Here is a 60948-nt window from a genome sequence, read left to right as displayed (position 1 = left end):
CAAGGGTTTTGATACTGTATTATAGTTGCCCCTTGAACAACATGGGTTTGGAATGCATGGGTCCACTTACACGCACAATTTTTCAATAGATATTGTCATACTACATGATATGCTTCCTTGGTGGCTCAGTGGTAAAGAACCTGCCTGCCAATGAAGGAGATGTGGGTTTGATCCCTGGGTCGGGAAGATCCCGTGGAGAAGGAAATGACAACCTGCTTCAGTATTCTTGCCTGGGAAATCCCATAGACAGAGGAGCCTGGCAGGCTACAGGCCATGGGGTCACAAAAGAATAAGACATGACTTAGCGACTAAACAACAAAAACATGATAGGCAATGGGCTAAATCCATGGATACGGAACCATGAATTCAGAATACCGACTATGGGACCTGAGCACCCATGGATCTTGGTACCCATGGAAGGTCCTAAAGCCCATCGTCTGTGACTACTGAGGGATGACTGTAGAAGATGCTACCATTGGAAACAACTGGGTCAAAGGTGCAGGAGCCCTTTCTGTACTATTTCTGCAGCTCCCTATAAATCTATCATTACTTTAAAATAAAAGAAAAAACAAACCAGAACCTGAATACTTGGTGATGGGCCAAATTCCCTAGCAGCTGAGCTGTCCCTCATGAACTGGGCGCCGTCTACTCTTGAGTGCCATGACCATGGCCTGTTTTCTTGCTGTACTATCTTCTCCCTCAACCCCCACCTACAGCTTCACGGTAATTTCCATGCGACCCATTGCCTGAAGGACAAAACTCTTGGGTTCTGCAAGGTATGTAGGCATGGCCTAAAAGGACACAGCCGCACCACATTCCACTTTGGAAAAGCGCTGAGGAACAGAGGAGGAGGAAAATCCTCAGTGGACAGAACTTTGGGCAGTGCACTTGGTTGTTCATTTTGCCTGATCAGGTGTATAGATCCATACTTTTTCATGGACCAGGGCTAATGGCTTGGTTGGATGATCAGGTACTTGAAAGGAATGCGATTAGAAAATTCAAGGAGTTGTGGGGAAGACGATGTGGACAGACTTCTCTAATTTGGCATAGAATGTGAACTTGATTATGTTCCATATGAATGCTTACCAAATTTTAATGAGGTGGACAGAATAACCAACCTGAGAATGTCGGTCTGCTTCCTCCCCCAGTCAAATGGACTCAAGAGCAATGCACTAGGGATGGAAGTTATGTTTGAGCTCAACGACACAGACTTTCACTTACTTATATGGCTATAGCCACTGCCCGGCATTCAATATTCTAACAGCAGAGACCAACACTGAGCCCCCCATATGACAGAACACCCCGAAGGATCAGTCAGCTACCTTACTGCTGACTGACTACAACGGGCCAGTTCTACTAAGGAAGGAGCAGCCCCTTGTTCTGACGCTCTGGATATGGATTCGTCTTCATCGCCCGCAATGCCTCTCCCAAAACAGGCAACTATCCAGAGCGTTACTGGAGTTGGGTATGAACGGCTTTTTTATTCTTTCGTGTGCACCATTCCCCGCTTCGACCTTCACTTAGACCCCGCTCCGTGCTCGTCCGTACCTCTCATTTCGGTTTGGGAAGAGTTCACAGCATCAGCTTCATTCAGAGAGAGGATTATGTCAGCGGTGCGCGCGCTCGCCGCTCTTGAGATCCGGAGAGTCCTGAGGGGCGACGGCGGCCAGCCCCGCCCACCCCGGCGGCCAGCCCCGCCCACCCCGGCGGCCAGCCCCGCCCACCCCGGCGGCCAGCCCCGCCCATCCCGGCGGCCAGCCCAAGCCCCGCCCCTGGGTCCTAACGCGAAGACCCCGCTGGGGCTGTCCGCGGTGAGGCCGGATTCATCCCACCCTGTCTGCCTGTCTGGACACCGCCTCACCCGGGCCTGTGCTGCAGCGCGGCCCCCGGACCTTGGGGACTCAGTCTCGGGCCGAGGTCTGCGGCCGTTGGATGAAGAGCAGTCACGGCAGGCGGTAGGAAGGCTGCTCGGCCGGAGGCGCTCGGGGACCTCCACCATGGCGGCTGCGGTACGCGCTGCGGGCTTCCTCCATGCTCTGTGTGGCGCTTCGGCAGGTGAGAGCCTGGACGCTGGGAGCCGAAGCTTTGAGCCGATCGGGAGCGGGGGTGCGGGTGGGGGCGGCTCTCCCGGGGCCTGCATTCGCCCGGGCGGGAAAAAGCAAGAAGCCGCAGCTCCTGGCCCCTCGCGCCGGGTTGCCGGCTCACTGGGGTCTGCTGTGTGACCTTGCGTGCGTTCGCACCCTTTCTGGGTCTCAGGGCCTGGGTGTGTAAAGTGAGGATGGACTGGACGCGGTCCAGGGTCCCTTCCAGTTCACCAGACGGCTAGTGCATGCTCGACTAAGTGAGGAGGATAGTAGCAAGGCAGCATCGCCTTCCCCGCGGGCGCGACTTGCGGGTAGATCGAGGCAAGAGAAGCTCGGAAGGGAAATAGGCTATCCTCCAGCTTGAGTAGAACAGGATTAGTGTCAGTTATTTTAGATTTCGGGCTGATCAATGCTCTTCATTAAAAAGAAGGATGTTGGTATTATCCCCCAGCCCATGTTCGTTGTTTGCAACCCGAGGAGAGGCAGCCTCCAGCGCTAAGTGTATCTCTAGGAACCAGTATACGATTGACCTGACCTCTGATCGCTCTATTTTATTATAAACCTGCAGTCCAGCATTCGTAATTCTGAAATCTAAAGATCTGTGAAAATCAAAAAGTTCTTTTTTGTAACTTGTTTTGTTAGGAAACTTGACCTGAAATCCTTTGTCGGAAAATCTGACTTGAGAAATATTTTTACTTTTGTTTATGTTTGTGACCACCTCCTCTCTTTTTCAAAGCCCTGTTCAAATAGCACCTAGCATCTGCAGCTTTCTTCCGTGAGTTCTTATGTGTAGCAGGGTCTATCTTAAACTCTTTATGCTTTTTTCCTTTATCTTCACAATGTCTTTATGAGATAGATAACTTTACATTCCCATTTTACAGATTAGGGAATTAGGACACACAGGTTGAGAAACTTGTTCAAGGTTAGACTGGAAGACGTCAAGTTTTTGCAGCCATGCCGCCTGGTTCCAGAGCCTTTTTATTTCTTTTTCTAGTGTATAATATTTTTTTTGATAGTGGTTTTATTGGGATGTAACTTACACACCATATGATTCACCTTCTCAAACTATACATCTCAGTGGTTTTTAGTATATTTACAGAGCTGTGTGAAAAAGATCTTCACGACCCAGATAATCACGAAGATGTGATCACTCACCTAAAGCCAGACATCCTGGAATGTGAAGTTAAATGGGCCTTAGGAAGCATTATTACAAACAAAGCTAGTGGAGGTGATGGAATTCCAGTTGAGCTATTTCAAATCCTAAAAGGTGATGCTATGAGAGTGCTGCAGTCAATATGCCAGCAAATTTGGAAGACTCAGCAATGGCCACAGGATTGGAAAAGCTCACTTTTCATTCCAATCCCAAAGAAAGGAAATGCCAGTCTACCGCAAAGGAATGCTCAAACTACCGCACAAGTTGGACTCATCTCACACGCTAGTGAAGTAATGCTCAAAATTCTCCAAGCCAGGCTTCAGCAGTATGTGAGCTGTTAACTTCCAGATGTTCAAGCTGGTTTTAGAAAAGGCAGAGGAACCAGAGATCAAATTGCCAACATCTGCTGGATCATCGAAAAAGCAAGAGAGTTCCAGAAAAACATCTACTTCTGCTTTATTGACTGTTTCAAAGCCTTTGACTGTGTGGATCACAATAAACTGTGGAAAATTCTTCAAGAGATGGGAATACCAGACCACCTGACCTGCCTCTTGAGAAATCTGTATGCAGGTCAGGAAGCAACAGTTAGAACTGGACATGGAACAACAGACTGGTTCCAAATAGTATATTTGACATGTATATTGTCACCCAACTTATTTAACTTATATGCAGAGTACATCATGAGAAACTCTGGGCTGGAGGAAGCACAAGCTGGAATCAAGATTGCCGGGAAAAATAGCAATAACCTCAGATATGCAGATGATACCACCCTTATGGCAGAAAGTGAAGAAATAAAGAGCCTCTTGATGAAAGTGAAAGAGGACAGTGAAAAAGTTGGCTTAAAGCTCAACATTCAGAAAACTAAGATCATGGCATCCGGACCCATCACTTCATGGCAAATAGATGGGGAAACAGTGGAAACAGTGGCTGACTTTATTTTTCTGGGCTCCAAGATCACTGCAGATGGTGACTGCAGCCATGAAATTAAAAGACGCTTACTCCTTGGAAGGAGGGTTATGACCAACCTAGACAGCATATTAAAAAGCAGAGACATTGCTTTGCCAACAAAGGTCTGTTTAGTCAAGGCTATGGTTTTTCCAGTGGTCATGTATGGGCGTGAGAGTTGGACTGTAAAGAAAGCTGAGTGCCGAAGAATTGATGCTTTTGAACTGTGGTGTTGGAGAAGACTCTTGAGAGTCCCTTGGACTGCAAGGAGATCCAACCAGTCCATCCTGAGGGAAATCAGTCCTGGGTGTTCATTGGAAGGACTGATGTTGAAGCTGAAACTCCAATACTTTGGCCACTTGATGCGAAGAGCTGACTCATTTGAAAAGACCCTGATGCTGGGAAGGATTGAAGGCGGGAGGAGAAGGGGACAACAGAGGATAAGATGGTTGGATGGCATCATCAACTCAATGGACATGAGTTTGGGTGGACTCCGGGAGTTGGTCGTGGACAGGGAGGCTTGGTGTGCTGCGGCCCACGAGGTTGCAAAGAGTCTGACACGACTGAGCAACTGAACTGACTGACTGACTGACACAGCTGTGTAACCATCCCCATAATCAATTTTAAAACATTTTAATCACCTCAAAAAGAACCTTCGCTATCATCCCCCCCGTTCCCTATTCCCCCAGCCCCCGAAAACCACTAATCTACTTTTTTTCTCTATAGTTTGCATGTTCTGTAATGTCATATAAATGAAATCATGTAATACAGGATCTTTTATGACTGTCTTTTTTCATTTAGCATAGTGTTTTTCAGATTTGTCCATGTTGTAGCATAAATCAGTACTTCTTCTTTATGGCAGAATGACGTTTTATTTTGTGTATGTACATTTTTGTTTATCCATTCATCACTTGAGCATGTGGGTTGTTTGTACCTTTTGGCTATTATGTTTAGTTTGCTGTAAGTATTTGTGTGCAGTTTTGTGTGTTTATTTTTATTTTTCACGTGTATGTACCTGGGAGTAGAATTGCTTGATCGAACAGAGACTGCATGTTTCACTTTTTGAGGAACTGCTAGACTGTGTTCTAAGGTAGCTGTACCTTTTTACATTCCCACCATCATGAGGATTTTTATTTCTCTACATCCTTGTCAATACTTATTGATTTTCTGTCTTTTTAACTATAGTGATCTTAGTAGATGTGATGTGGTATAAATTTGTAGTTATGATTTGTGCCTCCCTGATGGTTAACAAATGCCTTTTTTTGAGGAGAATGTGTGAGGCTTGGTAACAGGTCGGGTGAGAGTGTGAAGCAGCCAGTGTGGTGTGATGTCAGCTTCTTGGGCAAGGCGTCATGGTGCCCAGAAACTCTGAATTTACTTGTTCTGGTTCTTTAATACTGTAGATATTGCTGTTCCTTAGGTGTTAAAAATGTTCCTTTTCATGTAGAAATATATCTTAACCTGTGTTTTTTTTTAAATTTACAGGTCATTTGTGGTCCAGGCAGCTTCATCTGAACACCTTTCCAGCAGCTTCCATTTGGGCATTGAAGGCTGTTCCCAGCAATGGTGAGATTATTTGTCTAACTCCCTTTTCTTCTAAGATCTGATGTTAAGAGTACTTTATGTAGTTTCTAAAATGTAAATGAATGAAGTACATTCTTTATAATAGAAATGAGTAAGGTCTAAAGAGTATTTTTCAAATCTTTAATGATAATGGCTGTTATAATTCAAGGCTCTAAAACATAATAGCCACGATTTATTGAGTAATGATTTGTGTGCCAGGTTAGTAGTATGTTATCTTGGTTAATCCTCACACCAGTCTTTAGTGACGGAGTTGTTATTCCCATTGTTATTCCCAGATGCTAAAGGGAGTCTCTTAGAGGCTGAGTGACTTGCTTAAGGTCACACAGCCAGTAATGGCAGGACTGGGTCCTGAGGTGTTCTGGGCATTGTGACGCCTCCTTGGAACACAGTGTTTGCAGAAGGTTTTTGTCCTTTCCTGACAGTGCCAGGCCCTGTCTTCACTCACTTCCCAAAAGGGACGGAGAGCAGCGCTTGCTGAGCCCACGCTCTGCCTTGTTGTTGTTGTTTAGTCACTCAGTTGTGTCTGGCTCTCTGTGACCACGTGGACTGTAGCCCGCCAGGCTCCTCTGTGCGTGGGATTTCCCAGGCAAGAATACCGGAGTGGGTGGCCGTTCCTTCTCCAGGGGTCTTCCTCACCCAGGGACTGGCTTCCCATCTCCTGCGTTGGCAGATGGGTTGCTTACAGCTGAGCAGGCCACCTGGGAACATCATGTTGTGCTTACGGCCAGGTAAACCCTGCCTCTTCCGCACGGCCTCTGCTTAGGGCAGAGCGGAAATCTCCTTGTGTCTTCTCCGTGCTAGACTCGACTGTTGGTCGTCTTCCTTTCATCTTGTGAAGCCTGCGGTTGAGGTGCCTTTGTGCTTGTTCAGCTGGTTGGTACAGGAGTCTGGGGCGCCTAGCTCTGCCTGCATTTGCTTCTTTGTTGTTCAGGTGATGCGTTCAGTCATAAGCTACTTACTCTGCCCTTGACTCTGAGCCAGGCAGTGTCCCAGCTGGAGCTGATGTGGGGCCTAGAGAAGGGTTCTGTGAGGAAGGCCAGAGAAAAGCACTCTTGCTGGGGGGCCAGCCCCACAGGAGGCTCTGGGGCGAGGAAGGTAATGACTGGTGGAATGAAGACACACTTCTCCACCTTTTCTGCCTGTGCCGCCGTGACCAAATGACGCCCTCAGTCCTTGTGTGTAAAATCAGGAGAGTAGTTCCTGCTTTGGAGATTGTTATCTTACAATACTATGCTTCCAAGGAATACCACAAGGTTTATACCTTAAACCATTTCGCTTTGCTAGGCCTTCTCATCTTCCCGTGACACTTTGTTTTAACTTTACCTGGTTATATTTCCAAATAGATAATGTATATTGTTCTTTTCCCTGTTAACATCATTATGCTAATTAAAGATTTAACTGAGCCCCATGTCTGCTCTTTCTGAGCATAGATATAAGCACAGTTTTGATGAGATCTAAATCCCATGGACAGAGGAGCCTGGCGGGCTACAGTCCATGGTGTTGCAAGAGTTGGATACGAGTAAGTGACTGAGCTGAGCTGAGTATTTCAAGGATTGCAACATTAAACAGCAAGAATAAATTAACGTGTACTTGGTATTTTGTTGAAGATTGAGGGGGGTTACAAGAAAAACTAAAATGTGTCCAACGTAGTGGGATTTAGAGTGATTATTGAAGACCTGAATTTATTTAAAATGAAAAGCCAGTAGTTTCTATTTACTTTTAATTGAACCATTTACTTAGTAAGCTGACAGGTCCGGAGAGATCTCCCTGTGTCATCTGAGCCAGCGTCCAAAAGTTTGCTTTTATTTTTTAAAGAAAGACTGTCTTCAAACTACGATTCTTAAAAGTTGAGCATTTCAGTGACTTGTTTTTATCAGTCAGAGTTAATTTGATGGCGCTGGCAGTGTTTCTGCACGGGCGTGGAGCATCTAACGAAGTTTTACTCTTGTCTGCCTACAGGCCCTTTGTCACCTGCAGGAGCCAGAGACAGCTGCCATTTTACCAGCTTGGCCCGCGTGCTGCAGACACAGTGCTGCCTTTCTGCTCCCAGCAGTTTGGCGGCCCAACAGCACAGATCCTATAGTTTCTTCACTAAACGTACGTAGTCTGGCCACAAACTCCCCATTTCATGAAACAGGAAAATAAAAGGTGCTTTGGCTTCTTAATTTTTCTTCCTTTTCTTCTCCTTAAACGAATTTACACTCCAGAGGTTAATATATACAGGCATACCTCGTTTTATTGCTCTTTGCTTTATTGTGTTTTGAGGATATTGCATTTTTTGCACATTTAAGATTTGTGGCAACTCTGTGTTGAACAAATCTGTCTGCACCATTTTTTCCAACACGCTCTGCTCACTTCGTGTTTCTGTCATATTCTGGTAATTCTTGCAATATTTCAAACTTTTTAGTTATTATTATATTTGATATGGCGATATGAGATCAGTGATCTTTGATGTTGCTACTTTGACTTGCTAAAGATGAACATTTTTAGCAGTAGAATATTTTTTAAATTAAAGTATATGCTGTTGTTTTAGGCATAATGTTTTAGACATAATGCTATTGTGTGCTAAAGACTATGGTATAGTGTAAACATAACTTTTGTATGCACTTGGAGACCAGATATTTGTGTAACTCGCTTGATTGTGCTAGTCGCTTTGTTGCAGGGGTCTGGGGCCAAATCCAGATTGTTCTTGTTGTACTGTTCAGTTGCTCAGTCATGTCCGGCGATGTCATGGACTGCAGCACGCCAGGCTTCCCTGTCCTTCACCATCTCCCAGAGCTTGCTCAAAATCATGTCCATTGAGTCGGTGATGCCATCCAACCATTTCATCCTCTGTCGTCCCCTTCTCCTCCTGCCTTCAGTCTTTCCTAGCGTCAGGGTCTTTTCCAGTGAGTCAGTTCTTTGCATCAGGTGGCCAAAGTATTGGAACTTCAGCTTCAGCATCAGTCCTTCCAATGAATATTCAGGACTGATCTCCTTTAGGATGGACTGGTTGGATCTCCTTGCAGTCCAAGGGACTCTCAAGAGTCTTCTCTGGCACCACAGTTCAAAAGCATCAGTTCTTTGGCGCTCAGCTTTCTTTATGATCCAACTCTCACATCCATACATGACCACTGGAAAAACCATAGCTTTGACTGGATGGACCTTTGTTGGCAAAGTAATGTCTCTGCTTTTTAATATGCTGTCTAGGTTGGTCATAGCTTTTCTTCCAAGGAACAAGCGTCTTTTAATTTCATGGCTGTAGTCACCATCTGCAGTGATTTTGGAGCCCCCCAAAATAAAGTCTGTCACTGTTTGCATTGTTTCTCCATCTATGTTCCATGAAGTGATGGTATTGGATGCCATCATCTTCGTTTTTTGAATGGTAAGTTTTAAGCCAACTTTTTCCCTCTCCTATTTCACCTTCATCAAGAGGCTCTTTAGTTCCTCTTTGGTTCCTGCCATAAGGGTGGTGTCATCTGCATGTCCAAGTTTATTGATACTTCTCCCAGCAATCTTGATTCCAGCTTGTGCTTCATCCAGCCCAGCATTTTGCATGATGTCCTCTGCATATAAGTTAAATAAGCAGGGTGACAGTATACAGCTTTGATGTATTGCTTTTCCAATTTGCAACCAGTCCATTATTCCATGCCCTGTTCTTACTGTTGCTTCTTAACCTGCATACAGGTTTCTCAGGAGGCAGGTAAGGCCGTCTGGTGTTTCCATCTCTTGAAGAATTTTTCACAGTTTGTTGTGATCCTTTTAGTCAAAGGCTTTGGCACACTCACTGAAGCAGAAGCAGACGTTTTTCTGGAATCCAGATTTATTTCCATTAAAAGTGCTTGCACTGTGAGCTTTCAAGTTTTTGATGGCATTTATAGATACCATCCTTTTTAAGGAATAAAGAAAGAAAGTCACTATTTAGTGAGAGTTTAGTTTGAGATTGGTAATTTTATTTCAAACCTGTGGTTCTCTTAAATGAATCAGTGTCATTCTAAAGTTTGAGTTTAACTCTTTGCTTTGATCAGGAATACACAGAGCAGCATGTGATGCGGAAACTGACCTATTTTTCTGAGCTTCAGTTAAAAAGATTAGTTCTAACATGTGTATCTTGAAAAACAGGGTACTGTATAGACACAGAACATTAAAGAATACTGTAAATCCAAAACATTTTCCCCTTTTCATGTTATCAAACCAAAGGATCAAAGTGTAAGGCCTTTCAGGAAGTAAGCAGGTAGAACCTTTAAAGTCTACGGGCTCATAAGAAAGGTAAGATGAAGATACTCATTTGACTTCTGGAATGTGCTTAGTATTTCAGGCATGTAGATATATGTGTCTTAGACTTTTTTACTAGTACAATGTTTGTATAGCTCTGATTCTTTATTAAATTGGTAATGGAATAATTGGTCGTCATAAAATCAGTTGGTGATAACGTGAAAGGCAGAGTCCTTGTGAAGGTAATTTAAGTCTAATAAACAACGTGGCTATACCAATAAAATTAAGAAGTAGTCAGAAGTAAAGAATCTGAATGTTCCACAAGTACAGAGGGGAAAATACTCTCTGCAATGTATGGTAGGAAAGATTGGGGGAGCTCAGAAATTCACAGATGGAAACAAATCAGTGGTGTCAGGGTCTGTACATTAAAGTAAAAGATAATCATCTAAGAAGTACATACAGGCATGTGTAAGAATTAACTGTCAGACCCCATACATGCTCATTCTTTCCCAAGTATTGGTTAGGTTTTCATTAGAGTTAAAGACGAATTTGGGCATCTTGTTTTGAAGGATATACAGAAATATAGGGCATTTTCAGAATAGAGCAAACAAATAAATGATTAAGATTTATGGGTTCAAATTGCAGAGTTGGCTCTTTGGGCTGAGAGACTGTATTGGGAAGGCTAGTTATTGATTATGTCAACAGTTACAGTGGAGGCAAGAGGGCAGAGAAGAGCCGTGTCACATAGGTGATAAACTGTTGAGGAGACACATCTGTAGGAAAGTAACTGGGATATAAATGTTGGTTGTCTTTTGTGCTGGGGAGGCCGTATTCTGCAAAAGGAGTAGCATCAAATCTTGGGCTTTTCAAATGGAAATCATGTGGAATGTGCAAAGGCTGTTTTAATTTTGCTTTCATTGCCATAATGATGCAAGTGACCCACCTTCTTCCAGCCCTTTTTGCTCCACAGGAATAAATCACTAGGCCCTGAATCACTGCTTGAGGAAATTCTGTAACACCTGTCTCCTTACAGTAACAGCAGATGAGCTGTGGAAAGGTGCTTTAGCAGAAACTGGTGCTGGAGCAAGAAAAGGAAGAGGCAAAAGAACCAAGAGGAAAAGAAGGAAGGATTTGAACAGGGGTCAGATCATCGGTGAAGGTAAACTTGTAAAAACAGCTATTGTGCTTTCTAAGATTTTTTTTTCTCTGCAAAATTTTACAGATGTTTTATGAACTAGAAGCATCAAAACATTTCTAATGAAGGGCATTAGGAAATGTGGTTTTAGAGTCCAGCCAAATGGCTTACTGCCCCATGATTCAGGGGAAGGAAAATCCCGTAGAAAGAGATTCGTTCATTGAGTTATTCATGCCACAAGCCTTAAGTGCGCTTGTGTGGCATCTGCTGTGAAAGGCCCTGGGCTCGAAGAGTTTGCAGTTCAGTGGTAGGAAATCAGAGTTAGCGAACTTCTCTGCTGAGGGTCAAGAAGTGAGTGTCTTCAGCCGCATGGTCTCTCTACAGCCATTCCACTCTGCTCTTGTAGCAGAGGAGCGGCTACAGGTAATACGTAACTGAATGGGCACAGCTGTGTTCCAATAAAACTTTATTTACAAAAACAAGTGTGTGGGAGTCTTAGTGCACGGACTGGGGATCCCCTGAATTGAAAGTGAGGAGTCTGTGCTCGCTTCGGCAGCACATATACTAAAATTGGAACGATACAGAGAAGATTAGCATGGCCCCTGCGCAAGGATGACACGCAAATTCGTGAAGCGTTCCATATTTTTTTGGGAGAAAATAATAGCAAATGAAGAAACAGACAAAGGATTAATCTCAAAAATATACAAGCAACTCCTGAAGCTCAATTCCAGAAAAATAAATGACCCAATCAAAAAATGGGCCAAAGAACTAAACAGACATTTCTCCAAAGAAGACATACAGATGGCTAACAAACACATGAAAAGATGTTCAACATCACTCATTATCAGAGAAATGCAAATCAAAACCACAATGAGGTACCATTACACGCCAGTCAGGATGGCTGCTATCCAAAAGTCTACAAGCAATAAATGCTGGAGAGGGTGTGGAGAAAAGGGAACCCTCTTACACTGTTGGTGGGAATGCAAACTAGTACAGCCGCTATGGAAAACAGTGTGGAGATTTCTTAAAAAACTGGAAATAGAACTGCCATATGACCCAGCAATCCCACTTTTGGGCATACACACTGAGGAAACCAGATCTGAAAGAGACACGTGCACCCCAATGTTCATTGCAGCACTGTTTATAATAGCCAGGACATGGAAGCAACCTAGATGCCCATCAGCAGATGAATGGATAAGGAAGCTGTGGTACATATACACCATGGAATATTACTCAGCTGTTAAAAAGAATTCATTTGAATCAGTCCTAATGAGATGGATGAAACTGGAGCCCCTTATACAGAGTGAAGTAAGCCAGAAAGATAAAGAACATTACAGCATACTAACACATATATATGGAATTTAGAAAGATGGTAACGATAACCCTATATGCAAAACAGAAAAAGAGACACAGAAATACAGAACAGACTTTTGAACTCTGTGGGAGAATGTGAGGGTGGGATGTTTCAAAAGAACAGCATGTATACTATCTATGGTGAAACAGATCACCAGCCCAGGTGGGATGCATGAGACAAGTGCTCGGGCCTGGTGCACTGGGAAGACCCAGAGGAGTCGGGTGAAGAGGGAGGTGGGAGGGGGGATCGGGATGGGGAATAAGTGTAAATCTATGGCTGATTCATATCAATGTATGACAAAACCCACTGAAATGTTGTGAAGTAATTAGCCTCCAACTAATAAAAAAATTAAAAAAAATTAAAAAAAAAAAAAAAAAAAAAGAAAGTGAGGAGTCTTAATTGCTCGACTGCCAGGGAAGTCCCTTGATGCCTTTTTTATTGTCCTCAGTTCCAGTTGCCTCCACTAAGGAAACCACTGATTTCATTTTGATATTTCCTTCTGACATTTTCTTTTTTTTTTTAAACTTTTTATTTTTTATTGGGTTATAGCTGATTAACAATCCTTCTGACATTTCTAATGCTTTTGTATACGTAAAAACCCTAAGAGGAATATACATTTTCTTTTAAAAATAATTAGATTATATCACATGGTACATGTTCTCTTATACTTCACTTTTTTTTTTTCACTCAATAATAGGCCTTAGAAATTATTCCATATCAGAACCTACAGGGCTGCCTTATTCTTTGAGTTTAATGCAGCATATTTCATAGGTTGTATATGCCATAGTTCATTTTGCTGTTCCAATATTGCTAGACAGTTAGATTGTTTCTCTTTTTGGCCTTTACAAGTAACACCTCCGTGGACATCCTTGTCCAAGCACACATATGCTTCATAACCGAGTGGCAGTGTTTCTCTAGGCAGTACCGTTAAGTGGAATTATTGACTGTTCCAATGGGTATGTTTAAAATTTTAGTAGACGGTGCCAAGTGGCCTGTAAAGTGAGTATGTTAGTTTAAGCTCCCACAGCAGTATCTGTCTGTGTGCCCATTGCCTGGCATTTTAATACTCAAGAAATGAATGCTTTTAAAAGAATTATTTCTGTGTGTTTTTAAACCTTCAGGGCGTCATGGCTTCCTATGGCCTGGTCTGAATGCCCCACTTATGAAAAGCGGAGCTATACAGACTATCACTCAAAGAAGCAAGGAAGAGCAAGAAAAGGTGCAGGCTGATATGGTACAACAGAGAGAAGAGTGGGACCGGAAGAGGAAGATGAAGGTTAAACGGGAGCGAGGATGGAGCGGAAACTCATGGGGCGGCATCAGTCTTGGCCCCCCTGACCCTGGTCCCAATGGAGGTAACAGAGTCCTGGTTTCACTAACATTGTGATGGAGAGGGCACTCCTAGGTTCTGGAATTCTTTAATACGGTTCTATTTACTCCTCTGTTTAGATTGCCCTTTTCTAAAACAAGGATTTGAGTATCACTGGAATAACTTCACATTGTTAACCAGCTGTATTTGATGAACCACTAGCGGCCTGTAAACCAAGAGGTACTCCACAGATAGGATGCAAAGCGCTGGGCTCTGGCGTCTCCCTTGTGTGGCTTCCCAGAGCCTTTGAGCGTGGCGGTGTGCATTACGCCTGCTACGAGTCACCCATAGCATGCAGCTCCCCAAGTGCTGTTGGTCGTGGGGTATGGAGCAACATGCCTTGGGAGTGCTGTTTTGATAACAGAAGAAACCAAATAGTTGTCATTAAGCATCCTAAAAGAACACATGAGATAAAAGTTGATAGTATTTATCAGATGAAATTAGAAAACAAAGTCGTCTCCCCCACTGTTCCTGAGTATGTAAAGAAGTAAAAATCATCTGGAAAATTTGTTCTTGTCTATGAACAGGAGATGAGAAAGTAGGCAAGAGTTTGGCTCCTTTCTTAAGTTTGGCTTAAAGAGGAGAGGAGAGGTTGAGATGGAGAGACTCAGGCTAACACGCCGAGGGCTTAGAAGAATGCTTCCATCGGAAGAATGATGATGGGGGGGAGAAGGAAAAAAAGCCATGAACTTAAGTCCTCCTTAGGGGTCCAGATTTAGCCTGTAGATAAACGGGTGTACTTGTGACAGAAGAAAGGGCAGTGGACAGAGTCAGGTGAGCTGTATTTTGACAGTGAGTGTCGTCTCTCCGGAGGCTTCATTGAGTCTTTGAGAAGGAGATGGGATCATGGGCGAGTGTGGCCACCAGTGTGTGTTGATGAAATCATAACATATCTGGGACTGGCCTCAGAATTACCCAGTGGAGTGGGAATTGGACCGAATTTAGAGGAAAGGAGATTGATGTGAGTTGATAATCACTGAAGCCAGCTCATGGTACATAAACTTACATTTTGCTGGTTATTTTGTTGCCTATGAATGTAAATTTCCTATAGTAAAGTCAAAATAAAAGAACAGGGAGTGTTTGAAATGGCTGCTGTGGTGAGAAGAGAGGGACCTAAGTAAAAGGGTGTAGAAGGCCTGCAGACAGCAGAGAGGACCCAAGCGTGTGCCACGCGCTGACTTCTCTGCAGTAGCGCCCCGCAGGTCCGCTGCGGGCAGACAGCGGCACTGACTGCATCCTGGATGGTGTGGTGGTGGGGAAGAGGTGAGCGAGTCGAGCACATTCACAGGACCTAGCGGAAGTGGTGGACGGTAGTGTCTTGACTGTGTGGGAGAGGCTGGAAGACCAGAGGGGTGATGGAGAAAGGGCGCAGTGGTCAGGAGTCTGGAGATGCTGGCCAAGCCCCAGGAACCATTGCCTTTGAGTCATTGCATGAGAGCAGGAGGGGTAGGAGGATGCAGTCGGGAAGATGGTGGCCGAGTTTATGAATTTAGGGGTGGAACAGTTTCTGGTAGTGATGAGGACCAGGGTGTGGCCTTGAGAGCGGCACCAAAATATCTGAGATTTTTGGTGAAAAGTCAGTGATGGTGCCAGTGTTAAAAAATGCTGTCATACACTAATTACATGGACACATTTATATTCCTGTTTTTTTTCCTCCCTGCAGAAACATATGATGATTTCGATACCAGGATACTTGAGGTAGGCATGCTGAACTAAATACCCAGTTAAGCCTTCAGAGAAGTTGGGGTAGTAGATATTGAGGGGATGCGGCAAGAGGAACAGTGAACAAAAGCCTTTGATGTGTGACTTTCTGAGCTACAGAGCTGCTTCGTTTAAGGAAATGATGAAACGTCAATTTCATTTCTCTTCTGACTGCTGCCCTTTTGGGGGGCTGCTCATCAGGGCCTCGTGGCAAGGTGACTTCTTGGTATTGTTGATACCAGAATTTGGAGATTGCATTAAATTTCCTCCTTCTTAAAGCAAAGGTTGCAGTAGCAATTTTTCTCGGAATCAGCTGTATCTGACACTCAGTTCAGGAAGCAGAGGTTGGGGGGAGACATGGGGAGGGGTAGAAAGCTTGGAGTTCCTGTGAATGTCCAGCTCTTTCTGGGAAGAGGTTCTGCTGGGCTGCTTATAGGCTCTTGAAACTGAAGTCTGTATCAGGTCAATTTCAGTCACTTTTTCCAGGGCATTTCCTAAAATCGTCAGCTTCCCTTTGAGCTCACACTTGGTGTTAAATGCCATATGGAATGTGTTGAGTTTGTGATTGATTGTGTACATTATTTCTTCAGTATCAATTGCAGTCAAGTTTAAAATATATTTACAAGTACTTTATGTCTTTGGGTCCTGGGGTACCCCTTGTGGAAGTTAGTTCTTTCAAGAATTTGGTCTGTGGGAGTGATTTCCAGTAAGAGGATCTGCAAGAGTGGACTTGAGCTCCCTTTTTCTTTAACTTCACTTTACGGGAAAGGGGCCGCCACGTAAGCAGTTAACAGTTTTGTAGTTCTTGGTGAATTTATAAATATGCCCCCAAATGTAGATTTTTCTACAGTGCATAACAGTCAGGTATTTCAGAAGTTTCTGTCTTTCTCTTGAGTCTAATCCATGAAGATCCACTTCTGTGCTGATTATTTCTGAACCCTGCGTTTTATCATTTATAAGATTCAGACTTTTTCATGTTTTAGCATTTCTGCTATTGGGATGTGTCAGTCAAGTCAGTTACCAACTGTGTCAAAGTTTAATCAGCAACTTTTCTTTCTTGTGGTGCCTTCATTAAAATAAGGTAGACTATGTTTTACGGTTTCTAATCTCTTTAAAAGTTATCTCAGCCAGATCATCTAACCAGCTTGTAAAATAAGAAGAGAAAGTCCTGTTTCCATCTTACTCCTGAAGATGGAGGTTTCCTTTGGAGGAAGTGTGCTGTTTGTGCTTGTGGGAGTGAGGGACGATGTGTGTGTTCAGCGTGTGTGCGTGTGTGTGTGTGTGTATAGGTTCCTCCGGTTCCCTACTGCAGAATTTCCTTAAGGGGTAACATTTATGAACATTTTGTCCTCGAGGTGAGGAATGTTTTCAACATGACGGCCAAAGAGGGAAGGAAGAGATCTGTCCGTGTCCTGGTCGCCGTGGGGAACGGCAGAGGAGCCGCAGGTGAGTCGGGGGAGGACATGAGGAGCTGGCGGTGGGGGTGGACCGGCGTGGCCTGGGCTCAGCTCTGCACTCGGTGGCTTCAGGCTTTCCCCACTGATTGTCTTTCAAGGTGGCTTAGGCTCACAGACCTTGTGGTGAACTCGAGTAATTCCTTAAGAGGGAAAAGAGAGATCTTCCTACACCTGCTTTTTTCCATGAGGAAAAATGTTTTAAAAGGCTTAAGACACTGTTGTATTATGTATAATAGTGAAAAAAACTGGGAGTGGGGAGAGAGACAGTAAATATTCCACAATAGGGACATAGTTACCAGAAGAGTATAACCAAGCATTGTGATACTCTATAGCCATTAAACCGTTATGGGAAATTACTTATAAAATAATCATTACGTCAGACAGACAAACTAGAAACCACTTCATGTAAGGCTATAATATAATCCCAATTTTTAAAAAGTAGGCTTATATGCAAAGAAAAGCCTGTAACGATTGGCAGAGTGTACACTGAAAAGGTTGAACTGTTTAATTAGCATGTTTGCCAGTTCTTCAGATTTCTTCTTGAGACTCTTCATAAAGTTTCCACAGGGAACACCTGTTTTTGAAATGTACACGTGAATGTGTGAAGGAAAGAAAACTGGGGAACTGCCTCCTTACACCCACACTGACACTATAAAACAGGCGTTTATGACGCCGGTAGGTAGTATGTTGCCAAAGGAAACGACTCTCTTAACAGTCAGTTTTCTTCCCAGGAATTCTTTGTTCCTATACCACCATACATTTTCTGTAAAAATAATTGTATTCACTTATTTTGGCTGTCCTGGGTCTTTGTTGCTGACGGGCTTTCCTCTAGCTGTGTTGAGCAGGGTGCTGTCCAGTTGCAGCGTGAGCTTCTCAGTGCAGAGGCTTCCCTTGTTGCAGAGCGTGGGCTTCAGGAGCGGGAGCGCGCGTGGTTGTGGCTCCCGGGCCGCAGAAAACTGACTCAGCAGGTGTGGTTCGCGGGCTCAGTTGCTCCACCATGTGTGGGATCTTCCCAGATCAGGGGCCGAACCTGTGTCTTCTGCAGGCAGATTATTTACCACGGAGCCACCGGAGAAGCCCAACAGTGAGCTTCTTGTACATGTCATTTGTTGTACTTTTGTAAGTACATTGATAGGGGAAATTTCTTGCAGTGAAATTGCTACCGCAAATATTTTTACTTTTTCTTTTAAAGGTTTTGCCATTGGGAAAGCCACTGAACGGGCAGATGCTTTCAGAAAAGTATGTACATTTTTTTCTTTGTTAACAGTAAAAGATCAATAATGTCTGTGCTAGACTTCATGGGAACCACAGAAAAATACTTACTGTCAAAGGTTACTGATCTCATAAAAGGCAATTTCAGAAGGGCCTGTATTCTTGCATCATTTCTATCAGCCTTGTGATTGCTTACCAGAACTATGAGACATAGGGGAAACTTTGAACAGAATGTTAAACAATATTAAGGAATTATTGATTTTGTTTGGGTTTGGGGTTTTTTTGTTTTTGTTTTTGTTTTTGTTTTTGGTGTGATAGTGATGTTATATATATATATATATATATATTTTTTTTTTTTTTTTTCAAAATTAAATCCTTGACTTTTGGAAGCATCTACTGAAATTTCGCTGTAAATTTGCAGTTTTCCATAATAAAATATTTTATAAAAGTTATTTTTTGAATCTCTGAGAAAATGTAAATTCCAACAAGAGATTTAAGAAAATTATTTTCCTTCTTTCTTTCAGGCAAAGAACAGAGCCGTTCACTATTTGCATTACATAGAACGATATGAAGACCATACCAGTGAGTGTCAGTCTTTTCTTTTAAAATTTTCAGGCTTATACTTCTTTCTTTATGTGTGGTAATGTATCTCTGTGGGTATTTTTGTGTTTCTTTGCGTGTTACTACCTTCTTTGATATATAAAAATATATAAAAATGTAGAAACAAACTTACTCATGAGAAGGTTAGCAGTGAGTGAAATCAGACCTGGTTGCTCGTCCTTGGCCGGCACGTGGTGGCTGCTCAAGGCTGTGTTGCTTGCCTTGCAGTATTATTGGCAAAAAAGGGCGTTAAAGCTATGCCCCTAACTCTTCTTATGTTTCTGTTTTTGCCCTCCAGTATACCATGATATTTCCTTAACATTTAAAAGGACACATATCAAGATGAAGAAACAACCCAGAGGTAACTAAAAAAATTCTTACGACGTGTTGGAGGTAAAGCAGAGAAACTGTACCAGTTTCATCCTGCCCCCTGTTTTTGCTCACCTTTGCCTGAACTTATTTTGAAAACACTAAAATGGACAGGCCTAAGTTAGATTTAAATAGATTGAGGTTTTCGGGGAAGTAAAAAGCAGTCAGCCTTGGGACTTCCCTCAGGCTTCCAATGCAGGGGGCTCAGGTTCGATCCCCATTTGGGGAACTGAGATCCCACATACTGCAAATCATGACAGAAAAATAAATGAATTAAATGTATAATTCAATGATTTTTTTTTTTAAAGTAGTCAACCTACTTAGACTCACATGATTACAGACACATTCCAGGGGTAACTGTAGGTGGGAAGAGCACTTAATGAATAGGAAACAGCAACTGAGTGAGTAGTTGAGTTTGTAGTGGGAGCCTTGGTTCAGTCAGTCAGTTCAGTCGTGTCCGACTCTTTGCAACCCCGTGCACGCCAGGCCTCCCTGCCCATCACCACTCACTACTCTGTCCTTTGAGTCGGTGATGCCATCCAACCATCTCATCCTCTGTTGTCCCCTTATCCTCCTGCCTTCAATCTTTCCCAGCATCAGGGTCTTTTCAGATGAGTCAGTTCTTCACATCAGGTGGCCAAAGTATTGGAGTTTCAGCTTCAGCATCAGTCCTTCCCATGAATATTCAGGACTGATCTCCTTCAGGATGGACTGTTGGATCTCCTTGCAGTCCAAGGGACTCTCAAGAGTCTTCTCCAACACCACAGTTCAAAAGCATCAGTTCTTTAAAAGCATTGGTTGCTCCTAGAGAATTCATGATGGATGCTGCAGATGGTTGTTTTCCAACAGCGTATTCAGCTCCATTCATTACTCTCAGCAAGGGTGAACTGAACAACTTTGGTGAGCCACGTGCTGCACCAGGCTCTGGGGATCTGGAGATGGGCCTTCGTCCTGTCTTGGGAAGAGCAGGCAGCCAGAGGTTAGGGTCATGGGTCTATGCCAGTTATGCCCGGTGGACTCAGGCAGTAGGATTCTTAAACATTCTGATGTGTTTCACCTGTGGTTCTATAGTAAAAATAGTTTTGTATAACTCTAAGTAATATCTTAAAAAGTCTGGTTCAGAAGATAGAACATACACAGTATTTAAATTTTTCATGCCAAAGTTTCTAATACAACTTTGCTAGAGCCATGGCATGGAAATAAGAAAGAAAAAAAGTCAAATACAGTACCAGTTATATTAGTGCACCTGAACTTGGCTTCTGCTTCAAAATCATAAGTAATCATTCATATGCCAGATAATAAAAACATTTATCATTAGAAAAAGTATTGAGTTGAACACTTGGACATTAAGGTTTAGACCTGTGCTTTAGACCATTTGGCTTTTGAGTACTTGAAAAGTGGCTTCTGGGAATCCCTGTGTCAGATACCACCAGATTTCAGAGGCTCCATATGAAAAAAAAAAGCATAAGGAATAGCTAAAAAATATTATGGTATTGAGGACATGTTGAAATGATGTTTTGGACATACTGGATTCATAAAATACATTATTAAAAACAGTTTTACCTCCTTTAAAAAAATATTTTAAAACTGTATCTGCAAGATCATTTGAAAACATATATATGGCTTGCATTTGTGGCTTGTGTAATGTTTTTGTTAGACATGTTACTTTGGATACATCTTTATCTAAATGATTTTTGAAAGACTGCTGGTTGTAATTGCAGAAGTTACTCTTTTTTTTAATCCTCACTGTCTTCTGATTAAAGCTGTATTTTTCAGCTCAGCTTTAAGGTATGTGCTGAGTTTTATGCCTGGCTAGTCAGAGTGCTAGAGAACTTCCCAAGTGGTACAGTGGTAAAGAATCTGCCTGCCAATGCAGGAGCCACAGGAAATGCGGGTTCAATTGCTAGGTCCAAAAGATACCCGGGAGAAGGAAATGGCAGCCCAGTCCAGTGTTCTTGCCTGGAGAAGCCCATGGACAGAGGAGCCTGACGGGTTACAGTCCATGGGGTCATGAAGAGTTGGACACGACTGAGCAACTAACCAGCAACACCATGGGAAGGGATTACAGGTAGACAAGAGGAGGGTGAGTGGCTGGAGAGAAAACCACCGAAGATTTAGAGGCCAGCCTGGAGGTGAGAAGGCTGGGCCAGTAACTAGGAGGCAATCTGGGGGAGGGTGTGTTACTGAAGCCAAGAGTTTCTCCAGAAGGAGGAAGTGGATGATTCAATGCAGCTGACCATTCAAGGAGGGTGAGAACAGATGTCTGGTGAGCCTTAGTTACCATGGGCATGGGTTGCCAAGAAACTTCAGGCATCTCTGTTAATCTTAAAAGCCCTATTTTTTGTCCATGTGTTTAACAAACTTATAGGTATATGTATTTTTAAATTAATCAATTAATTAGTTTTTGGTTGTGCTGGGTCTTTGTTGCTCCTCGGGGGCTTTCTCTAGCTGCGGTGTGCGCACAGGCAGGAGCTGTGGGGCACGGGCTTAACTGCTCCGAGGCATGTGGGATCTTCCTGGACCAGAGATCAAAGCATGTCCCCTGCACTAGCAGGCAGATTCTTAACCACTGAGCCAGCAGGGACGTCCAGAAACACATATATTATTTATTTAGTCCATATAACATCTCATTTAAATCAGAGTCATCCTTGAAGTTCAGTAAGTTGTGAAAGGTCACCCAGCTGGGAAGTGATGAAGCCAGAATGTGGACCAACATCTAAACCCAGAGTGGAAGCCATGTGAAGCCAGCAGGTGACGCTACCTGCATTGTGGGCGAGCGGGCAGGCGTTTGACTTGATTTTCCTCTTTCTAGGCTATGGCCTCCGCTGCCACCGAGCCATCATTACCATCTGCCGGCTCATCGGCATCAAAGACATGTACGCCAAGGTCTCTGGCTCCGTCAACATGCTCAACCTCACCCGGGGCCTCTTTCAGGGGCTCTCTCGCCAGGTAGGTCAACCCTGCGCTCGGAAACTGAGGAGCCAGTTTGTATTTCAGCGGTGTGCTCTGAGACCAGCATCTCCTGGGCCGTCCTGGAGTTGCTCTTGGGCCACCTGAGGACCAGGCATTCTTTGTCTGTGGGTGCATCAGGTTAGTTAATCCAACTGAAGAGGTAATTCATGAGGCTTATCCTTTAAAAAAAAACTGTATGGGTTTTTGAAGTTTTAAAATTAAGTATTTTTAAAAGCCAGTAATTATAACCTTTTATTATGGAAAGAATATGTGCTTGTTCAAAAACTCCAACAACATAAAAATGTTAACTAAAAAGGGGAAGTCCTCTCCTAATCCTGTCCTTTCAGTGGGAACCAGGGTGAAGGCTCCGGGCACCTCCACTCGAGAGTAGTCTCCAGTCCGTTTGATGGCACCTGCATAGGTCGTTCAGGGGGACATCTGAGTCAGCGCGAACTATGCACTTAATAGTTGAGGTTATCTCTCCACATAGATGGGGCCTCCGGGCCCCTGCCCAGCTCACCCCTGCAGCCTGGGCTGGGCTCAGTCACACCAGCGGCAGGGAGGAAGGTCTGTCGTTGCAGGGGCCCCTCCCCCAGCTCTGCAGGCTGGCTTGTCCCTTGAAAGAAAGGCCGGGTGGCCCTCAGCAGAGCTGAGTGAGCAGAAAGACAGCCGGGTTCAAGAGGCATTCACGGACCTCCATTTGCTGCGGACTTTGGCAGGCTCTCTGACAGACTGTGCTGGCTGTTTCTGAATAAAGTGATCCATGGAGTAATTGTAGCAGTCACTGTTTAAAATAGGAAAACTAATTGAAAGAAAAATTTTGCCTAAAAAAACTTTTTTGATCAGCTGTGTCTTAGTACTATCTAAAAACATCTTTCAAAAGCACTTCTAAATTTAAACTTACTTTTAGAGACGTAATTGTTTGATGTAACTTAAAATGTTTGTTTTTAGGTTATATTTATGGTCAAGTAGACCTGTTCTTTTATGTGATATTTCGTTTTGTGTCAGTACTTTGAATCTTTGGCCACAGTGACTACGTATCATCTCTTCTAAAATGGCATCAGCTGTAAGAAGTTGCATTACGCTATTCAAAAAAAATGACACCAGTGTAAGCGGCACGCCACCAATTATAAGACTCCAATTTATTTATGAATTAGCTCTTCTCTCTTCTAGTTTCAAATACATGCAGAATTAGAATAGTACAGGGTGTACTATCCTCACGGCATGTTAGATATTTTAATATATTATCTGTAAACCATCTGTTGAGTTTACTCACTGTGTCCAGACGTTTATGGCTTCCCTCTGTTACGAATCCTCACGGCTCTGTTACACACCAACAGTTAGCTGCTCATGCACCCCAGCCAACCCCGGTCATTGTGAACCAAATCTCAGACATCAGTTTAACCCACTCACAAGTATTTCATCATGTATCTCTAAAAGATAAGGATTAAAAAGTACCAGACAGTACTACCATCATGCCTAAAAAATTACCAGTAACTCAATATCAAACATCTAGTCAGTGTTCATAGAAATGTATCCATTTGTCAGATTAAAAAGCATTTTTTATATAGTTTATTTGAATCAGATGGCAGAAAAGAGCAATACGTTTAAAATCTTTGCTGTGTCTTCTAAATCACTTTGAATCTGGAAGTTCCATTTTTCTTTTTTCTCTTAGTTTTCTGTTGTTGAAGAAACCAGGTTGTTTGTCCCAGTCTGGTGCTGGATATCAGGATTCTTGACATCCTGTCTCCCTGCATGTCCTGTAAATCGGCAGCTGGAACAGGGGCATGATGAGATTCGAGTTCAGTCTGGGGCACGGCATGGCACGTGACTGGGAGGTTGAGGAAGACAGGAGACCAGAGGCCAAGGCCCTTTCTTCATGCCCCTTGGCGGTGGGGAGGTGGGGTGGGATGATTCTGCCCCCAGTAGGTCACCGTTAGTATAGCCACAGGAAGTTCCTGCTCTTTAAGTTAAAGACTTCAGATTTTTTTGTGTTTTGTGTTTGTTGTTTTTTTTTTAAAGTAAAATCTTACTTTCAATCACTCTTACATAAATTCAGTTAGCTAATAAACTTGATGTTACATTACCTGGGCCACGTTTCCTGCTGTAATAATCGCCTTCAGTTAATGAACTCTTAAGAGTTGCTCCATTTTAATCAGCCAGACGGTTCTGCCATGTCAGGGGCAGACCCCATTAGACCAGCCTCACAGACCTAACCTGGTGTTCTCTCCGTTTGGTTGTGCCCAGGAAACCCACCAACAGCTGGCTGACAAGAAGAGTCTCCATGTTGTGGAATTCCGGGAGGAATGTGGCCCTCTGCCCATCGTGGTTGCCTCACCACAGGGGGCCTTGAGAAAGGATCCGGAGCCAGAAGATGAGGTTCCAGACATCAAATTGGACTGGGACGATGTCAAGGCCGAGCAGGGAATGAAGCGCTCTGTGTGGTCAGGTTTAAAGAGAGCTGCCGCGTAGGCCTCCCTCCTGCCTGGGCCAGCCTGGCACCGGGTGCTTCCAGCACCTGGGAGAGACTCATCCTCTCACACTTTAGATTGTCTTTTTTAAAAAAAAAAAAGGAAAGGCCAACCTTACATTCGTTTATTTACAAATAATAAATAATGCAGATGTAATTGATGGAGCATGTCATACATACCAGTCACTGTGATAGGAACTTTACATACATGTCTTAGTTAAAAGCTACTTCAAATATTTATTTAAACTAGTAAAAATCAAATGAACTGGGGAGGCAGGGCTGCTAGTCTGACCTGATGAAAAATAATGTGCAGTCAAGTTGTAGTTACTTGACTGTAACACACAATTGGAAAGCAGAGGAAAATATGCAGACTTAGTTCTTTTTGACTGTAGAAATTCCCTTTTTAGTAAACCTCTTTGTGTCCGGGTTTTGGTGGTTGCTCTCGGGATTATTAACAGCTCAGCAGTAAAGAACCTGCCAGGAGTGCGGCCTCTGTAGCAGTTGCCGGTTTGATCCCTGGGTTGGGAAGATCCCCTGGAGGAGGGCCTGACGGCCCACTCCAGTATTCTTGCCTGGAGAATCCCAGGGACAGAGGAGCCTTAGTAGGCTACAGTCCACAGGGTGGCACAGAGCTGGACAGGACTGAGGCGACTTAGCGCGCACACACTAGGTATGACGTTACACCTACATCACTTACTGGTGATGACTTTGTGCTGGTTTGAGTGAAGTATACAAACCTTACCTCTCTTCAAATCCCCTTTCCTCCTCTGTTTCTATAATTGTTTTAAAATTTCCTCTGCCTACATCGAGAGGTCCCAGCACACACTAGGTGCTCCGTCAACACCCAGTCTCTCTGGTCTGAGGACCTTTCTGCTATTGCTCAGCTTCTTACCTGCCCTCTTCGCCAGGCCACATGCGTTTCCTGGGAGCACTGCACTTAGCAGGCAGGACGGCCCACTGGCCAGAACTTGCACCTGCAGACACTTCCTAAACAGCTGGATGCAGACAGAGCTGAGCAGTGAGATGCACTAGCAGGAAGACTGGACCAAGGTTTGCTAGGGGTAGGGAGGCGAGTGGTCTGGGTGAGGGAAAACAGGGAGGGCATTTTTTGAGGCTTCCCATCCTCATTACATCCAGTGCAAAGAAGATGCAAATCAAATGCCCAATGAAACTGCACATTATAAAAATGACTCAGGATATGAGGAATGAGAAAGTCATGTCAGAATCTTCTGCAAAGCTTGGGACTAACGAGGCTTTAGTGTTACTGGCAACTGAAAAGGGAAAAGAGAGAAAGCATGTCACAGCTTCTTTATAAAGAGAATGACTGAAGTTTCAAAACCTTGAGAAAACCTCAGAAATTCAACTAAGCCTGCAGTTTCTTTTTTGTTGTTGTTGGGGTTGAACATGAGCCTGTGTTAGCATCACGGGTGCTTTATGAAAAAATGAAATTTTCTCGGTCAACACTTGGTTGCAAATTTTGTTAAATATGTGACAAACTTCCTATCATTTCTTTGTATTTAAAATTTTCAGTATAAGCCCTGATCAAATCTTTTGCTCCTAATTTACTGCAACATTTTAAAAAATTTATTTGGCTGTGCTGGGTCTTAGTTGTGGCATGTGGGATCTAGTTACCTGACCAGGGATTGAACCTGGGTCCCCTGCATTGAGAGTGTGAAGTGTTAGTCACTGGACTACTGGGGAAGTCCCTACTGTAACATTTTAACTGAAGTTTTAAGTAGACTCAGTGAAAGTGGCCTCTTCTGGTACAGTTACTCTGGAATAACAAAGAGCTGTCATCTGAACTGCCCTTTGATGCTGCTTCTGAGATTTGGTCTAAGCAAGGATTCCTTAGAAAGCAAGCTGACATGATGGTGTTGCTCACATGGGAGAATAAAAAAAACAAGAACTAGCCCCGTGAGAGGATTGACCATAAAGGCACTTTATAAATTTTTGAAGAGTTTATCATGTTTCATCCTGCACATCTGTAAATATTTGCTGGGAGAGTTTTATTCTCTATGACAACTAGAATATCCTTGAAGATGTAAGGTATCCATGAAGACCTAGAAACATGCTGCAAGATGGATACTCAAAAGAGCCCATGGAAAATTGCAATCGACAGCAACAAAGACTCAGTCCAGGGACCAGTGGGGGATCCTTGTTTTGTGGTCTCTCAGATCACAGTCCCCACTTCCCACTCCACCACCCCATTCAATAGGAAATGACCCTAGAAAGACCTCTCAACTCTTGGAGGCTAAAGGTAACGAGCCCTTTACCCTGACATGAAGGTACATGAATAGTCAACATAGCACCCACAGAGAGAATGTCGCTTTTTGTTTTCCTTTTCCACCATCAAGAGCAATTCTGCATCCTCAAATGTTATGCTGGAAGGCAGCCTGATTAGTGACCATTGTCTGTGTTTTCAGGAATGTTCTCTGTTCCTGTAGGAAACCTTGCATCTGATTAAAGAAAACACGGCATGGACCACGTACAGCAGTGAGACTATGATTGAGAACACCTGAAACCAAGAAAAATAACCATTACTGGGGGTGCCTGGTGGAGGGCAAGTCCTGGGCCTTCCAAGCTGGGCTGGCGGCTTGCATGACACTTGGCCCTGAATTGTGTGGGCTGCCGTTGCTTCCCATCACTCACATAGTCATCTTTTCCTGCAGAGCCCAGGTGTAGCCCAGAACGCTCTAGGCAGCGACTCCAGGTGACCTATTGCATCTCCTGACCTTGGCATGCAAAGTCAGCCATCTACCATCACACATCTCCATTTGGTGCCACCCAGTTGGAAATGAGGGCCCTCAAGACCCCTCCAAAGATACTTGCAGGCGAATATCCCCTGCTCTTCATGGAAAACTTCCTTCCTGCATACCAGGACCACCCGAGTCTGCCAACTGTGATTCCAGCAGCCTTGGCTCAGAGAATATGACAACGTGGGTTTGCTGGCTCTGCTTAAGGTCTCATTGCTGCCTGGACATCCTCAGACCCCCACGAGAATTTTATGCTAAGATCCTGAATTTCACAAGCATAGGCCAGGAAGCCAGGACACAGGAAGTGAGGGACTGGCATGGGGAGAAGGAATTTTGAGCTTTTGCTGAAAAGAGGGGGCTTACTGAGAAAGCTGCTGGAAGCAGAGGCTGAGAAATGTGGCAGACGGTCACACTGCCTGGTCAAGGCCCTGACCTGCCATGTTTTCACTGGGGCACCGTCTATCCTATCACCCAGCTCCGAGTGGCTGGCCCTGAGGGCTGCCTGCCCACAAGCAAACATTTGCATCTGGCTTGACCTTGGGTGTGGGGTCAGGAGTTTCCAGCTGCTGGGGTTGGGATGAGGGAGGTACCGATGGGTTCTCTACTGTGGGGGGTGAAGAAACAGTCCCTTGAAGGGGAGGGAGGAGGCGGATGACCCTCCCAGGGGAAGGAGGAGCAACCAGCTGCTGCCTTGCTGTCGTTGGGAGCCATCTTGGGAGATGAACTAATATGGGAGAGGCTCCCACGCTGTGGGACAGTTGAGGGGGTCCCAGGGACCATGAGGGGGCCCTGCTTATGGAACTGGGGAGCGGCTGGGAGCTGAGGGGAGTGTGTGGCTTCCCCGGGGAAGGGGATGGGCCCCTGGGGACGAGCAGACAGGCTTCGAGGCTCTCTGCCCAAGACCCCTCCCTCGGAGCAGGAAGGGCACCCACACTAACCCCCTCCCCAGAGCCCAGCGGCACCCCCCGCCCCCGCCGTGGGTTTTATTTCAACCTCTGCTGTTCAGTCACTCAGGTGTGTCCGGCTCTGTGGCCCCTTCGGCTGCAGTACGCCAGGCTTCCTTGTCCTTCACCACCTCCTGTTTGCTCACGTCCACTGAGTCAGTGATGCTGTCTAACCATCTCATCCTCTGCTGCCCTCTGACCTACCCTTCCCAAAAGGCGTGCGGGGGCACAGCTTTGGCACCTAGGATGGTCATGTTGTGGCCTGTCGTCACATTTGACCTCAGGGTTTCCTAGAGGTCTAAGTAAGGAGTAATGTTTCTTCAACTTTTTCTTGTTTTTTAAACAATGTTCATGGTTAGAAATACATCTGATATGAATTAGCACGCTTGTGCAAGCCTACACAAGCACAACTCTGGAGAAGATTTCTAGGAAACAATACATTCTCATTCCTTGCCATTCTTTTTTTTTTTTAATTTATGCATTTTAATTGGAGGGTAATTGCTTTACAATATTGTGTTGGTTTCTGCCATACATCAACATGAATCAGCTGTAGGTTATACATATGTCCCCTCTCTCTTGAATTCCCTGTCATTCTGATCCATTTCAGCAACGAGAAAAGTCATGAACTCATGGCCCACTAAGGGGTCTTGTCCCCACAGTTCCTTTTAGAGCTTAGGGACCTGCAGGCAAGGTGCCCCCAGGACACAGTCTCACCCTATCTATTCTCCTAATGGGGTGAGGGAGGTTCCAGCCCCTGTTCTACCCATTGCTACCTGGGAAGTCTTGGGAGGAAGTGGTTTAATAGCTCTCTCATCCTCCAGGGAAACAGAATTGCTGTCTCATTTTATAGGTGAGCAAACTGAGGTTCAGAGGCACAAGAGACCTGCAGAAAGAATGAGTGTGAAGTTCACACCGTCTTACTGCACAGGTTCTCAGAGCTGTCAGGAAGGAGATGCCGTCGACAAGAGACAAAGGTCTAGTCCCAGAAGCGGACACCCACAGCTGGAGGCCTGGACATGCTGTGCCTGGAGGTGCCTCCCCGCAGCCCCCGAGCCAGGGCCTGGGAGACACTGGCCGCTCAGTTTCCCATCCCTGGTCTCAACGCTGTCCCCACCCTGACTGCGAGCGTCCCTGGAAGGCCCTCAGGGGCAGCCTGGACCCCAGGCGGCCAGACTCTGCTCACACTTGGACCCCAGGCTCCTCCAGCTCCTGGTCACCCCAGGGGGAGTTGTGCACGCTCTTGGGGCCTGGCTCCCCATCTGTGACATGGGTGTGATAACAGCACCTGCATCGTCAGGCTGCTGTGAGGGGGAAATGAGATTGTTCACAGGAGCTCCGAAGTGCAGGCCCTCGCGGTCACGCCCCCTCCCGCATCTGCCCCCTCAAAGCCCGCCCAGGCTCAGACCCCTGGCCAGCCCGGGCCTGGGCACCGCAGCACTGACTGTGCCCGAGGGGATCTGGGTGCATCAGTTCCCCTCTCTGGGGCTTTGTTTTTCCAGAAATCGGCGGGGGAAGGTTTACTTGGTTGAGAATTAAGTGAACTAAGAACCTCCAGGGAGGACTCGGGAACCCTTCTGCTCAGAGCCCCCATCAGTGGGCGGCGGGAGCTGTGAACACTGAGGCTGAACTGAGGACTCACCGCAGCGGAGATGTTTTCACTGTAGTGTTTGTATATGTCGTCTTGCAGGCCGATAGTGACCAGAGTTTCCAGGGCAGAGGCGCTGAAGTAAAACAGGGCGGCGAGGCAATGGTAGGCTGTGTCCTGCAGGTCAGAAAGGGCCGTCAGAGAGGCGGGGTGCCCGTGGTGACGTGGGCAGCTGTGGTCCCAGAGGGCCCATTGACCCCACCTGTCCCTGCCTGGCCAGGCCCCTCTGTTACCCCTTCCCCGCCCCAACCTCCGGTCCAGCCCCAGCCCCCTCCTCACAAGGACTGATTAACTAACCAGGGCTGCTCGCTGGTTTGGGAGGCAGAGCAAGGACCTTAAAGGAGGAGGGGCTTTCACCTGAGATGAGATCTAGTAAGGGCGGGAGAGGGCCTCTTGGATTGTTGGAAACTGGTTTTGGACATGAGCTGTGTTATCCGTGGTCACGGTCCGGAGTTCAGGTGCAGTCTTGGCGCCAGTGCAGAGGGAGAAGGTTAGGCCGTGTCCATTGTTTTGTTGTTCATTTTGGGGGGTAGTCTAGTGGGGCTCCAGGTATGGTTAAAAGGAAAAATGTACTAGAACGGGGCTTTGAGTGGTTGTGAATGGAGGGGGTTTCTAAGCCTAGGCTGGAGGCCTTTGGAGAGTACGGAGCCTGGCTAACAGCCCCACGCCCGTCCAGGGGAGGTCAGGGCAGGTGACCCAGCTGCCAGTTCCGCCCTTCACGGACCTCAGGCAGAATTCACGCGAAGAGCGATCACAGGCCATCCCTCTTCCCCGCCCGGTTCCTCTCTGGTGACCCAGCGTGAGAGGCGGGGACCCCGCCCCCCCCCCCCCCCCCCCCCCGCCCCGGCTCCCCGGCCCCTCCCGGAGGTGAAAGCCGGTCCCGCTGGGCGGTGGGAGACGACGACCGACCCCTGGCAGGTGGGGGAGGGACAGGGAGGGATGTCAGGCTGCTGGTTTCCAGGAGAGGGGTGATCACAGAGGAGAAGGCAGAGCCCCCGGAGAACCAGATGGGGACAGACAGTCAGCCTCCTGCGCGGGAGCCCTGGGCTGCTGTGGGCTGCTCGGCCTTGGAGGTCTCCTCACCCAGCACTGGAAAAGCCCGCCTCCCAGGGGAGTGTCCATCACTACCCCCTGCTCCCAGACGCGCAGGGCTGGACTCGCCAGGGTGATCCAGAAACTCCAGTTCTTATGGGCACCAACAATGTAGAGGCAAAGCAGGAGAGTGGTGACTATGAAGCAGGACACAGACACGAACAGGACCCAGCCCTGGACCAGGGGGACAGGCACCTGGGCCAAGAGGATGAGGATCCACACCAGCCCCCCGGAGACCTGCAGAGGGGGGAGAAGGGGCGAGGGTCGGACCAGGAGAGCCCAGGCCCAGAGGCTACAAATGTTAACCCGCTTAATCCTCATACTGAACCATTTGTGAGATGGGCAAACTGAGTCATATACAAGGTAAAAATTCGTTAGCACGAGAAAGGAAATATGCCATCCAGTTTTATCATTAGAAGAGCTAATTCTGAGGTTATATCCTTCCTAACTTTTGGATGGCAGAAAGCAAAGAGGAACTAAAGAGCCTCTTGATGAAGGTAAAAGAGGAGAGTGAAAAAGCTGGCTTAAAACTCCACATTCAAAAAACTAAGATCATGGCATCTGGTCCCATCACTTCATGGCAAATAGATGGGGAAACAATGGAAACTGTTGTAGATTTTGTTTTCTTGGGCTCCAAAATCCTGTGACTGCAGCCGCAAAATTAAAAGATGCTTGCTCCTTGGAAGAAAAATTATGACAAACCTGGACAGCGTATTAAAAAGCAGAGACATCACTTTGCTGACAAAGGCCCATATAGTCAAAGCTATGGTTTTCCTAGTCGTCATGTACAGATGTGAGAGCTGGACCATAAAGAAAGCTGAGTGCCAAACAATTGATGCTTTTGAACTGTGGTGCTAGAGAAGACTATTGAGAGTCTCTTGGACAGAAAGGAGATCCAACCAGTCCATCCTAACGGAGATCAACCCTGAATACTCATTGGAAGGACTGATGCTGAAGCTCCAATATTTTAGCTACCTGATGCAAAGAGCCAACTCATTGGAAAAGAGCCTGATGCTGGAAAGATTGAAGTCAGGAGGAGAACGGGATGACGGAGGATGAGATGGTTGGATGGCATCATTGACTCAATGGACATGAGTTTGAGCAAACTCCGGGAGATGGTGAAGGACAGGGAACCCTTGCGTGTTGCAGTCCATAGGGTCACAGAATCAGACATAACTGAGCAACTGAATAACAGCAAGTATTTTTGATATAAAAATATCCTTTCTTTTATAAAATGGTAGTGACTAGTTGATCCTTTTGGTCTTTACTTTGCAAAATGAATTAGTTACACTATGTTATTAGCATTAAAAAAAATTGGCCCCTAAATGTCCAAGTCCAGGACCCAAGAAGTCCTGGTCTTGGATGACATAGGACAGGCATGAGAGAAGTACTCTCTCCTTGTCATCATCCAGAAGACACCCTGCTTAGTGTCCTCAGGGTTGGGGAGCCCCCAGGATCGTAAGGACAGATGTAGGGGTCATGACCTCAGTGCCCCAGTCCAGCTCCCCCTGTGGACAAGGCACAACTGTGCTGGGAGTCTCTGCACCTGCCTCCCCTTCTCCTGGTCCATCTCCATTCCAGTGAAGTCTCCCTCGCCAGAAAAGGCCTGGGCTGGGACACAGGTGGACATGGCTTTGCAGTCAGAGGGTCCAAGGAGCTGCAGAACTTGGCACCATCCTCCTGAGGGCCTGCGGGCTGAGGATGGGAACTCTTGCCCCTGTCGTTATCCAGAAGACACTCTGCTTGGTGTCCTCAGGGTCAGTGAGCTCCAGGAGTGTACGGACAGATGTAGAGGTCATGACCTCAGATCCACAAAGCCAGGGGCTTGTAGACAGGCTTGCCCTCGTTTGGATGGACCTTCTTCTCTCCCTGTGCCCACTGGCTTTACCCAGCAGGATACAGAAGAATAAGGAGGTTTCATGAAAAATATGAATGTCAGCCATAAGAGACAAAAATCCTTGGACGCTTAGATCAGACAGGAGTGGGTTCTGTGCAAGAAAAACAGGAGATCTGATGGGAGGCACCCAGGGGGCCAGCCGTGCGGCGAGCTCACAACAGTGCATATGCCGCAGTGAGCAGAGCGCCCTCAGCCAACGGCACTGCTCTGCAGGGCCTCAGATTCTCTCTTTGGGAATGGGTGTGGTTGTCAGTTTTACCCTTTTTCTGCCCTTGTGGTCGAGGATTCTCTTCTGATTCAAACACATTAGCCAGGTAGGAGATAAACGCCAGTCCCTTTCCTGTGGACGCAGGCTGAGAACTAGTGTCTCAGAGAACCCCGTGTGTGCCAGGGGCATGGGCAGAGCCTTGCATCAGGCAGTGGACAGACCCCGCCTGGCCTGCAGTGCAGGAGAGGGTGCTCTCAGAGTGGGTTTCCAGGTCAGCTGGGTACAGAGGACTTAGCCACACCAGCACCGGCACCAAAGGGGCACCATGAACGGAGACCACGGAGGGGCTGCTCTGTCTTAGGGAGGAGTCCTCAGATGTGAGAGCTGGTTGGGTGGCCCCCTTCTGGCCAGGTCCCTCGATCAGCAGTGTCTGGCTTATCAGCAGGCAGCTGGAGGACACGACGGAGGCTGTGGGAGATTGGGGGCAAGGTTTTGTGCCAGCAGGTGCCCTCGCCCTGAAACAGTGCGCTGCCAGACAGTGATAAACTGACACGATGACAAATCATGTTTGAAAACCTAAACCAGGCCCAGTGGTAACTGCTCCTAGGCCTTCTGGCAGATATAGCAATTTGCTATTAGTATGTGCTCAGAATTCACAAAGCTTTCCCCAGGGTCCTGGCACCATGCTGGTGCCACCCTGAAGGCACAAGACAGGAAGGGCAGCCACAGCATCCTCTCCTCCTTGGCCACCACCCCTGGTCAGGCTGGCCAGAGCAGCTCCTAGCGGAGGACATACCCACTTCTGCCCTCCGTTCCCCTCTTTGGTGAGAAGAGTCTTTGGGACGCCCCTATTGAGATAGGCTATCTGTGTGGTACTTGACCCCAGAGACAAGTTAAATGTTCCCTCAACAGCCTCACCCACTCCCAAATCTACTCAACGTCCTGCCTGAGAAGGGCATCTAAAGAAAAGATGGTATGGATCATCCTTACTGCCCCTGCCCCCTCTCCGCTTGCCTCCTTTCAGCACACACTAGCCAGGTGATCTCAGACCATGCATTTGAGGTATTAATAAATTAATAATTGCACCTGATTGCTACTGAACAGTAACTGTGTGCATCACTTGTTTTAAGAGCTTTGTGTATATGACATTCACTTATTCCTCACAGCATCCCACAGGTTTATACTGTCATGTCCCCATTTTATTGATGCAAAAACTGAGGCACAGTTGCCTGCTCACATCCTCACAGCTGCTGAGTGCCAGCTTCGACAGGCTGGCTGTGGAGCCCAGGTCAGGACCTCTGTGTGTGTGTGACAGTTACACAGGGTGACGCAAGAGCAGTTCACCATGACACTGCCCTCGTATGTAGGGTCGGCTTGAGAAATGGCCGGGAGGAGTCACACTGGTGGAGAGGAGGCTGCCCCACGAGCCTTGCTCCTGCTCCCAGCGGTCCTTCGGCCCTGGGGCTGGTGAACTGCAGAGGAAGTGCCCCTCCCCCAGCCTCCCCTGGCTCAGCATGCCCTGTTCTGTGACCCCACTTCTGGCAACACCTGCGTGGTGGGTGTGGCTCAGAGACAGGCTTACACCACTGGGTTGTGCCTGCCTTCCTCTTCCTGTGACGACCCTGCAGGCTTCAGAGGTCAGGGGCCCCAGGGTCGGGGTGCAGGCCCGGGGGAGCGCGGCCACGCCGCACCTGAGATAGCATTCTTCCCTGCTCCTGGGCGGTGTCCTGGTCTTGGGAGGGGAGTGGTGTCCACCCTGCTGACCTGGAGGCTGAAGGTCTGGCATCCGCAACTCCCAGGCTATTGGGAAGTCAGGTATGGGAATACAGACTGGGAGTAAGCAACAACTCACTGGACCACAGATTTTAAAAAATTGATCAAGCCTTTCACACCCGTTGGACTAGAAGAAAATTACGAAGTCTGACTCTACCAAGTGAGGCAAGGTCTGGGAACAATGGAGACTTTGCTAAGCTGCTGGTGGGAGTCAGGAGGGTTATACAGTATGGGAAAGAACCTTCTTTCTAAAAGAATGCAAAGCAAGCCAGAGTCTTAGAAGGGGCCCGAGCAAGCAAGGGTCCTGAGCTTAATTAATATTTATTAGCTTCCTGGTAATGCCGCTCCCAGGCTATGTAAGGTAGAATAACCCTTTTGAACAGTGATGTGCTAACGTCTGGGAATAGGAGGATGTGCAACCCTTATGACCCAGCAAGTCAAATCTCTGTGTGTTCGTGAAAGAAATTCCCAACATACAAGTAAAGTGAATACAAGAATGTTCTTTGGCAGTGTTGTCTGCAATATCAAAATGAAGCAGATTGGAAATCGCCCAAACGCCCATCAACAGAAGATGGATAAAGAGTGTCAAGATGTATTAATCTCAGAACAAGGCTGCATGAAAAGCCTGTTGCAGAAGGATATGTACAGGGCAACAAAACTTTCATAAAGTGAGAAAACATAAAACCACACCACGTGTAGTCATAGGTAGTTAGGGGTGCAGTCAAGTTTTAACCCTGAACACACATTCAGCCCAGGGGTGGTTCTGTAGCTGGAAGGAGAAGAGACAGTAATAAGCAGAATATCCAGGGGGCTTGGATGTCATCTGAAAGTTCTATTTCCTTAATACTGAGAGGAACATTAAGATCTGACAAAGCTGAGTGATAATTACATGGGTATTCATTAAAGTATTATATATAGTGTAGTGTGAGTCGCTCAGTCGTGTCCGACTCTGCAACCCCATGGACTGTAGCCCGCCAGGCTTCTCTTTCCATGGAAGTCTCCAGGCAAGAATACTGGAGTGGGTTACCATTTCCTTCTCCAAAAATATCATATATACTTTTCGATAATATTTGAAATAGTTCTTAAGTTTTAAGAGGCTGAAGTGGAAGGGTCTCCCTGGTGGCTCGGTGGTAAAGAATCCCCCTGCCAATACAGGAGAGGCCGGTTTGATCCCTGGCCTGGGAAGACCCCCCGTGGCCCGGAGCACTTAAGTCCGTGGGCCACTGTTGAGCCTATGCTCCGGAGCCCACGCGGCTGAGGCCCGCGCGCCCTCAAGCCTGTGCTCTGCGAGGAGAGAAGGTGCCCACGGCCCACGGTGGGAGCAAGCCCACTCTCCACAACTAGAGAGAAGCCTGCACAGCCACGACGGCCCAGCACAGCCAAAGTAGATAAATTATTTAAAGAAGCAAATTGACGGGGAATTGGCACAACAGGAAATGAACCATTTCACCTTGACCAGTTCAGCGGTATTTAATACATTCATGATGTTGTGCAGTCCACCATCTCTAGCTCCAAAACATTTTATCACCCCAAAAGGAAACACCATGCCCATTAAACTGCTCCCCATTTCTCTCTCTTCTCAGGCCCTAGGAAACTACTCATTTGTGTTCTATGTCTACAGATTTATCTATTCTGTGCCTTTCATATAAATGGGATCCAGTACCACGTGACCTTTTGTGTCTGGCTTCTCAGCATAGCGTTTTCAGATTTATTAACCCTGTAGTATGGATCAGTGCTTCATTCCTTTCTAAGGCTGAGTAATATTCCAATGCATGGAATATAACAATTTCTTTATTAATTCACCCACTGATGGGACACTTGGGCTATTCCTACCTGTTAGTTATTGTGAATGGAGTTGCTATAAACATGCATGTTTATGAACCTATTCAGGTCTCTGTATTCAATTCTTTTGATCTTAAACCTAGGTTTGGAATTGCTGGGTCATGTGGTAATTATTGTTTTTAAAATTTTAATTAAAAATTTTAATTTTATATTGGAGGATGGCTGATTAACAAAGTCGTGTTAGTTCCAAGTGTGCAGCAAAGTGATCCATCTATACATACACATGTACCTATTCTTTTTCAAATTCTTTTCCAACTGAGGTTATTAAATAATATTGAGCAGAGTTCCCTGTGCTATACAGTAGGTCCTTGTTGGTTATCTATTTAAAATATAGCAGTGTGTACATGTCAATCCCAAACTTCCAATCTATCCCTGCCCCCACCAGTCCCCTGGATAGCCGTTAATGTATTCTCTGTGAGTCTGTGTCTGTTATAAATAAGTTCATTTGTATAATTTTTAAAAGATTTGCATATAAGCAATATCATATGATATCTGTCTGACTTACTTCGCTTAGTATGATAATCTCCAGGTCCACTGATGTTGCTGCAATTGGCATTATTTCATTCTTTTAAATGGCTGAGTAATATTCCATTGCATGTGTGTGCCACATCTTCGTTATCGATTCATCTGTCAATGGACATTTAGATTGCTTTCATTTCTTGGCTATTTTAAACTGTGCTGCAAAGAACACTGAGGTGGATATTTCCTTTCAGACCGTGTTTTTCTCCAGCTATACACCCAGGAGTGGGATTGCAGTATCAGATGGTAGCTTTATCTTAGTGTTTTAAGGAATCTCCATACTACTCTTCTCTATAGTGGTTGTACCGATTTACATTTCCACCAACAGTGTAGGACCTGTTTCCTTCTCTCCACACCCTCTCCATTATTGTCGTAGATTTTTGTGATGACGGCTGGTAATTATTTCTGAGGAATTAGCAGTTGAACAAATCTACATTCCCACCAGCAATGTCTGAGGGTCCCAATTTATCCACATCCTAGCCAGTACTTATTTTCCAGTTTTTTGACAACAGTAGTCCTAATTTCATGTGAAGTAGTAGCTCATTGTTGTTGTTGTTTTTAACATTTTACTTATTTAATTTTCATTGCTGTGCAGGCTTTCTCTAGTTGTGGACAGCCGGGTTCCTCTCCACTTGCACTGCGCAGGCTTCTCACTGCAGGGGACCACGGGCTCCAGGGCCTGCGGGCTCAGTAGTTGTTGCTCAACGGGTCAGTGGTCGCGGGGCTTTGATTTCACTTTCCTAATGATTAATGATGATGAGTATCTTTTCACATGCTTATTGACCATTTGCATGTCTTCTTTGGAGTACTGTGTATTCAAGTCTTTTGTCCATTTTCTTCACTGGGTTGTGTATGTTTTGTTGTTGAAACAGTTCATAATTAAAAAAACATAAACAACCCTCCCAGATTGGCCAGCTGCTTCTTAGGCCCTTTAGTTCTCTACTCTTTCCACACATCAAAACACATACAGCTTTGTATGCCTACAACTTGTACAGACGAAAATATGAAGAACGGGCATCTGCTTTCTTTTCTGCCCTCCCAGGCACCCTATGAGCCCATCCCCAGTTCAAGGAGGAAGTAAAAAATTTGGGATGACACTGAGGCATCCAGGGCCCTCTGGAAGTGGGAGGGGTGTGAGCTGGAAAGCAGGGGAGGAGAAAAAAATTACTTCTAAGACAGGTGTGAGAGGAGTATTTGGGGCAAAGGAGACATTTCTCCTAGAAGCCCCTACTATCTGCAGGCATCAAAATGACTCATTTCAGGTTAGCCCATAGATCTGAGGTTTCCTACACCTGGTTTTCTACTTCTACTTGTTGCTTTAGGGGGATCCTCCTCATCACCAAAGACTCCCCCCAGCAGGCTGGGCTCGTCCTTCACTCCGGGGCACTCCACCCACTAAGCGGTGATGACAAAGGAGGCAGAGGGCGCTGGGAGGCTGTCCCTCTGCGACGCCAGGATCCCCCTACCCCCAGCACACACACCTGCCGCCACCTGAGCCAGACCTTGTCTGGGCAAGAGGAGGAGGGCGCACCAGAGTCTTCTGCATGAAGCCCAACTAACGCACACTCTCATGACTTGTTATAATGCTCCCCAAACAGTTACAAAGGTAGAGCAAGCCACTCATCAGGGCAACCTACGAGACACTAGCAAGTCCTTTTGTTGCTTAAAAAATCTCTCTGCCCCACCACACCTCACCTTTAGCCAGCATCCTTTGTATATACAGTAGGCTCTGAAGGAACCACCCATTCACTGCTTATTCCCTGGTCATAGGTTCTACAGGATTATTTCCAGAAACACAGCCTCGGGCAAGCACAAGCTCAGTGCTGAGTGAAAGCACAGAGATGAGTAGTCTGGGAAGGAATATTCTAGTGGATACCAGTCCTTTCCACTCTGGGCCTGAGTGTCCCCACCTACAAATGGTGTGGCTAGGTCCAGAGGTGTCCAGGGTTTCTCCTAGATGCCAGTTCCTCCACAAGGGTGCAACCAGGCTACCCTTCTGCCATCTCCCCCAACCCTCCATGGAAGACAAAACCTGCTCCCTTTGCTGTTCACATCTCCTTGACAATCAGGAGACAAGAAGCTGGGGACCCGTTTCTAAACAGGTTTGGACGTTTTTTTTTTCCAACAGACTCTCCAGGTGGCCATTTCTGCGGTGGGGGTGTAGGGAAATGTCTCTCATGGCTTCTGGCGTTAAAGCCACAGAAGAAATACAGCCTGCCTGCCACCCCACACCCGCCCCCGCCTCCCTGCACCGCCTTTAGGTGAGGCCCTGGCAAGTTTAGGCTGAGTTCCCCAGGGAGCACTTCACAGGAGCCTAGAGCAGGAAGCGCTTTCCCCGCAGCCTCGAAGCCTCGCGTTGAGGCTGTGCGGCTCCAGTGTAAGGAGGGACCAACCGCATGGGCAGGAGTTCTTGGATGCTCAAGGTCAGCCAAGTCAGGGCCCGGCTCTCACAGGCCCCTCTCCCTCCCTCCATCCCTCACACTGGGCACAATGACTGTGGCGAGCAAATGACGGCCGGTTTTATCATTTCCAGATTGCCACAATTTCGTTCACTCACCAGAAACGTCCAAGAGAAAATAATCCGGATTCGGTTCCTCCTACAACACCAACCCTATCTCCACACCTTTTTTGGTAATACTTAATTTTTCTTTTGTCAATTTTTATATTTTTTAAACAAAATCCTAACCATGGAGAGAGTTGGGCGCCTCTACAAGGACGTCGATCGCCAAGAAGCCCATGGGAAGCAAGCTGGGAGCGCAGCTTTGGTACCGGCGCGCTGCCGGTGGCCCCGGGCCAGCTTCCGACCACTGAGCCGTGTGGATTTGGTTTCTCCACCTAAGCTCCGGTGACGGTCTCCCCGTCGTCGTGGGCTAGAAGGGGCCGGAAGGCTGCATGTGCCGGCGGGGAAGAGACAGTCCTCACCGGCCTTTTCTATCCCACCCAGTGCTCCCGGACCAGTGCGGTTCCGGGATGGGCGGGCGGGCAGAGCGCACGGCACTGCCCACCCCGTCCCATCCCGCCCTCCCTGGCGCTCAGCGACTCACAAACTCGAAGACGAAGAGCAGGTCGGGGAAGGTGGTGAAGACCGCCGAACCCCTGGGCAGCCGGCTGCCGCCCGAAGCCGTTCCGGTGGCCATGCAGGCGCGCGGGTGTCCGCCTCGGAATCAGAGGCGCGCGTCTCTGGCTCCGCGCTGACCGAGCACGTGCTCGGGGAGCCGGGTGACCCGGGTGCAGCCGCGCGGGTTGAGGCCGGGATTTCGGGGCCAAGGAAAGAGGAGCCCCAGGCTGCTGCCGGCGGGGCCCTGCCACCGCCCTAGACCGTCGGGCTTCACCCTGAACCACCCGGCAATAAGGGCGGGGACTTGGCTCCTGCGTCCCAGGTCTGCGCTCCACCTCCAAACCCGAGCCTAACAAAACCACTTCGGCTAGGCGCTTTGCACACTTTGATTCCTCGCCAGTGCTGATTATCATCCCTTAAGAATGATCTCTGTCAGAAACCAGCACTCAAAACTCCTTGTCTTCGCACTCCTCCGGTCACCATTGCTCCAGCTGTTCTTAAGGTGGACTTCTTTCGTCTTTCTGCTGGGTGAGTTAGTACTTGGGACCTCTGGTTCCAGGCTCCAGGAGGGGCCAGTTCCCAGGCCTGCCCACAGCTGCAGGGGCGGTGCTGAGACTCGCTCTGGCTTCCCATCCCCTTTCTCTGAGCCCTAGGAGCCAGCACTGGGAACCCTGCCCCTCGTGGGTGGTCCCCGCACTCCTGCGCTGGAGCTGCTGGGCGATGGATTAAGGGCAGTCACAGTGGCCATGAACCTTGGAGCAGGGAGGAAGCCAGCACTGCCCAGCGCTTGCTAAGTGCCTAGCGCCCCATAGGTTCTTTGTTCACATGACCTCATTTGATGCTGGGATGAGAGTGCGGGGAGACCAGAGAGCACCCACCAGCACAGCCTGGCTTGGGCTCGGGGTTCAGGGAGCTTGTGGAAAAAGGGACCCTTGAGGAGTGAGCAGTGGTTACCTGGAGGAAGGAGGCAGCCTTCCCTACAGAGGAGCAGCAGGCACGGAGCCTTGGAGGACAGTCAGGCCCTGCTCCTCACGCTGGGAGGCTGCCTGATAAATATGGGAATCCCTGAGGGGGTCAGAGCCACTCTGCCGGGGCCCGGGGGAAGAGCCGAGGCATCCAGGGCAGAAGGAAACAGGCACAGACGAGTTCTGGGAGAGGACAGGGAGGACAGCCTGAGCAAGTAGAGGCGGGGCAAGGTGCGCCTGGAGAGTCCTGCAGGCTGGAAAGGCTCTGATCTCTGGGGAGCAGAGTGGCTCTTGGGTCAGAGCTGGAAAGGCCAAGGGCAGGCTGGGCTCAGGAGGAAAGAGGCAAAATTTTGTATATGTTGTTCTTGTTCAGTCGCTAAGTTGTGTCCAACTGTTTGCGACTCCAGGGACTACAGCACGCCAGGCCTCCCTGTCCCTCACCATCTCCCAGAGATTGCCAAGTTCCTGTCCACTGAATAGGTGATGCATCCAACCATCTCATCCTCTGTCGCTCTCTTGTGGATGTTAATGAGCCTCATCATAAAATCAGAACTTTAAAAATTGGTGTTAGTTGCCTCGAAGATAAACCTAAAGAAACACAGGCCATGACGGTTTGAATTCTGGATGTAGAAAAAGAAAAACTTAAGAAATTTTTCCTCTTCTCATTTAAGATTAAAAATACTTCCCCTTCTTTTGTCTTTTAAAGTAACTACATCAAACTAAATAGTATAAAGCTTATCTCAACTTAGTCTTGTCCCCCCATTCAGCCCTGAGACCAATCTCACTCAATCTCTCTGTCCCAAAGAGGGGCGGGACCCTATAGCTCTGCAGCAGAATTTGCCACCTGCCCAGCAAGTTGCACCCGGAATCTGACCCAAATCAAAGGCGGATCTGAGCTTACCAGGTAGCGCTAGTGGTAAAGAACATGCTTGCCAGGGCAGGGGACACAGGAGATGAGGATTCGATTCCTGGGTTGGAAAGTTCCTCTGGAGAAGCGGCAACCCACTCCAGATTTCTTGCCTGGGAAATCTCATGGACAGAGGAGCCTGGTGGGCTACAGTCCATGGGGTCGCAAAGGGTGGGACTGAAGCGACTGAAGTGACTTAGCACCCAAGGCATGGAGCACCATGCTTCCAAAGGATGATCTGTGTACATCACCACTGCCTCACCTTGAACTTTTTAAAGGGGTCCTCATGACCTTGCAATCCTAGGGAAGGAAACAGTTTCAAAAAGGAACTAGAATTTTCATCAGCAGATAAAATCTCTCAGCCCAGGAGAAACCCACCCTTGGTGGATTCATTGCCCCGGGGTTCACCCTATTGTGCATACACTATCATCCGCTGGTACCTTGTCAGGATGTGAACCAAGACCGCACCCCCCCCCCACCCTGGCCCTTAGGGGGCAGTGGGCTTACTCTTCCCTTCCCTCCCCACCTCAGTCACCCAGCCAGCCTGCTGTGGACCTTCCACCCTCAGGTGGCCTCCTGGGACTGTGGGGTGAATGAGGCCCACCCAGCTCAAACATAGTACAGAGGCAACAGCCCCTTTGGGCTTGGCCTGGGGTCAGCCGTGGTCACTGGGGTTCTGAGCAGCTGCCTTCAGCCCAGAAGGTTCCATTTCTCCCCCAAGAAAAGCTCAGGCCTCGGGTCCGGCACCTCCAACTCAGAGGGCCTGGGTCCTCTCACACTCCACACACCTGCATCCAGCTAGTGTCCGAGTCCTGGCCCAGGGAGGTGGTGAGGGCAAGCATGACCACCCGCGCCTCTCCTGACCCCTGGGCTCCGCACTCCCACGTTCTCCTCACTCTTTTCCTGCCCCCCCATCTGCAGGAGCCCCTCCCTGCCCCCAGGCCCCTCCTGCAAACCAGTTGAGGCCCAGCTCAGTCCGGATCTCTCTGTGCCTCTCTGGATCTCTCTTGTAGTTCATGCAATAGGTTTGCATCTGTCTTCCCATGACACTGTGGGAGTGCGCGTACCTAGTTGTGCAAACAATGAGGGATCCTTTTTGCTCAGGTAATTCCCTGGGCTCACTATTTTACACACGTTCTCTCATCAATCGCTCTACAACTCTACTTGGAGCACAATTTTTAAATGGTGGTAAAATCACTCAATACTCACTGTCTTCACCACTTTTACGTGCACAGCTCAGCGCGGTCCATTCATGCTGTTTGCAGCCATCAGCACGATCCATCCCTGTACTCGCTTCCTCTTGAGAAACTGCATCTCCTTACCTACTAAGCAGTAAATCCCCGTTCTCTCCCCTCAGTCCTGGCAATCACTGTTGTATTTACTGTTTCTAACTTGGCTTATTCTAAGTACATCATACAAATAGAATCAGGCAATATTTATCCCTGTCCATTGGACTTACTTCCCTTTGCATAATGTCCTTTAGGTTCATTTGTGCTATTACTTGTATCAGAATTTCCTTCCGTTTTAAGACTGAATAATATTTCATCATACACATAGACCGCATTTTCTTTGTCTACTTATCTTTAGATTGAGACTTCAGTTGTGCTATGAATAATTCTGCTACAAGCGTGGGTGTACAAATATTTTTGTGAGACCCTGATTTCAATTCTCTTAGGAATATACCAAGAAGAGAACTTGCTAGGTTGTATGGTCATTCTAATTTTAATTGTTTCAAGAACCCACCATATTATTTTCCATAGCAGCTGAACTATTTTAGATTCCCATCTACAATGTGTAAGGGTTTCAATTTCTTCACATCTTTGCCAACACTTTTTATTTTCTGCTTTTTAAAAAAATATTAGCCATTCTATTGGATGTGAGGTGGTCTCTCTTCATAATTTTCATTTGCATTTTCTTAATGAAAATTATGTTGAGCATCTTTTTATGTGCTTATTAGCCATTTATACATCTCCTTGGATAATGTCTATTCAAGTCCTTTGTTCTTCTTCTTTTTTTGGCTCACTGCATGGTAGGTGGGATCTTAGTTCCCCACTCAGGGATCGGATTCACACCCCCTGCAGTGGAAGTGCAGAGTCTTAACCACTGGACCATCAGGGAAGTCTCTTTATTCATTTTTGAATCAACTTGTTTTCTTTTTCATAGTCAAGTTTCCACAGGCCTCCTGTATATTCTGGATACTAACACCTTGTCATTTATATGATTTGCAGACATTTCCCACTGTTCTTTAGGTTGCCTTTAGACTCTGTGGATAGAGTTGCTTGATGGACAAATATGAGAAACTTTCATGAAATCCAATTTTTGTGTTTTTTTCCTTTTAATACTTGTGCCTTTGGTTCCTATCTAAGACATCATTCCCAAATCCTTGTTTGATGCTTCTGGCATTTGTTTTCTTCTAAGAGGTTTATGTTTTACATTTAGATTCAAAAATATATAGGACACTTACCACTATGGTCCAGAAGACAAGTTTCAGTCAGTATAAAAGGATTCAAGTCACACAAAGTGTATTTCTGATCAAATGTTTTAAATTAGAAATCAATAATATCTGAAAAATCAAAATATTTTCCAAATACTGTAAATAACATGAGGATGTGAGAAAATTAAATGGGGCAAATTAGAAAATATTTGGGATTAAGTAGACTATAAAGCTGGCCTCCCCTGGTGGCTCAGATGGTAAAGAATCTGCCTACAATGTGGGAGACCTGGGTTCAATCCTCAGGTTGGGAAGATCCCCTGGAGGAGGGCATGGCAACCCACTCCAGTATTCTTGCCTGGAGAATCCCCATGGACAGAGGAGCCTGGGGAGGCTATAGAGTTGGACATGACTGAGTGACTCAGCATAGCACACAGCACAGACTAGAAAGCTACAGAAATTGAGATGTGTGGTATTGGCATCAATAGAGACACATAGATCAAAGGAAGAGAATACAGTGTATAAAAATACATCCACCAAATGTGATCAGTTGAGTTTCAACAAAGATATAAAGTCAATTCAGTGAAAAAAAGATATAACCAACAGTTTTGGAGTAGTTGGATCAGTTCAGTTTAGTGGCTTAGTCCTCTTCGACTCTTTGTGACCCCTTGGACTGCAGCAGGTCAGGCTTTCCTGTCAATCACCAACTCCCAGGGCTTGCTCAAACTCTTGTCCATTGAGTCGATGGTGCCATCCAGCCATCTCATCCTCTGCCATCCCCTTCTCCTCCTGCCTTCAGTCTTTCCCAGCATCAGGGGCTTTTCTAATGAGTGGACTCTCCGCATCAGGTGGCCAAAGCATTGGAGCTTTAGCTTCAGCATCAGTCCTTCCAATGAACACCCAGGACTGACTTCCTTTAGGATGGACTGGTTGGATCTCCTTGCAGTCCAAGGGACTCTCAAGAGTCTTCTCCAAAACCACAGTTCAAAAGCATCAATTCTTTGGCACTCGGCTTTCTTTATAGTCCAACTCTCACATCCATACATGACTACTGGAAAGACCATAGCCTTGACTAGATGGACCTTTGTCAGCAAAGCAATGTCTCTGATTTTTAATATGCTACCTAGTTGGTCATAGCTCTTCTTCCAAAGAACAAGCGTCTTTTAATTTCATGGCTGCAGTCACCACCTGTGGTGATTTAGGAGCCCCCCCAAAATAAAGTCTGTCACTGTTTTCATTATTTCCCCATCTATTTGCCATGAAGTGATGGGACCGGATGCCATGATCTTCCTTTTTTGAATGCTGAGTTTTAAACCAGCTTTTTCACTCTCCTCTTTCACTTTCATCAAGGCGCTTCCCTTTCTGCCTTAGGGGTGGTGTCATCTGCATATCTGAGGTTATAGATATTTCTCCCTGCAATCTTGATTCCAGCTTGTGCTTCATCCAGCCCAGCATTTCGCATGATGTACTCTGCATTTAAGTTTAATAAGCAGGGTGACAATATACAGCCTTGACATACTCCTTTCCCAATTTGGAACAAGTCTGTTGTTAGAACCTGCCCGGTTCTAACTGTTGCTTTTTGGCCTGCATACAGGTTTCTCAGGAGACAGGTAAGGTGGTCTGATATTTCCATCTCTTGAAGAATTTTCCACAGTTTTTTGTGATCCACACAGTCAAAGGCTTTGGTATAATCAATGAAGCAGAAGTAGATGTTTTTCTGGAACTCTCTTGCTTTTTCAATGATGCAACGGATGTTGGCAATTTGATCTCTGGTTCCTCTGCCTTTTCTAAATCCAGCTTGAACATCTGGAAGTTCACAGTTCATGTCTGTTGAAGCCTGGCTTGGAGAATTTTGAGCATTACTTTGCTAGTGGGTGAGATGAGTGTAATTGTGCAGTAGTTTGAGCATTCTTTGGCACTGCCTTTCTTTGGGATTGGAATGAAAACAGACCTTTTCCAGTCCTGTGGCCACTGCTGAGTTTTCCAAATTTGCTGGCATATTGAGTGCAGCACTTTCACAGCATCATCTTTTAGGATTTGAAATAGTTCAACTGGAATTCCATCACCTCCACTAGCTTTGTTTGTAGTGATGCTTCCTAAGGCCCACTTGACATTGCATTCCAGGATGTCTGGCTCTAGGTGAGTGATCACACAATAGTGGTCATCTGGGTCCTGAAAATCTTTTTTTGTATATTTCTTCTGTGTATTCTTACCACCTCTTCTTAATATCTTCTGCTTCTATTAGGTCCATTCCATTTCTGTCCTTTGTTGAATGCATCTTTGCATGAAATGTTCCCTTGGTATCTCTAATTTTCTTGAAGAGATCTCTAGTCTTCCCCCATTCTATTGTTTTCCTCCATTTCTTTGCATTGATCACTGAGGAAAGCTTTCTTATGTCTCCTTGCTCCTCTTTGGAACTCTGCATTCAGATGAGTATATCTTTCCTTTTCTCCTTTGCCTTTAGCTTCTCTTCTTTTCTCAGCTATTTGTAAGGCCTCCTGAGACAACCATTTTGCCTTTTTGCATTTCTTTTTCTTGGGGATGGTTTTGATCACTGCCTCCTGTACAATGTCATGAGCCACTGTCCATAGTTCTTCAGGCACTCTGTCTATCAGATCTAATGCCTTGAATCTATTTGTCACTTCCACTGTATAATTGTAAGGGATTTGATTTAGGTCATACCTGAACGGTCTAGTGGTTTTCCCTACTTTCTTCAATATAAGCCTGAAGTTTGCAATAAGAAGTTCTTGATCTGAGCCACAGTTAGCTCTCAGTCTTGTTTTTGCTGACTATATAGAGCTTCTCCATCTTTGGCTGCAAATAATAAATCAACAAACGGGTCCGAAATGCTGTACTTGGATGTAATCTCAAAAACGACAGAATGATCTCTGTTCGTTTCCAAGGCATACCATTCAATATCACAATAATCCAAGTCTATGTCCCAACCAGTAATGCTGAAGAAGCTGAAGTTGAATGGTTCTGTGAAGACCTACAAGACCTTCTAAAACTAACACCCCAAAAAGATGTCCTTTTCATCATAGGGGACTGGAATGCAATAGTAGGAAGTCAAGAGATACCAGGAGTAACAGGTAAATTTGGCCTTGGAGTACAAAATGAAGCAGGGCAAAGGCTAACAGAGTTTGCCCAGAGAAGGCACTGGTGATAACAACACCCTCTTCCAACAATAGTTGGAAGTCCATATACAAAAAATGAACTTTGATTCATATTCCAAACCATATACAAAAACTAACTGAAAATATTTCCTAGACTTATTTGTAAAACCCAAATCCAAAATTTGTAGATGGAAACAGAGAAACAGTCTGTGACCCTGGGTTAGGCAAAGATTTCTCAGATACAATATCAAAGACGTGATCCATGAAATACTGGTAAATTAAGCTGCATCAAATTTAAGAATTTCTTCTCCTCAAAGACTGTTGAGGATGTGAAAAAGATAAGCCACAGACTGGAGAAAATATTCACAAATCACTCATCTAATAAAGGACTTGTACTCAGATACATATAGAATTATGAAAACTCGCAGTAAGAAAACAAACAATCCCATAAAAAATGGACAAGACGCATGAACAGACACCTCACCAAAGAAGATATAGCACTGGTAAACAGGCTTGAAAAGATGTTTATTAAGAATTGTTGTTTAGTTGCTAAGTTGTGTCCAACTATTTGCAACCCCATGGACTATATAGCCCACCAGACTCCTCTGTCCATGGGATTTTCCAGGCAAGAATACTGGAGTGGGTTGCTTATTTCCTTCTCCAGGGGATCTTCCCGACCGAGGGTTGGAACCCACGTTTCCTGGTTTGGCATCATTGGCAGGCAGATTCTTTACCACTGAGCCATCAGGGAAGCCCTTATCAATAACTGCCGAGCTGCTTCAGTCGTTCCTGACTGTGCAACCCTATGGACCATAACCGCCAGGCCCTTCTGTCCATGGGATTCTCCAGGTGAGAGTACTGGAGTGGGTTGCCATGCCGTCCCCCAGGGGGTCTTCCCCACCCAGGTATTGAACTCGCGTCTCCTGCACTGCTGGCAGATGCTTTACCCCTGAGCCACCAGGGAAGCCCTTACCAATAATTAGGGAAATGCAAATAAAAACCACTAAGATACCACTATGCCCCAATTAGGATGTCCCAAATTAGATTTAATATCAAATGTTGGTGAGCATCTGGGACAACTGAAACTGTTGGACGTTGCTAATGGGAATGCAGAATGGCACCCCCACTTTGGAAGTAATTTGACAGCTTAAATATCAAAGGTACACTTACAACTTGGCCATTCTCCCTCTAGGCATGTATTCAAGAGAAAGCAAGCCTTACCAAGACTTGAGTATAAATGCTCATAGAAGCTTTATTCATAACAGGCAAAACCTGGACCAATACAGGTATATTTCAACAGGTGAAAGTATACATGCCCTGGACTATGTCAACATGAGGATTACTGCTCAGAGATAAGCAGGATACATACCCAACATGGATGCATCTCAGAATAACCGTGTTGAGTAAAACAAGCCAGACAAGATTTATCTCATTGTATGATTCCTTTTTTGTAATAATCTATAAAGTGCAAGTTAATGTATAGTAACAGAAAGTAGATCAATGGTTGCCTGGGGATAGGAGAGGGTGGGGAGAGGTGGGAGGGAGGGACGACAGAAGGGTTTGAGCAACTTTTGAGAACAACAGGTATGTTTATTATCTTGACTGTGGTGATGGTTTCACTGTACATGCAACGTCAACATTTTCCAAAGTGTATACTTTAAACAGGTGTCCTTTGTTATTGAAACGTCATTAAAATGGTTAAAAGTTATAGTTACGAGACTTCCCTGGTAGTCCAGTGGTCAAGAATCTGGCTGCCAATGCGGGGGACACGGGTTTGATCCCTGGTTCGGGAAGCTTCCGCATGCTGCAAAGCAGGTTAACTCTGGGCCACAACTACTGAGCCTGAGATCTAGAGCCCCGCTTTGCAACAAGAGAAGCCACAGCAACCAGAAGCCCAGGTACCGCAACTAGAGAAAGCCCACGCGCGGCAGCAAAGACCAAGCTCAGCCAAAACTAAATAATAAAAATAAATTAAAAAAATTATATTTACAACCACCAGGGGGCAGGCAGAGCTCCCCCAATAGCCCCCGTTCTGTTTACTGAATGAGGCAGTACCTGCTACCCTGTAGAAATTGATCATTCTAGTAGAAAGTCATCTCTCTTCTCAAAGAAATATTGTGCAGTTGGAAATGCTTGCCTACTACACAGGTAAATCATTCCAACTTGGACTGCTAGATGTGGGATTCCTAGGAGCTATAATCACCTACTAGCGTCCCAGTTCAAGTTAAACATAGTCCAGATTTGTGCTACCAAGACTAGTCTTGGAAAAATCCCATTTGCCTCTCTTCCTCTCATGCAGGGTTTGCAAACGGTGATTAGGTGGCATCGGAAATCTTCAGAAGGCTCTTTCTTTGATTAGTGATGCAAAGAGAGAGCCTATGGACTAAGGGGCAGAAAGAAAAAAAACCTTTTCTTGTTCAACTAATGGAAGACTCAGTCCAACCTCTGCCATATGGTCAATGAGGAAGTCAGAAAAAGCCAGCTGTGTGGGCTGGGGCTGCTCTTACTTCTCAGGGTCTCTGTTTCCTCCTGTCTAAAACAAGGAGATATGGCTTCCCCGGTGGTCCAGTGGTTAAGAATTCGCCTTCCAATGCTGGGGCCATGGGTTCAATCTCTGGTCAGGGCACTAATCCCACATTCCAAGGGCCACCAAAGCCTGTGCGCTGCAACTGCAGAGCCCGCGTGCTCTGGACTAGCATGCCACAAATAGTGAGGAGCCTGCACGCCGCAAGGACGGTCCCACATGCTCTGGACTAGCATGCCACAACTAGTGTGAGGCCTGCACGTGGCAAGGATGATCCCACGTGCTCTGGACTAGCATGCCACAACTAGTGCGAAGCCTGCATGCCGCAAGGACGGTTCCACGTGCTGCAGCCAAAAGTCAACGCAGCCAAAAATAAACGAACACATATTTTTAGAATAAAATAAGTTAAAAATTAAAAAATAAAAGAAGGGGATAGACCAAGCGGCTCATTAACTGGGCTGAGACTGCTGCTCGAGGCTCATGGGGAAGAGTCCCTGACACTCAGCAGGCACAGCCCCGGGTCCCCGGCCGCTCACTCAGGAGACTGACACACCCCTGAGACCCTCCCTGGAAGCACTGCCTGAGTAAGCAGCGGCAGTCCTGAGCTCAAGTTTCTCTTTGGACAAAGGTGATTTCTTAGAAAATTGTCCTGCCTCTGGGGGGATCCGTAGGGGCCCACACAGCAGGGTGGTAGTATTTTTGTCTCACCTCATTCCTGGGGATGAGCTCAGTGTCTGGTAAACTTAAACCAGGAGTCCCTCTCTTCGGGAGCATCACAGATATAAGCAAACAATCGGGGTAAGATTTTTCATCTTACAAATGGAGCTGTTGCTATGGAAGTGGTGATGACCTCTGGTTCATAGGAGCTCAGTTACTAAGATTCATGCTAACAAAGACTCTTTGAAAAAAAAAAACTTTTTTATTTGTTTGTGGCTGTGCTGGGTGGTCATTGCTGTGAGGGCCCTTCTCGAGCTGCAGCGAGCGGGGTTATTCTAACTGGGGTGCACAGGCTTCTCAATGCAGCGGCTGCTCTCCTTGCAGAGCTCCAGAGCACAGCCTCAGTAGTTGTGGTGCATGGGCCTGGCTGCTCTACAGCACGTGGGATCTCCCCAGCCCAGGGATCAAACCACGTCTCTTGCACTGGCAAGTGGAGTCTTCACCACTGAGCCACCAGCAAACACTCTCATAAGCATGTCATCCTGAAGGCCAGGGAGAGAGGCCAGTACACGCTCCCGTCTGCCTCCTGAGCCGGGCCTGGGACACGTCTTCTGGGGCAGCTGCCAGGGAGCGTCATGGGTGAGGGGGACTGCCATCCATACAGCCAGGGTCATTCCTTGAAGCCCATGAGCCATGTTCTCTGTGGCCCTCAGGGAACCCATGTGTGTCCTTTTAAAGGGGACTGTAACCTCAGGCCCTCTGCCAATGCTGGGACCACAGCAGCCCTCAGAAGAGACCCCCACGGCCGTGCCCCTTCTTGAAGTCCCGCCTGGTGACGTGCTCTCCGGCCATCTGCGTCTTCCTGAACCTGTCCTGCCCTTTCCAGAGGCCCCACGGGGGTGTGAGTAGCACTCCCCTTCTGAGTCCCAAGCTGCTAGTGGGGAGCAAGACTTCCCTCCAACCTCCAGCTGTCCTCACCCACCACCCTGGGGGTTTTATTCCTGTTTACTGTAAGCCCACCAGCTGTGAGCAGGCTTCCAAGAGCCCTCACCTTCTGCTCCCAGGGTTGGCGAGAGCCTCCCTCCTACCCAGGGCCTTCTTGGTAGCCCTCCTTGGCAGCTTCTGCCCAAAGCTGGCGGCCTCCAACAGAGCAAGAAACTCCCACCACCGGGTCCCATCCAGTCCCCCCTTCCCTTCTACCGAGATAAAGAGAACCTGAAGGGATTCCTGTTACTAAGCTGCACAGCAGGAAGGCAGCTTCCAAAGAAGCTGCTCCAAAGTGCTAGAGCAGGAAGGGTATTTCAGGATTTGGGAATGGAGACACTCGGAGACCAAACGGCAAAGCTTCTGAGAGTGGACACAAGTGCTCAGCCATTAGAGCACGTGTCATGTCAGCTTTAGCAAAACAGAGCACTGGTTGGCAGGAGGGAGAACAAGAAGACCTGAGGTTCCCTTGAGAAGGTCGGAGGGATGATTTTTCAGAAGCTCAGCAGGACAAATAGGATTTCCCAGCTGGAGCGAAGGGGACTTGCAAAAGCTGTGAGAACAGGGTGGAGATTCAAGACAGTTCAGGAGGGACTTCCTGGATGGTCCAGTGTGCTCCCAATGTTGGGAGCTGCGCTTCAATCCCTGGTCAGGGAACTAGATCCCACATGCTGCAACTAAGAGTTTGCATGCTGCAACTAATGATCCTGTGTGTGTGTGTGTTCAGTCACTTATTTGTGTCCAACTCTGGGACTCTATGGACTGTAGCCCACCAGTCTCCTCTGTTCATGGAATTTCCCAGGCAAGAATACTGGAGCATGTTGCCATTTCCTACTCCGGAGGATCTTCCCGACCCAGGGATCAAATCCGGGTCTCTTGCATCTCCTGCATTGGCAGGCGGGTTCTTTACCACTAGTGCCACCTGGGAAGTCCAATGATCCCGTGCTCACTCAGTCGTGTCCGACTCTGTGACCCCATGGACTGCAGTCTGCCAGGCTCCTCTGTCCATGGAACTCTCCAGGCAGCAATACTGGAGTGGGTTGCTGAATGATCCCATATGCCCCAACAGAGTTGGAAGATCCTGCATGCCACAACCTAGATCCGGCATAGCCAAATAAGTGAATAAATAAATATATATTTTTGAAAAAAAGACAGTTCAGGAAAATACAGTCTTTTACTTACACATATGTGTGCAAACGTATACACACACACACACTCACACATTAGACTGCTGCATACTCTCAAATGGCAGCTTTGTCAGGGCTTCTGTGTCCTGGAATTCATAGGAACAAAGTCTGCCCTCCCCTCAGCAGGAAGCCACATAGGGCTTCCAGTGGCCAGGACATCTGATGTGAGCCTGTGAGTCTACACTCACTAGGCCTCTCTGAATTCACCGCTTGGTCACACCTAGAGAGGGGCCTTGAGTTTGGCTCGGCAGCGGGGCTTGTTCCCAGCGCCTTTGGGGCCTCATGGCTCTGAGGCTGCTAGTGCTCAGAAGCTGGGCGTGCTGAGAAACCCCTAAGAGTGTGAGTCACTCAGAATGTGAGTGGGGCGGAGAGGCGTCCGCTCGGATGGCCCCCAGGGTGCCTCCCCCTCCTGCAGGGGTCAAATGGCTCCCTCCCTTCCTACGAAGCCCTCACTGTCACAGACTGGTGTGGCTCAAATCCCTGATGGCATCTGGCCAGTGGGGCACCCCAGGGGTGGAGCTGGGGGGGATGGCTGCTGGTCACACAGCTGCTCCTTAACTCAAAGGCCATTTCTGGTTCTGGGGAGACCTTCTCCCCTCAAGTCCCCAGCCTTTCCATGGATGCAGACCTCTATTTAGAATCTGGAAAAATAAAAAATAAAAACCATATACTGGCTCCCTCCCAAGGTATATCTAAGAGTAGATGCAGTTCTAATGATTGCTGATAGAGAAAATAAAAACCAATAGAAAGCTGCTCTGAGTTTGGTTATGTTTTTAAATGATGTTTGCTGTTCTGCCCGTAGTCCGAGTCCCCGGTCGGGAAAGAAGACTCCTCGAAACAATGCAACTCGCAATAGGGGAATTTATTACTGACACGAGCCAGGGCCTCCCGCCCTCACCAAGTGTGTGAGGACGAAAGGCCCCGAGGCCCAGTTCTCTCCGGTATTTATTAGGTCAAAAAAAAGCAGCAGGTAATTGGCTCAAGCGGATTGGTTACACAGCGGGTAGTTGGCTCAAGCGGGTTGGTTACACAGTTGCAAGGTAATTTTTGTTGGCCCAACGTGGGGCTTTCAGCTTTCCCCTGATAGGTTCCCTTTTTTCTTGCTAGGCATATGTTGATTGGCTAGCTCCAGGAGGCCTGATAATTATGTTACCCCGGGAAACCAGGCCTGCTCCTAATCTAGGCTGCCTGTCATGGCGTTAGCCGTGACAGCCTCACATTTGCTAGTATCACAAACACATCTACACATATCTGAAAAAAAAACCCTGAAGGGCATGTAGGAGCTTGAATTACAGATGATGCTCAGATCCAGTCCCCAGCATCCTCAGGGTGTGGACCATAGGTTTATAAAATCAGAAAGTCCCCCAGCTCTCTAGGAGAGCTGGACTTGGCAGTGTGCATGCTTGCGTGCACTCACGCAACACACGCACACACACGTTCCTGCTTCACTCCGGCTAGAGCTGGCCCTAGAGGATCAGGCTGTAAGATGTCCAGGTGATCTCTGAGACCCTCTGTGAAACTCCAGGTTTCAGTGATAATGATACTGAGGTCAGAGCCTTCCAAAAAGGATGTGAGATATATGTATACACAAACACCCACAATGGAATATTACTCAGCCATAAAAAGAAATGAAGTAATGCCATTTGCAGCAACATGGATGGCCTTAGAGATTATCATATTAAGTGAAGTAAATCAGACAGAGAAAGACAAATATCATATGGTATCACTTATATGTGGGAGCTAAACAAATGATATAAGTGAACTTATTTACAAAACAGAAATAGACTCACAGACATAGAAAACAAATGTATGGTTATCAGAGAGGATAGTAGAGGGAAGGTGGGGTAGATAAATTACGAGTTTGGTCTTAACATATTCACACTACTATGTATAAAGTAGGCAAAAAACAAGGACCATTGTCTAGCACAGGGAACTATATTCAATGTCCTGTAATAACCTATAATGGAAAAGAATCTGAAAAAGTGTACATTGGGTTAGCATACTAGTTCAAGTTTGCTCGGGTTTTTTGTAACATCTTATGGAAAAACCCGAACAAACTTTTTGCCCAACTCCACATATATACAGATACAGACACATATATGTGTATACACACACACAAATGCATATATAACGGGATCACTGCGCTGTACTCCTGAAGCTAACTCAACGTTGTAGATTAACTCTACTTCACTTAGAAGTGGTTAAAAATGGACTTCACCAGTGGTGCAGTGGACAAGAATCCGCCTGCCAATTCAGGGGACATGGGTTTGATTCCTGGTCCGGGAAGATACCTCATGCCACGGAGCAACCAAGTGTGTGTGCCTCAACTACTGAGCCTGTGCTCTAGAGCCCAAGAGCCAGAGCTGTGAGCCCACATTCCGCAGCTCCTGAAGCCCGCCTGCCCTGGAGCTCGTGTCTGCAACAGGAGAAGCCACCACAATGAGAAGCCTGCACACCACAGTGAAGAGGAGCCCCGCTCTCTGCAACTAGGGAAAGCCCACACGCAGCATTGGAGACCCAGTGCAACTAAAAATAAAATTTTAAAAGTGGTTAGAAAATGATAATCAGCTTCTAATCAGATTCTTGTATCAACCCTGGGGCAAATGGATGAGAATCTCCAGGGCTTGGGCCCAGGGCTGTATTTCTTTAAAGCTTCCCAAGTCTGGGCAACACACAAAAAGACAACTCTATCAACCCCATATGTGCATCCAAAGAAAAATCCCAAATAAATATGGCTTACATAAAGAAGATTACAGCATTAGCATGTTGGCTCCTGCTGGAATTATTCCTCTTTCTGTGTAAAGTTTTGCTTTGATTCCTTTGCTGTCTGGGAGCAAAGTTTCAAGACAACAAGACATGGAGGCCGAAGGACTGCTCATCCCTAGCCATCTCTCTACCCAAGGTGCAATTTCCCCTGAGCCTGAATGTCCTGGACTCCAGCATTGGTGGCACCCTTGGTCCAGAGGTGGACTTGGAGGGCTTTGGCTACAATCCATAGCCAGGTCTCAAGGGCAGGACTGAGGGTGGGGCTGGGGTGTTCCGAGTGCTAGCCTTCTGAAAGCAGAAATCACAGGTCTGGAGCACAGCCTACCTTGGCTCCTTCCTCCTTCAGAACATGAAGAATGAAACTGTTCTCTAAACAATAAGCAAGGCTGATCTTCAAAGACTGGTCAGAAACGGAAAAGTGTGCAGAGCTGCACAATGCTGCTACGCGCACTTCACAGATCCCGGTGAAACTACCCTGAGAACATGAGCCCTGATTTATTCTCTCTGTCTGATCCCCTGAGAAGGGGAAATCATCACATGGTGGGGTTAGGGTGTCCAGGAGGCTGCCAGAACAATGGCTTCTGAATTGGTTCAACACTAGTCTATCAGTTTAATTGAGTAGTGCGTGCTTAATTTAGTTGCTTCGGTAGTGTCTAACTCTTTGTAACAAGTAACAGCTTAAAAGGGAAAACCCTGGGAATGCTCCAAGAGAGGCCCGAAACACTGATCAAAGTTACACACACTCTTGAAAAGAATCTCTTGGCAAACTAGGAGGAAAGAGAATTTCCTTAATGTGATTCATTGTACAGATCAGAGTAAACCTGGAACTTAAGGGTGAAGCCTTAGAAACATTCCTTCCATTTAAGTATGAAATAGGACATGCATGCCCACTCCTCCACCTTTAGTTCTGTCTCTGGGGTTGACCCAGCCTTCATTTGTAGTGGACATGATCCTCCTACATAGTCCAAGAAGATCAATGGACAAACTCTTAGAGCAAATACAAGGGAGGCTTAGGATGGCCAGATACAGGCAACCCCATAGGAAATTGTCAAGTGGCCAGCGTCCCAGAATGACCAGTAACATAAAAGGGATTCTAGCCATGATAGCAACACAAATTATAAAGAATACAAGAACACACATAACAGACAACGTGCAAAATTGCTAAGGGGGAAACAATAAATCTCTGCTGAAAGATAGAAACAGCTCAACCAAATGGAGACATGCCTTTCAGGGGTCAGAAGACTCTGTAGGCAGTTCTGTCCATAGATCTGGAGCTGAGATAAAGGGAGGTGATAAATGGACTACGGCATCCTTGCCATGGGTGTGAGTGATTTCTTCAAGGAAGAATGTGGACACAGAGCAGAAAGCAAGGTAGCTTCACATGGAATGTTGCAGGTCGCCAAGCCAGAGAAATGGATGGGAGACAGGACAGTGCGAAGTCACTGCAGCCCAGGAAGGAAGTAGTGTCAAAGCAAGAAGGCCCAATGGGAGGTCGAGGAAGACTAGGGTTGACCCCAGGTCAACTATATTCAGTAAGGAGGAGTTAATTACTGACCTGTGAAGGAGTAGCTTTCTCGGGATAGATAATGATGTTGTGATTCCTTCACCAAACAGCCCACCCATATTACCCTTCAGTGATCCTCCAGGGGATTCCCCATTTGAACTTCTAGACCACATTTTAGAACTGCCGAGCAGCTTTTAGACCTCCTTATAGATGTGAGCTATCACACAAATAAAACTTCAGGTGCAGATTAATTTAACCAAACATTTTCAAAAGAAAATAATACCAATCCCGCACAACTCAGAAAATGGAAAAGGAGAGAAAACTTCTCAACTTATTCTATGGGACAGGCCTTACCCTAATATTCAAACTAGACAAACACATTACAAGACTATTATAGAACAACAAACCTTATAAGCCAAGACACAAAAGACACAAAATCTTTGGCAAATATTAGAAGGTTGAATTCAACAAAAAGCATTTTTCTACAAATCCATTAAAAATGCATCATGACCAAATGGAGCTTATTCTACAATGTGAAGTTAGTTTAACATTTAAAACTCAACTGATGTAATTCCCCATGTTAACAGACTAAAGAAAACCCATTTGATTATCTCAACAGATGATGAAAAAGCATTTGACAAATCTGACTAAATTCAGCAAATTTTCATGATTAAATCTCTCAGAAAATAAAAAACAGAAACTTTAACAACTTTAGCCTGACAAAAACCATCTGTGAGATACCTCCAACAAGTACCTTGTTTAGTAGTAAAAGACAGAATGCTTTCTCTCTGAGATTGGAAAAGCAAGAATACTCACTCTCACTACAACTATTCACTGTTTTAATGGAGGTCCTAGACAGTGTCATAAGGCAAGGAAAATAAATGAAAGGCATCCAAATTGAAAAGGAAAAAATAAAATGTCTTTATTCACAGATGATATGATTGTATCTGTATAAAATCCTACAGAATTTATGAAAAACTACTAGAATTCTTAAATGAGTTTAGCAAGGTCATACAAGATCAATATAGAAAAATCAATTACATTTCCACATCTAGCACCAAGCATTTAAAAATGAAAATGTCATTTACAGTAGCATAAAAAGGAAGGATATTAACAATGTGTGTAAGATCACAAAAAAATAGTTACTGAGAAGTTAAAGAAGATTAAATAAATGGAGAGATATGCCACATTTAAAGATTAAAAGACATGTTGTTAAGATGTCAGTTTTCCCAAAATTGATCTGTAGATTCAGTGCAATCCCAATCATAGACTCATTAGGTAGAAAATTGATATGGAAATGTAAAAGATCTAGAAGAGTCAAGAAATTTTGAAAAAGAAGAAAAAAGAGGGCTTACAGTAGCTGATTTCAAGGCTTATTATAATAAGTACAACAGTGTGATATTGACTAAAAGACACAAATCAAGGGGTACACAAAAGAGAATCCAGAAATAGACCTACATGTATATTGCGAAACCATTTTTGACAAATATGGCCAACTGATTTTGACCTAGGCTCCAAGGTAATTCAATGAGGAAAAGGATAGTCTTTTCAACACGTAGTGCTGGAAGCCTTGGATATTTGTAGAGGAAAAAAATATCAACCTTACTTTAAGCTACACACAAAAATTAACTCAAAATGGAACATAGATCTAAACATAAAAGTTAGATCAATAGAATTTCTAGAAGATATTGTAGGAAAAAGAATCTTCAAAACTTTCGGGTAGGCAAAGACTGAGGTGTCTTAGAAACACAAACGGCACAAAAGATACATTGGTAAATCAGTCTTCATAAATATAAAATCTCTGCTTTTCATAAGACAGTATTAAGAACACAAAAAGCCAAACCACAAACTGGGAGGATAAATTCACAAAGGTCGTGTATCTGCCAAATGTCTTGTATCCAACTTCAGTCATGTATTCCTCAAGGATATGTACAATTATCGTTGTTGTTGCTCAGTTGTGTCTTTTTGAGACCCCATGGACTGTAGCCTGCCAGACTCCTCTGTCCATGGGATTTCCCAGGCCAGAGTACTGGAGTGGGCTGCCATTTTCTTCTCCAAGGGATCTTTCTGACTTAGGGATCGAACCTGTGTCTCTTGTTTGGAAGGCGGATTCTTTACCACTGAGCCACCAAGAAAGCCATATGTACGATTGCCTCTCATTAATTCTGGTTCTGTATTGTGAGTTGACCCACTTGCTGATATTTACCTGTAACCCCCAAATCAACCCTCATGGCACTTCTACAGTCGTTTGTGGACATGTGCAGACTACTTAGGAACTTGACTTGCCTGATATACAATTTTTAGCTGAGGTTGAACAGGGTGATGCTCTGCCTTCAGGTTTCAGCCCTTGTCCTGATATCAAGCATCCTTTTCATGGTCCATTTAGTGCCATGTGTTTTGCATTTTTGTTCTTTGTGTTGGTGATTTTGCTTTTTCAAATAGTGCCCAAGCATAATGCTGGCTGCTATTGACTAAGTACCAAAAAGCTGCAATGTGCCTTACAGAAAAAAACGCCTGTGTTAATAAGGTTCATTCAAGAATAAATTAGAGTGCTGTTGACCATGAGTTCAATGTGAATGAATCAACAAATTACATTAAACAAGATACCTTTAAATAGAAACAGATAGAACAAATGATGTACTTGCCAGCTGGTGAAAATGTAGTGACCATAGGCTTACAGAACCCGATCCTATATTTACCCTAGGAGAAGTAGTTCATTATTTACTAAGCCAGTGTCTGTGGTGACTTTCCCAAAATAGCTACTGCAAATAATGAGATCCAAATATGTATCTGACTCTGTGTGTGTGTGTGTGTGTGTGTGTGTGTGTGTGTGTGTGTGAAGTATTGTCCTATTGCATTCAAGATTTCAGAGTTGCAATTTCTTTCATGTTGGCAGGGAAATAAATAATAATTTTCAATAAAGGTGGGACTGCTTTATAGGTTCGGGGCTACGGAGGGCGGTGTGTTCCTGGAGGTCTGGCGCAGGCGCCCTGCTCCCGGAACCTCAGCCTGATGGGCGGGGCAGCGTCTGTGCACACGGCCCACTACCGCCACCTTGGGTTGACTGTGGGGCGCAGCTTCTCCTCAAGGTGGCTGCCGGTCAGCGTGTCGGTGATGTATTAGGTGCCAGGCATCTGCAGACGGCTCCCTGTAAACCACTGAAACTAGGTTTCACACAAAAGAAGAGGTTAGACCTTATCCTATCACCTACTGCTGCTGCTAAGTCGCTTCAGCCGTGTCCGACTCTGTGCGACCCCACAGACGGCAGCCCACCAGGCTCCCCGTCCCCGGGATTCTCCAGGCAAGAACACTGGAGTGGGTTGCCATTTCCTTCTCCAATGCAAGAAAGTGAAAAATGAAAGTGAAGTCACTCAGTTGTGTCCGACTCTTAGCCACCCCATGGACTGCAGCCTACCGGGCTCCTCCGTCCATGGGATTTTCCAGGCAAGAGTACTGGAGTGGGGTGCCTATCACCTAATTCCAGCTTATTTGTCTTGGGGAGCTCATAGGTTGGTAGTGACCACTGTCGTGCTCTAAGTGGCTCAGCTCTGAACGGGCCTGGAGCCTACTCTCCCGGAAGTCTGACAGTGAAGGGGAAGA

General features: G+C 46.2%; 2 protein-coding genes and 1 non-coding gene across 5 annotated transcripts; 2 read left to right on the top strand and 1 right to left on the bottom strand.

The window, feature by feature from the left end:
- The first annotated feature begins 1788 nt into the window (after positions 1 to 1788).
- MRPS5 (mitochondrial ribosomal protein S5) lies at positions 1789 to 24736 on the top strand. Its single transcript, XM_043467756.1, has 12 exons — positions 1789 to 2055; positions 5668 to 5748; positions 7726 to 7863; positions 10994 to 11119; positions 13571 to 13804; positions 15482 to 15516; positions 16875 to 16965; positions 18169 to 18215; positions 18713 to 18770; positions 19087 to 19149; positions 21970 to 22106; positions 24357 to 24736. Exons 1-12 carry the CDS (start codon positions 1998 to 2000, stop codon positions 24579 to 24581), a joined length of 1293 nt encoding a protein of 430 aa, XP_043323691.1. The 5' UTR covers positions 1789 to 1997; the 3' UTR covers positions 24582 to 24736.
- On the top strand, positions 11636 to 11742 carry LOC122442828. The gene has a single exon (XR_006269802.1). It is a non-coding gene; the product is annotated as a U6 spliceosomal RNA (small nuclear RNA).
- A 2056-nt stretch (positions 24737 to 26792) lies between the features above and the next one.
- Positions 26793 to 40569, bottom strand: LOC122441345 (myelin and lymphocyte protein-like). Of its 3 annotated transcripts, none has more exons than XM_043467759.1 (4): positions 40297 to 40569; positions 31083 to 31250; positions 29916 to 30038; positions 26793 to 27094 (listed from the first exon to the last, which is right to left on the bottom strand). In XM_043467759.1, exons 1-4 carry the CDS (start codon positions 40387 to 40389, stop codon positions 26999 to 27001), a joined length of 480 nt encoding a protein of 159 aa, XP_043323694.1. In that variant the 5' UTR covers positions 40390 to 40569; the 3' UTR covers positions 26793 to 26998. The 3 variants fall into 3 exon arrangements, with proteins under 3 accessions (XP_043323694.1, XP_043323692.1, XP_043323693.1); XM_043467757.1 differs by lacking the exon at positions 26793 to 27094 and adding an exon at positions 28786 to 29577; XM_043467758.1 differs by lacking the exon at positions 26793 to 27094 and adding an exon at positions 28786 to 29574.
- Between the last annotated feature and the right edge of the window lie 20379 nt (positions 40570 to 60948).

This window comes from Cervus canadensis, chromosome 5 (genome assembly GCF_019320065.1).
Source record: "Cervus canadensis isolate Bull #8, Minnesota chromosome 5, ASM1932006v1, whole genome shotgun sequence".
NCBI lineage: Eukaryota > Metazoa > Chordata > Mammalia > Artiodactyla > Cervidae > Cervus > Cervus canadensis.
Note: the sequence above shows the minus strand (reverse complement) of the source record. Positions and strands in the feature narration are given on the sequence as shown.

Excerpts from the sequence above, each read along its gene's own strand:
- MRPS5 (XM_043467756.1), top strand. The coding sequence starts at position 1,998 with ATGGCGGCTGCGGTACGCGCTGCGGGCTTCCTCCATGCTCTGTGTGGC. Across the intron at positions 16,966-18,168 it reads GAACGGCAGAGGAGCCGCAG|GTTTTGCCATTGGGAAAGCC; the intron begins GTGAGTCGGGGG and ends TTTCTTTTAAAG. Across the intron at positions 18,771-19,086 it reads ACGATATGAAGACCATACCA|TATACCATGATATTTCCTTA; the intron begins GTGAGTGTCAGT and ends TTTGCCCTCCAG.
- LOC122441345 (XM_043467757.1), bottom strand. The coding sequence starts at position 40,389 with ATGGCCACCGGAACGGCTTCGGGCGGCAGCCGGCTGCCCAGGGGTTCG. Across the intron at positions 30,039-31,082 it reads GGAGTTTCTGGATCACCCTG|GACACAGCCTACCATTGCCT; the intron begins GCGAGTCCAGCC and ends TCTGACCTGCAG. Across the intron at positions 29,578-29,915 it reads GTGAAAACATCTCCGCTGCG|CAGCCTGACGATGCAGGTGC; the intron begins GTGAGTCCTCAG and ends TCCCCCTCACAG.